Below are 72089 nucleotides of genomic sequence, written 5' to 3' on the forward strand. Positions count from 1 at the left end.
AGGGCTTGGAATTTTCATACTAGGAATTGGACTAGGTTGCTCTTCTTTTTCTGTATTTGTGGTCTTTTTATGTGGATTTTCTAATATGGTGTTTGGATTTTTTTCCACTGTTTCCTTGGAGGGGATTGAAGTGGATGGTTGATCATTAGGGTGTTGATTAGGGGTTATATCTACAATGATGGAACCAGGAGGGTTTTGGTTTGGTCTAGGGAGGATTTGGAGAGTTTTAGTAACTGGAGCTGCTTTGATTTTCTTGGGTTGATTTGGCATTGTTTTCTTGGTCTGGTCAAGAGTATCAGTATTCTTTTTACTCCTTAAGTTATATTGTTTGTGTACTTCAAAGATGGAAGAATCATATCCTTGTTTATAATCAAATGATTCTCCAGATTGGATCTACAATTGTTGCAGCATATGCAGTTCCTGCTCATCTTGGGTCAAGAAGACAATATCCTCATCATACAATCCCATCAAGTTAATCTATGTGTCTCATTCAGGGTCATCTGAATGAGATGTTTAAACATAGTTTTCTTGAAAGGGAGACCTAATATTCTGATCAGGTCCATTCTTTCTAGTATTTTGATTTTGATTCTTTATAAAGTTTGGGTTCCTAACTAGAGGTGCATGTTGATTATCCCATTGAGGCTTCCTCTCCATATTATCTATCCTATCGATAAGCCTTTCCTTTCATTCCTAACTCTAACTCCTTTTGCTAGAAAATTGGCTTCTACACTAACTGCTACACTATGCATGTCTTCTAAAGTTGGGGGATTTCTTTCTCTGAGTTGGAATGCCATATCAGTATCAAAACATTAGGAAATTTTATTAATGCTAAGTCAGGTGGGGGTCTATGATTAACTAGTATTATATTGTATATACTGTTAAATCTGGTGTAATTATCCTGCCTGCTTCATTTGGTCCTATTTTAATATTTTCGTACTCTGAAAGGATCTGCAAAGGGTTATTTTTCTTTTCCCATCTATTTCAAAATTGCTGATAAAATATATCTAGACTATCTATGCTATTAGCAGGTAACTCTCTGAACCATTTCCTAACATCAACGGCTAGAGTCTGAGAAAAAAAATATCATTTGAACATCTCCAATACCAATTTCGTGCAATTCAAAGTGGTCAGCCATTTTGTTTACATGATGTTGTGTTGTATAAGGTCCTATGCCATTAAACTGGACAATTTTGTTTTGGTAGTCTTGTGGCATGGCACCAAGTGGGGTAGTTAACACAAGAGAATCATATCTATTTGCCATGGCTCTAAGCTGGGTAGGGCTAAAACGTGGGGTTGAGGGGTTGAGGTACTTGGAGATGATATAGTAGTCGATGGAGAACTAGGAGTAATAGGTGATTGATGGGTAACGGTAGGTTGGTAGGGAAGTGAAGGTATAAATGGAGGTGGGGAACAGACTTCAAAGGTTGAAGGGAATAATGGTGAACTAAGAGTAGTGGACACTGGTTCAGAAAGCTCAAGGATGTTAGCAGTAGTAAGCGATGACTGAGGGGAATTCGGAATATATTCATCAATTGACTAGTTTCCCTTTTGGACTTTGAGGTCTGCAATAAACTCTGGATATAGAACTATGTCATCAACTACAATTTTAAACCTGGTTCTAAATAAGGAAAGGTCAAATGACACATCAAAGGGAAGGTCTTCTAAAAACAACCACTCATCAAGGCATGAATCTGCTTTGATTGAAGGTGTTGGACTGACTGAACTTTCCTGTCTTTTAGGTCTTCTCAAAATTAGGTTGGGATTATCCACTACTAGGGCAGGGTTTAGACCTCGATTAGCCCTAGTATAGTGAGTTCTCCTTGAAGCCAGAATTTCAAGCTTTTTTAATTACTTCCTTTCTTGTGAAATTTTGTAAATAACTTCTAATAAACCCTTCAAGAGGCTTGAAATAAATATTTGAAATTTTCTCAAAGGTTTATTAAGACCGAGGATTTGATTCTCTAGTGGAGTTGCCACTATTTTATCTCACAGAATTTTCCTTAGAAGTTATCAGAAGAAGGAAGCATCCGAGGTAACCACAAACCAATCTTTTAGGCTTAGGCTCTAGCCAACCTAAGTCCAGAGAGGGCTCTTTATATATAATTTATCTTTGTTTTTATGGGATTTTAGGCTAGTTCTTAATGTTCGTTGGGGTTTTGGTTTTGAATTTAAGGTTGGGTGGTGGAATTCTTGGAGTAGATGGATAGAGCTAGGTCTTCAATCCGTTGGGCTATGGGGTCAACAAATGGATAGCATAATTGGATGAGATCATTAAAGGGAATGTTCACAGGGTAGGCTAGCAAAGCAACATGCAAGTATTTAGACCTAATGGGTGATGTAATTCTAAATAGGGTGAAAGGGCACTTAACAATCCTTGGGCCAGGATCAGAATGAAGAACAAAGGATGATCATGAACAAAGGGAAATTAAGAATCATTTGCCATATACAAGAGGATAAACTATGGAAGCTGAGCAGAAGTTAAGAATTCCCTAGCGAAGATAGTTTAAGAGAAAACATTAGGAATATATACCAATCAAGATAGAGTGCATTTAAGCAATTTCTGAAATGTCATTCCATGCTATACATTTAGATTTTAGAAATTTACACTAAAGATTATGGAAAAAACATATGGGAAAACAAAATTGAACATGGGAGAATACTTATTTGTATTTCACTCTACACAAGAATCCTATAAGATATCTGCTCTTTATTCCTTGATCCAACAAGCCAATCTAGTCATTGATACAATAGAATTTTGATGTGAGAAAAAAAGTCTATAGAAATGTCTTAGAATCCACCCTACATACTTTGAAATATGAATTATATATAGAAAATTGTTTATAAAATATCTCAAAACAACATTAGATTTAATTTAGGAAAAATAAATATCTTCTTGCATAAAGATAGAGACAGATGTTGAAGTGCTTCATGCTGTCCCTTTTATTGTGGTGTTGTTGGCTGTTTCAGTTGAGTTGGAGCCCTTTAATATGTTGATATTTTTAGTATTTCTATGCTGGAATCTTCTTTACTTTCATATTTCAACCGATACTCTTTGACCTTGCTACTCTTTGACCCTGCTGCTCTGCTTTTACCTGTTTTAATTGGCTACCTGTATTTATTGTGCAGTAACTTTCTGATGTAAATTTATCATAGTAAATCTATCACATCCCCCACCATTTTTCTTCTAGTAATTTTATCTTCATCATCCTTCTATAGATCTCATCAGCTTCGTATACTTGGCAAAATTGGGCTTGGTGAGGAATAAATTTTTGACCTCATGCTCTAAAAAAAACAAATTTTCAAATGTATCATATAACACTTTGCCTGATGGCAATGCTTTATGGATGAAGAGTTGGCTTGTTCCTTAGCCAACTTCTTGATTCTATAAATATAGTCCAACTGTGTCATGAGTTGGTCGTTGATAACCATAAGATAGGGCAGACCTTTTCCTCTCAGAATATGGAATTTAGCCACGAACCTATTAATGGCTATTTGGATATTGTGGCATTTTTCTTCTAAATTAAGCATAAGGCTCCTCTTGGAAAGGACCTTCCTTATCTCCAAAATGGTCTCAATCCTATATTTGATGTTTAGCTCATGAAGCTCATATTTATTTTTGCTGTTGAGGAAGTGGATGAGTCTATTTTCATCCTCTGGTTTATGTCCCAATTCTTCCTTCACTTTCTAGATAACATCAGTGGCTATCTTCACTAATTCTGTTTGCTCAAATTTAACTTGAACTGATGGGAAAATATCATTGACAGAGTCAATGATATTGGCCAAGATCATTTCTTTGGTTTGTCCTAGTGGTTCCTATAGTGTTAAATCCTTCTCCAGGATTTCGATTCTCTCACCCATTCTTTGGGCCTTCTGTGTTTCTTCTTTCTGCTGCAGTTGGGTAAGTTTGCAATCAGTTTCCAGATTTGCCACTTTTTCCTTAAGTCTCTTCATCTTTGTAGCCTAGATAGACATATTTTCCATGGATTTGACTAATTTTTCTGCTTTCTCTCCATGTGTAGCTGTTGTTGTAGATTCTGCTATTACTGGTGTTATGCTTCTACACCAATAGGTGTCATATTTCATGATTGACTGGTAAAATGCCAAATATGTTCATCCTTTCCATGCTGCAAAGGTTCCATATTTTGAAAAATCAAAAAAATGAAAAAATGAAAAGAGGGTATGTGGAGCTGTAACAAGGGTCTTTTTCACCTCTAGTTATTTCACATTACAAGTCAATCCGGGAGCATTTTGTTATTGTAAGGGACATCTTAATTTGAAGCTATTTGTCAGGATAATGCTTTGTAGTATAGATCTAAAGAATACAAGAGTAAACGGATGCTAATGCTAAATTACTTTTGCATAAAGAAATCACACACGCAGCAACTTCGTCGGTCGAGGGTATGGAATTAATAACCTATCCCCCTAGAAACTGATGAAGGAGTATGGATCATGATCTGGGAGCATTATAGCGTCTGCGGTATCTCACAACAGTCTTGAACCTCCTCTCATGCCACTTCAATAAACGCAAGCAAGAAAACAGAATGAAACAGCAATCTTCAGAAATGGAACAGCAATAAAAGGAACGACAGTAAATGGAACAGCAGTAAATGGAACGGCAGTAAAGAAACTAAGTCTCGCGAGGTCTACACTTCCAATCCTTGGCACACACTTGCATACAAAAAGGAAAGCAATCATTTATACAGGTTTGCAGCTTGATTAAATGGAACAACAAATTATTAAAGACAGGAAACGTCAATCATATGTACACGATCTGTAATAGTCACCAACAATCCATTAACCCCAGTCACCTGTAGCTGAAATATTCTACTTATGAATTCTGTAATTAGTGCAAACAACTCAGATCAACAGTATGCGAAGAATCCTGAAAGTATGATATGAACTTGTTACAGAGATTTATAACAGGAAAGCTACAGATGAGTAAATATGAAACAACATGTAACTATAACAGATTATGAGAAACAAACCACACAAAGAAGAATTGTAATGGTACAATCAGCCAATGTCCGTTGGAGCCGGGCCCAAAGCTTCCAATGGCGCACTGCCGTAAGCTACTTCAGACGCACGGAGAAATTAACACCAAAATATTATATTAACGCATCGATGAAAGTACAAAACTAAGTCTCAGAGAGACTCAATAGTCTGAGTTCAACTGACAATGAAATTCATGAACAGAAAGTTAAAGATACCAACAGTCCCCCTTAGTTTCAATGCTACCCTCCTTTTATACAATTAACGACGGAGTTCATTGGTCGACAAAACGATTGATCGTAGCGATCCCTCAGGATCGAAGATCCTGAGGGATCCGCTAAACTGTTAACGCTTTCCTTTACTCGGCTTGTAATTCCGAACTGGCAGTCCTTCATCTCGTTTCGGACTGATCTCCCTTGATTTACTCGACCTGGTCTGAACCTTATTTAGAATTGGAGGGACAGCCGTTATCTTCTCGTCAAATCCTCGTTTCGCATTGCGCCTTCCTGCTTTTACCTTTTCCTGCGTAGAGAAGACAATTGTTAGTGATTGGATCGTTTTAGACTCGTTGTCTTTGCATTTCCCCTACTTTATAATAAAGAAAAGATTACAACTATTGCTTAAAACATCACTAAATCATTTATTAAAACATACCTTCCCAATGCTCTACACACCCCCCGACTTACTCTGTTTCATGGCCTCATGAAACCGTTATAATTAACATGGAGAGCAGTAAGAGAATAGGCTGGAGAGGGTACTTCATGAGGGGGTCTGCAACCATGATAGGCAACCAGATTATCAAAGAAATAATGCAACTGATCTGCAGGCATATCATACAAGGCCTGGTACCCCGGGGCAGGGTGCCAAATAATAGGGCTTCGGAACCGATATCCTAACCATGATGGTCCAGCTTGCAGAATGCACTGGCCATAAAAAGGCAATCGCTCAGCAGCCAGCTCAAAGTTCTCATATCGGAAGGGCTCCCTGAGCTGGATGCTTGGAGTGGAAATCCGATAACAGAATTTGGCAGCCTCCAAGGCGGAATCTTTAATAACCCGGAAGTATTCTAAGCTATTTCGAATCAACTCCTCATGCATGGGTACTAGTAGTTTCATAACGTCAGGGTTTCTCATAAGGTTTTTATGTGATTTCCAGAGGCGAACTGGATCTCGAGGCTCAGCCCTGACCCATAGATCTAGGCTGTGCTCCTGCCTCTGAAAGGCATTGTAAGCCCTGAGCCATTTTAACTGGTTGATCCCAAATGAAACAAAGGCTTGCAGCTGTATATCCCCCACAAAAGGGCCAGGGTTTAGATCAGTTTCCTGCTCAAGCACCATATTGTGCAAATAAAATTCACATAATAATCGTTGGACCTTAACCCCATAATGTTTACAACAATCAATAAAATCATTAACAGTGTTAATCTGAATGGGGGCACCTGCCCTGACAGCTTTTATTTTCAATCTTAAGTATCTCTCTAGGAGGAATAAAGCATAATTCTTTGCGGGGAACCCTGCAAGTCAAAACATCATCATACAACGAACATACAGTGTCCATTTGTTTAATAACAGCATCTAGTCGACATGTTACCTTAGCAACCTTTTCCTGCTCCTTCTACCATCCTTCGAAAGCCCGACTCTCCGATTCACTCATGTTTCTCAGCTGCTGTTGCAGTTTTTCATGTTTTTCCAGAGGGATCCTTTGTTCTTCTAACTGCTCAGCCCTCTGCTGCAATTCTTCGTATTTTTCTCGAGGAATCCTCTGCTCAACTTCCTGCTGCAGCTCTTCATATTTTTCTCGAGGAATCCTCTGCTCAACCTCCTGTTGCAGCTCCTCATATTTCTCTCGAGGGATCATTTGTTCCCGTAGCTGTTCAGCCTCTTGTTGGGCCTGTCTTATCTCACGACGCAAGGCCTTAGTTTTTGGATCCCTTTCCCATAATTCCCTGGAGGCCGGAAGTTTCGCCTGGACCTTTACATTTCGTCGCTTAATTCTCCCTGAAGGTGGTGTCTCAGTGTGGACTGCTCTATTTTCCCCTTCCTTCTTGACATGTACAAAGGGGTACGGTGGTCCCTCTGTAACTGGGATGTCGTCTTGTGGCTCAACTTTAATTGGAACGGCAGTTGGTTCTAATGGGCTGTCTGGAATATCAGCCTGCTCCTCTATGTCAATAGGAATGGTATTCTGGTGCTCTGTTCCAGATGGAACAGCATTTTGTTCCTCAGTATTAATTGGAACAGCTGCAGGTTTGCTAGCAGAGTGTCGACCTACTAGATGCCTATAGGTGCTCTGTCTTCCTCTCTGAGAGGACCCAGTTGTATTTGTCCTCCTTTTTCTTCTCACAGTGCTCTTTATTCTCAAACTAGCTTTCAGACTTCGAATTTTCCGCCGAAGCTGGGCTATAATGGTCAGCAATTTCTGCTGTTTTCTTTTCAACTTCTTAATTTCTTTTGCCTCGGCTGTGGGCACATGGGTGGCCCTTAGTTCTGCTCCTCTTTCATCGAGGGTTTCTTCCATCATTCGGGGAACGTCCTGTTCCCGACAAACATTTTCATCCTCCTCGCCATCAGCGGGTGGATTTCCTTCCGGTGTTTTAGGAACGGCTTGTTCCTGATTGCTATTCACATTTTCTTTGTCGATGACAGGGGAGTTTTCTTCCCCTGCCATTCCATCATGCAATTCGTCACGCGTCTCTTCCTCAAATGGTCCTTCGGGAGGCTCTGCCGGACTGGAGGGTGAAGGATATCCTCTAAGGCTGGCCAAGATGGTGGCCATCTCTTCTTCCTCCACAGGGTTTTGAGGATGGCTACCCCCCAATTGTTCCATCTCCTTCTCCCGAATTGGCGGCTCAGCAGCTGAGCCGCCTCTGGATAGCTGGTCTCGGCCGCAGAGTCGTCATCCCTATCTCCTTCTTCAGCTTCTACTTCATTCTCTATTTGTTCCAGGTTTTCCCCAGATATTTGTTCTGGCGCTGGAGGATCCTCTATTATTTCAATCGGCTGGCTTATGTTTGGCTGGATTTTCTCCAGCCTACCTCTTATCTTTGCCAACCGAACTGACTTTCTAGGCCTCCCGGGCTGTTCGGGTGTGCTGACCATCTGTTCCTCCGCCTCCACCTTTCTGCGTTTTTCAACCTGTTCTTCTGTGCCAGAGGAATGCCTTCGTTTTAAGGTAGCAGGTCTTTCTGCGGCCAATTCCTTACGTTTTTTTGTATGTCTAGTTGCTTCAGGGGTGCATTTCTGTTTCCCTAGCTTTATGCATTTCTTCGCTTGCTCGGTTGTGTCCGAGGGTTGCTTAGGTTTTGGCGATTCTCTGGGTTTTTTAGGTGTTTCGGAGGTGCTAGCGGGGTGCTTCGTCTTTGGGGATGGTGATTCTACTTCCCCTTCAATTGCTGTAAGAAGTTCCCGCCAGCTAGTCTGCTGCCGAGCGAGACTGTATGTCACTATCAGGTGGATCAGCCCATGGTGGCTAACCACTGCGTCTTCATGGTGTGCCTTTGTCAGGCTCTGAGAGGTATCATGCAACAATGAATTTAACAATGCAGGGAGATTCACAGCACATTTTCCTTTTAACACAGCTAAGAGCTTAAGGTGACGCGGCCTTACCACATCTTTTCGTCCTTCGCAGGTGATGTAGCTCTATACTACCTTTGCCAGTTCGCTCCAAGGTTCTCCCAGTGTTGCCGGCAGCACTCCTTTTCCCTTCACTGTCAGCTCCTGCCCTTCATCTTGGAAGAGTTCTACGATCTTTTGCAGTCTTTCTTTTTTTGTCGTCCATATTGGACCTAAGTCTGGTAATCCGGTTACTTCCGCGATTATTTCCTTCGTGACTGCTATCTGCTTCCCACCTACCACTGAGTGTTCTTCCTGCAAATTCTGCAGGAATTCCATGGCCACTATTTCGTTTGATTTGCGCAGGCGGCCAAAATAAGTTAACCACCCTGCTTTTTCTAAGATCTTCCGAGCAGCTTCAGAAACTATGAGCTCGCTCGGCTCACTTCTGATAGACTTTCCCCCCATGGTTCTGTTTCAGGGTCTAGATGGAACAGCAATGCAAAGAACGTAATTGCGGCAAAAAGAAAAGATACAAAGCATGCATGAATAATTGATCATAAATAACGACTTTTTCAAAAAATAGCATTGTCATCCCGTTAACGCATATCGTACCTCCGTATCATATCATTTCCGAATGATGTGTTAACACGTGGCCGGCGGAGTAATGAAGTCACCTCCCCCCCCGCGTGAAATGATAGGCTGCCCCAGCCGTCAAATAGAAGAAGGCGGTCATTCCATCACCGAGTCATAATGGAGCAGCTTTTAAAATTTTGCCATGTTTCAGATTAGACAATGAAATACCGAGATCGATGCGACTGATAGATCGCGTTTAACATAAGCCTCCGTGATGTGATGCAAAACATAAGGATAGGACGTCTAGCACTCATGGAAAATCTGAGATTGTCATAGTCAATTGCCTTTGCCATACTTGGTAATGATAAATGTTCATGTGACGTATTCCTTGAGGTGTAAGATATAATTATTACGAGGATAGAAAGAAAAATTTAATAAGATCCAAATTGGTGTATATGTTTTGACTCTGATACCATTAACAGAGCTCTGCTGCCGACCGGTGTTTATAACCGTGGCAGAGTTGTTTATTTCACCCCGGAACCATAGTCCTTTGTGTAGTTTTGAAGAGCAATTCTTGTCAACATGCAGGCCATCATGCTGGCTTGGTAACCAGATAACCATGACGCCATTCACCAGAGAGGCGCGAAACATGGGCAGGCTGGCTCGTGATGAGACCCCCTGTTCCAAGGTTTGTTTATATAATGAACCTGTTGGACCATATCCCTGGTATGGTGGCCATGATGGGAATGCCACTTCGCTTCCAATCTTATGATCATAGTAGGCTGGTTCTTAATGAAACCCCCTATCCTGCATTTGACAAATAATTTCTTTTGGTTCTGCTGCTTTTTCTTTTGAGATAGACTTTTGCTCTTGTATGATTACACATAAGGGTGGTTCAGCCCTCCTTAAGAGTGGGAATGGCGGAAGAAGTCTTGTTATCCCAATAGGAAAATATAAATTTTCTATTCTTATTTCCAAGTAATAATAAGAAAAATTGTAGGAACGTAACATGATAAAGTTTTCCAACAAGGCAGAGGAAGTGAGACTTATGGCTGAAAGAATGATGAGTGTATGGTTCCCTCCTTTGTTGCATCAATACTAGAGCTGTTATAGATAGCGATTTATGATGTGCTGATCTTGATATATCATGCCTTTTATATTTGTTGCATAAATATATAGCTGCTACTTATGGCCTCGGGACAATGTTTTCTTCTTATAGAAAGGACGAGGGCATACTATTTCTTTCTTACAAGGGAGGGTGGGAGGGTCCTTTTTGATGCAATGTCCTAAGATAACAAAATCACTCAAATGCTGCTTGCTTAAAAGAAATTGAAAAAAAACACACAAATGTTGCTCCTTAAACGAAATAAGAAAATTCACAAGTGCTGTTCCCTTTGAAAAGGAACAGCAAAAATTCAAAAGTGCTGTTCCTTTTGGAAAGGAACAGCAAAAATTCAAAAGTGTTGTTCCTTTTGGAAAGGAACAGCAAAAATTCAAAAAGTGTTGTTCCTTTTGAAAAGGAACAGCAAAAATTCAAAAAGTGCTGTTCCTTTTGAAAAGGAACAGCAAAAACTCAAGGGTGCCGTTCCTTTTGAAAAGGAACAACAAAACACACAAGTGCTGTTCCTTTTGAAAAGGAACAGCAAAACACACCAGTGCTGTTCCTTTTGAAAAGGAACAGCAAAACACACCAGTACTGTTCCTTTTGAAAAGGAACAACAAAACACACAGGTGCTGTTCCTTTTGAAAAGGAACAGCAAAACACACAGTTGAAACATATATACAAAATTTACAATCTTATATACAAAATGTGGTAATAAAGAATGAAATTTTTACGAATCTGTAGGGGAGGAAGTTTTTGCTTCCTCTCCCATAATCTTGATGTTAGTATCTTGGCGTAACTGCTGGAAAAATGATTCCCGAGTGAGCGGTTTGCGATACAGACGAACTCGGTGGCCGTTTACCTTAAATGTATATCCAGATCCATCGATTGTAATCAAAGTAAGGGTCCCATTGTCATGGACTTTTTGAATCTCGTATGGTCCCAACCATCGAGTCTGAAGCTTCCCCGGGAAATCCTGAAATCTAGAATCATATAACAGAGCCCAGTCTCCTTCGTGAAATATCTTGTTTTTGATGAGCGCATCATGCCATTTGGCTCGCTGCTGCTGGATGAGTGCTGTATTCTGTAATGCAGCGAGCCTTGTTTCATCCAACTCATTAATTTGCTGTAATCGATTTTTCTGTGCTTCACTTAAATCTAATCCGACTTCTTGGGCAGTTCGCAGGGTTTGGATCTCAAATTCTATAGGAAAAATGGGTTGCTTTCCAAACACTAAGTGATATGGTGAATAGCCAGTGGTACTTCTCCATGTGGTTCGATAAGCCCACAGTGCCTCCGGTAGTCGAGCGGCCCAATCGCAGCGGTGTGAAGCAACAGTTTTTGTCAAAATGGACTCTATTATCTTATTACTGTTCTCGACTTGCCCATTTGCCTGCGGATGGTATGGGGTAGTAATTTTGTGATGGATGTGATGGTTATTGAGCGTTGCAGCTAATTTATGTCCCACAAATTGTGGTCCTCCATCTGTAACCACTTCCCTTGGGAGACCATAACGTACAAACAAATGGAACAAAAACTGAATTACCGATTCCTCTGTAGCTCTGGGTAATGCCTCTGCCTCAACCCATTTGGTAACATATTCAGTTGCCCCCAAAATGTAAGTTTTTTGGTTTGATGGAGGGTTGATGGGTCCGACAAAGTCCAGAGCCCAGCGTTCGAAAGGTTCGATCACCAGTTGAGGCCGCAAAGGCATTTCGTCTGCTGGGCCAGGTCGTCCTACACGCTGACAACTATCACAGGCCTGGACAATTTTTTTGGCATCTTTGAAGATTGTAGGCCAGTAATATCCCGTTTGTAATACTTTGTGTGCTGTCCTTCGTTCAGCAAAATGTCCTCCACATGGCCCGTCATGGCAGGCTTTCAATATATCAAAGATTTCTGCTTCTCGAATACATCTTCTGATTTCCATATCTGTGCCTGTGTGAAATAGATAGCCCCCAACCCACGAAAATCGATTGCTTTTCGCAACGATCTGTTTCCGTTCGTTGGGAGTTAAATGTTTTGGAAGCTTACCTACTGCAAGATAATTAGCCACATCAGCGTACCAGGGAGTCTGAACAGCAACTGCAAACAAGTGTTCATCAGGGAATTGGTCCTCAACTGCTGTTGTTTCAACTGCTTTTGGTATTCGTGAAAGAAAGTCAGCTACAGGGTTCTCCTTCCCTGGTCGGTCCCTGATTGTAATGTCGAATTCCTGCAACAAGATCAACCACCTGGTTATTCTTCCATTTGTAACAGGCTTATTTGCTAAATACCTAATAGCAGAATGGTCTGTATACAAAATGACGGGATAGCCTGTAATATAGTGTCTAAATTTATTAATAGCATGTATCACAGCTAAAAATTCTTTTTCGGTGACAGTGTAATTTAATTCAGCCGGAGCCAAATTTTTGCTGATGTAATAGATAGCGTATGGTCTTTTCTCTTCTTCTTGGCCCAACACTGCACCGATTGCTGTGTCTGAGGCGTCGGTTGAAATCTGGAATGGTAAGTTCCAATTAGGTCCTCTGAGAACTGGAGCTGTAGATAGCAACTTCTTTAATTCTGTGAAGGCTCGATCACATTTTTCTGTCCACAAAAAATCAACATTTCCAGTTAATGCATGTAGAGGTGCGGCAATACGTGAGTAATGTTGTATAAATCGTCTATAATACCCAGAAAAACCAAGAAAACTGCGTACCTTTGTTTGATTAGTGGGGGTTGGAATAAGCATGAGTATTTGAATTTTAGCCGGGTCTACCTGAATTCCAGCTGTTGAGATGTGATGTCCCAGAATGAGTCCTTCTGTCATCATCATGTAACATTTTTCGTGACTCAAGCAAAGCCTGGTAGCAATGCAACACTCTAGAACTTTTTCGAGAGTGTCCAGGACTGGATCAAAGTCATCTCCATATGGTGTGAAATCATCCATATAGACTTCCAATCCATCATTAATTAGATCTGCGAAGATGCTAAGAACAGCCCGTTGGAATGTAGCCGGAGCATTACATAATCCAAAGGGTAAGACTCGGTAAGCGAACGTTCCCCAGGGGCAAGTAAAGGTAGTCTTGTCCTGGTCTTCAGGGGCAATCTGAATCTGGTTATATCCGCTGAAGCCATCCAAGAAAGAAAAAAATTTCTTGCCTGCTAAGGTGTCCAATACCTAGTCTATGAAAGGGAGCGGGAAGTGATCTTTTTGTGTAGCTTTGTTTAGTTCTCTGTAATCAACACAGATCCTCCATTTCCCATTCTTTTTAGGTACTACCACAAGTGGGGAGACCCATTTGCTGTCAGAAATAGGATAAATAAAATTAACGTCTAATAATTTCTGCAGCTCATCTTTTACAACATCTTTTAAATGGGGATTGAGTCTTCTTTGTGGTTGGCGAACTGGTCTTGCATCTTTCTCGATATAGATACGATGTGTACATAGCTGGGGATCAATCCCCTTCATATCGGGATAGTCCCAAGCAAATGCCTCCTGATACTTTCGTAGGAGCTGGATGAGTTTGGTCTCTTGTTCAGGTGTCAGATTAGCGTTAATGTTTAAAGTTTTGCCCAGTTCAATTTGTATTACTTTGCTGTTAGCAACAGAGGTTACAGGTATATTTGGGTCATTATCATCTTTTAGAGGATCTTCCTCTAATTCGTTATCAAATGCCGCTTTTATCATAAAGCATTGTGTATACGATGTGGACTCTGTTTGATTAATGAATTTATTGATGGCATCATCTTCCGTTTGATCTTTAAAATCTAGCTCTTCCTGAACTGTTAATGGTGGTCTAATATTATCAGTAATATATGAGGCAGGGCGCAGATTGGTCATCGATATATGAGGTGTGATGCTTGGCTGGGCTGGCGGGTACAAGATTAAATTTTTGATATGCGGTCCTCTGGTTATGGTCATGTTTCCCTGCCGGCATCCAATGTAGGCGTCAGCAGTAGCGAGCCATGGTCTACCTAGAATTAGCGGATGTCCATCTAGTCGGGTTTTGGGATTAATCACCAGAAAATCGGTCGGGTATTCCCAAGAGTCCACTAAAACCATGACATCATACAAGGTGCCTTCTGGTCTTATTACTGATCGGTCAGCTAGTTCTAGTAAAGTGGAAGTAGGCTCTACCGATGTGATTCCAAGCTTCTGGCAGGTTGATGTTGTCAGGATGTTAATCGCAGCCCCTAGATCTACTAAAACGTTGGTCAGGGTCTGCCCACAGACTTGAACAGTGACAATTGGGTTTCCAGGATCCTCATATTTAATTGGTGTTTCTTTCCCTGATAAGAGGTCGGATAAGGTGCCGACTACCTGGACTCTAGGGTTAGGGGTTATATTTCTTTTTGTTTTTCTGCTACACAGGTCCTTTATGGTTCTTGCATATATGGGGATATCTTGTATAGCCTGAAGGAATGGAATTCGTATATACAAGTTTTGGAGTTCTCCCAGAATATCAAAATCCGGATATTGCATTTGTCTTGGAATGGCCAGTCGTTCTGGGAAAGGTGGAGAAGATGTAAGTCCTTGCTGATGAACTTGGTCTTTACTTACTTTTTCTTGTTGTGACGGTTGTTCTATCGGTAACTAGTTTTCAATATGCGCGGTTCTATGCCCCTCAGTTTCTATTATACGCCCAGATCTCAACTGAAGATCATTGCACTCCTGCAGAGCAGATTCAATCTCGGAGGATTCTATAATTTGAAGAGATTGAACTGGTCGATTATTTGGATTCAGGTTGGGTTGGGCTGGGAGCTGCGGTCTTAGGTTGGGCTGGGGATTTTGTTTCAAGGCTGGCAGAGTTGGTTGAGGGGGGGAATTGATCCTGGCGTTTGATATGTCGATCTTGGCCAGTTGCTCTGCCAGGGTGAACTTTGCGAAGTGGAAGGGGTCCACTGTGGAGGATATGAACTATTTGGCCAATATGGTGGAGGATAAGGAAAGTTTGGCCAACCAGGTTGGTTCATCCAAGGGTTCGGAGTAGGAAACATTTGAGGCGGCCAATTTGAAAATGGGTGCTGAGACTGATTCTGCCACATATTTTGTTGCTGAGCATTAAATTGCGGCGATTGGAAAGAAGAGGAGGGATCTTGAAACATACCAGGTTGCCTAGGTTGCCATTGACGACGCTGGTTGATAAAATATGCTGATTCTGGTTCCTCTTCTGCTTCTTTGTACACCGCCTTTAAACCAGGGAGCGAGGGACAACTTTCAGTCGGATGGTCCTTGGTACAAATAGCACATATTTGAACTGTATCAAGCGGGCATTCTTTCTGGCTATGTTTCTTCCTGCACCTCGGGCAGAAAATTGCCAGATTCTGTTCCGCCTCTGCTTGCTTCTGTTTAGCCTGCACAATATCAAGCTGTGTTGTTAATGTCCCCATGATATCAGTTTTAAAATTCTCTAACAAATTTCCAAGTTCCACTCGTGATACTCCTTCTGTTGATGTTCGATTGTCTCTAGTGAAGCGATCATATTCTGCTGGTTTTATCCGTGTGCTGCCTCTTGAGCTCCTGATACACAGATCAATAATGTCAGCAAAATTTTCTTGATAAATGTCTCCTTTTCCCATAATATTCAACGTTTCAATCCATTGCTCCTTCATACCTCTAATCAATGCAGTTTTTAACACGTTATCGGGTAGAGGTAACGATGCATATGGAGATCTCTGCAAGTTATATTGGAAACGTTCTACATATTCTTCTAAAGTTTCGTTTGGTCTGGCAGACATTTGAAAGATTTCATCCTTTAGTTCTCTTGATCTACAGTAATCCTGATATTTTTTTAAGAAGGCCGCTTTCATTTCGTCCCAATTGTTTATGACTCCACCACCTAGACCCATGAACCATCTCAGAGCTACTCCCTTCAAGGTAGAGGGAAACAGTTTTAGCTTCTGGGGATCAGTGGTGTAATCGTATCCCCTGCATAACACATCAAATTCAAATAGAAACGCATCAGGGTCTTCTGATGTGAGTCCATGGAACGTCGGAATATGTTGAAGCGGAATTGCCTTCATTGGTGCATTCGCAGCAGAATCTACTATGGGATATTGCAAAGTAGAGGTTTGGGTATTTGGCTGATTCTGTGCCATGGAATCAAATATATGCCAGTAATCTTCAGGAATTTCCAATAGAGTATTCCTTGGTTGAGGAGGGGTAATCTTAGCAGGAACTGTTTTTACAGCACTCCCTTTATCAGGGATAATGATGGCCCCTACGGTCTGAGGTGAATGAATTCCCTCAACAAGGATTTTTGCAGCGCTTCCTTTATCCGGACTATTTAAAGGCTGGTTTAGTTCAATAGGAGATCTAGGTTCCTCAACTTCCCCTGTTTCTCCTTCCCCTTCGCAAAGGTTACTAAAATTTCCTTCGTGCACTGGTCCAGGAGTTGAATTGTCAAATTCTTGAAAGTCCTGCTCCTCTGTCTGACTGTGCACCTCCGCAAAGGCTTCAGATGGTAATTCTGAGGCCTGAAGGGAACTAGCAGGTTGTTTAGAGTTTACTTTCTTATAACCTACTGATGGCGGAGATCCGGCTTTCTTGTAAATTTCGTCTATAAAGGTCTTTCGTCCAAGGGTCGCCGACCCCTTGGCTTTTTCGATTTCGGATGGAGGCTTTTGATTCTTTTCTGGCTTTTTCTGCTTAGTCATGCACTCCAATTAAATTACTAAATCAATTCTGCTAGGAAAGCGGACGGTGGAGCAGGGCTTTTACATGCTCCGCACGCAGGTTCTTACCTTCCGTTTTTAAAATCCAGTTCTCCCCTAACAGATTCACACACTACCCTGTTAAAAAAAACAAATGGCTATGCCCCTTCCCCGGCAACGGCGCCAAAATGTGGAGCTGTAACAAGGGTCTTTTTCACCTCTAGTTATTTCACATTACAAGTCAATCCGGGAGCGTTTTGTTATTGTAAGGGACATCTTAATTTGAGGCTATTTGTCAGGATAATGCTTTGTAGTATAGATCTAAAGAATACAAGAGTAAACAGATGCTAATGCTAAATTACTTTTGCATAAAGAAATCACACACGCAGCAACTTCGTCGGTCGAGGGTATGGAATTAATAACCTATCCCCCTAGAAACTGATGAAGGAGTATGGATCATGATCTGGGAGAATTATAGCGTCTGCGGTATCTCACAACAGTCTTGAACCTCCTCTCATGCCACTTCAATAAACGCAAGCAAGAAAACAGAATGAAACAGCAATCTTCAGAAATGGAACAGCAATAAAAGGAACGACAGTAAATGGAACAGCAGTAAATGGAACGGCAGTAAAGAAACTAAGTCTCGCGAGGTCTACACTTCCAATCCTTGGCACACACTTGCATACAAAAAGGAAAGCAATCATTTATACAGGTTTGCAGCTTGATTAAATGGAACAGCAAATTATTAAAGACAGGAAACGTCAATCATATGTACACGATCTGTAATAGTCACCAACAATCCATTAACCCCAGTCACCTGTAGCTGAAATATTCTACTTATGAATTCTGTAATTAGTGCAAACAACTCAGATCAACAGTATGCGAAGAATCCTGAAAGTATTATATGAACTTGTTACAGAGATTTATAATAGGAAAGCTACAGATGAGTAAATATGAAACAACATGTAACTATAACAGATTATGAGAAACAAACCACACAAAGCAGAATTGTAATGGTACAATCAGCCAGTGTCCGTTGGAGCCGGGCCCAAAGCTTCCAATGGCGCACTGCCGTAAGCTACTTCAGACGCACGGAGAAATTAACACCAAAATATTATATTAACGCATCGATGAAAGTACAAAACTAAGTCTCAGAGAGACTCAATAGTCTGAGTTCAACTGACAATGAAATTCATGAACAGAAAGTTAAAGATACCAACAGTCCCCCTTAGTTTCAATGCTACCCTCCTTTTATACAATTAACGGCGGAGTTCATTGGTCGACAAAACGATTGATCGTAGCGATCCCTCAGGATCGAAGATCCTGAGGGATCCGCTAAACTGTTAACGCTTTCCTTTACTCGGCTTGTAATTCCGAACTGGCAGTCCTTCATCTCGTTTCGGACTGATCTCCCTTGATTTACTCGACCTGGTCTGAACCTTATTTAGAATTGGAGGGACAGCCGTTATCTTCTCGTCAAATCCTCGTTTCGCATTGCGCCTTCCTGCTTTTACCTTTTCCTGCGTAGAGAAGACAACTGTTAGTGATTGGATCGTTTTAGACTCGTTGTCTTTGCATTTCCCTACTTTATAATAAAGAAAAGATTACAACTATTGCTTAAAACATCACTAAATCATTTATTAAAACATACCTTCCCAATGCTCTACAGGGTATACCCTAAAAGAAAGATCAAAGGGCAAAAAGAATGAATTGATCAAAAAATAAAGAAAATGAACCCCAAAGAAAAAGAAAGACCAAAAAAGTGTGCTAGCTCAAAATGCCACTACTATTCTCTGTTTACAAAGAAGTTGATTATGTGCAATCAGTTTTCTCTTCCCACACTTGATGGATGGCCAAGCAGTTTAATCTTGGCTAGTCCATGTTTAAATTTCTTGTTTTAGAACTAGAGAATAAGATCTGTCCAAACAGTTCAAGCTTGGCAGATAAGTAGTTAGGTAGAGAAGCAAAGGAGCTCAACAGCTAAATCTGGGCCCTTGGAAGAAATAAGAGCAGACTTAGATAGGATGGCAGTTAAAAGAAAAGAAGAGAGTAAGGGTTTTCTAGTTCAAATGCACCCAAGCAAAAAGGAATAAAAAATGTTAGGTGTAATAGGCTAGGTAGGCAGTTTTGATGTTGCAGAAGAAAGTTTATGAGAAATTTTGTGTTTTGAAGATGATCCATCTCATGGATATCATGAGTATCATGGCAACTATGTGGTCACAAAACAGATGAAGCATGACTAACTTCCCTCCTCATTTCTCCAAAAAACACTTACTAACCTCCCCTCCAAGGACATTGAGATCTGCTCAATACTCCTAGTTCACTTCATTTCATGAAAAGGACTAAGTAAAACTCTGATTTTACTTAGGACAATAAAGCCACATTTATTGTGTAAAAATTCTTTTCTTCCATTATGCTAAGTTTTCCAAATTCATAGCTTGGATCCTTTTCATTTCCCGAAGCCTAAGTTTCACTTTTACAACTTAGTGCTTTAATTTGAATATGTCTCTCATATTAACATATTAACCTTATACTATAATTCCTACATAACCTTTTCCCCATGCCCGTATTATATATAACTACATGAAAACCCTAAAAAAATTATAAATATCCCAACCCCTAGCTAATTATAGCCATATGATAATGTTACGGGAGTTATTGGTTCATTCAGGGCCATTAACAACCCTCCGCGCATAAAAACATTGGAATTTATTTAACATTTGGTTAAATAAATAACCAGACCTGCAAACCCCGATAACCAAAGGTTATACCCGCCCACATTAGAAAAACGTTGATTTATATGGTGGGTCCCCGCGCCATAGGCCTCCGCCATATCCTGTACATCGCCAACAGTTGGATCAGGACCCGCCCATCCAACGGCTCAAATCCATATCGCAACCATCTTTGCGTCCGATGATTAGCGCTCAGGGGATGGTGGTTTTGCCGCCGTACCCTGGGATAGGTGGTAGTCTCCCGCGGTGCTCGCTGCCCCCCCTCCCCCCTCAATACCACCTCTGTCCAAAAGCGGTGTGGGGGCCAAACCGCTTACCACCTCACTGCCTTCCTGCTGAAATCACCCTCGCGTCATCATCTGATCTCACAACCATGCCAGCACTACGTCAGCACCATGTCATCCCGCTACACGACAAATTTCTCCGTCATGCTGACGTCACCCGACCGAAACACGCCAAAAGCCCGCCAAAATCAATTTTTTTGTTAAAAAGAGCGTGAACGCGTTATTTTCACTCATTTTCATTCATTTCCTTTGTGCGACCTCTGCATGTTTTTTTACGTCCAAAGCAGTGTTTAACCATATAGTCCGCCACCAGGCCAAATCAAGCCCGCAATCCAGTCTTCCAGCTCGTCCCGCGACCTACAGTTTGCACAGTCCACTGTTAAAATAGGTATTTACCTCGATTTTTATTTCCAAACCCTATTTTTTAGCTTTCCTCTGCAATTTTCCAAAAAATACCCAAATTTAAGTTCAAATTCGCCATACCACCTTCAACAAGTGCACCAGAACCACTGTTTTTGCCCATTTTTACCAAAGAACCCCGCGGACTTCGTTTTCCTCTGCAATTTTCACCCACTAAGCTAAATACAAGTCGGCTTCGGTCTGCAATTCCCGGAGAAGAGCCCTAGAGTTGTCATTTTACCCATTTGGCTACAAAAACCTAAATTTCAATTGAAAACTCACAGAGAAGTGAGGAATGGAAGCTCCAGCGGCCCTGAATATTGCTCCCCTTAATGCTCCTCATAAGAACTTGCAGTGGTTGCCTTTAGCTGATAGGGATTTTCAAATACAGGACTTAATTGGTGACAAAAACCACCTCCAAGCATTTTGTGAAATCAGGAACAATCACCTAAACAAAACTGATCTCTATGGGATATGGGAATCTAAGCTGCCCAGATACTATCTCCCCTCAGTAAATGTATTCCCAGGTATCATCTGCCTGTGTTGTGCCAATTATGAACCTACTCAAAGAGCAGTCATGTCTCCAACTGGAACTTTATTTATCCATATAACTCCTGACTCAATCAATGAGATGTTGCACTTCAAACCTACTCAGCCTCTAACTCCTCTTTCCATGGGAGATTTGCTATATCAAGGCTCTAAACTATCCACTGTAGAAATAGGCCGGATTGCCAAGTTATTTATGAGATTAGATTGCCAGCCCAAAGAGCCACCTCCTTTTCATCATGTCTGGTTCAATTAAGCTGGAAAATTGATTATTGATATGATATCCTATGTCCTGGGATTTAAGACAAGTGAATTTGTTGATGAGACCATTTTAGCTCTGATATCCATGTTTATTCTAGGACATCTTCCTGCTGTCAAAGTTGACTTTGCTACCTTCACTATCAACAAAATCCATGAAAAATTCATAAGTTTAGAAAGAGAGGGAGTCTTCAAGTACACATCATATATATATCATCTGTTTTTGTACTATCAAACAGACAATTTTCAGTTTCCTATCCGAAAGTTTGATACTAAAGGAGAAAGAAGGTCTGTGATATTTTGAACCTCAATCTTCCATCAAGTCCATAGCTCTCCTTACACTTACTGTGAATTCATTGATCTATTTATACATCGAGTCTCCTCTCTGCTAATGAGAACTCCTCCTCCCAGACTCTCTGGTGACATGCAGAAACTTTTATAGCTCCCCAAAAGCTACAAAATAGGTGACTGGTATTTCTACCAGAATCACACTGAGATTAGGATATATGGCTATGAGCTGTGCCCCTACAAACTACCAAAATATGTGCCTATGAGACTGTTGGCTCTAGAATACTTCAGGCAATTTATTAGCTCAGATTTGACTCATTTTTATGGTGCCAAGAAAAAAGCTTAGCTGAAATTAAGAAACCAATTAGGCGCTTTCATCATTAACAAAAAGGAAGGATGGCAAGATGCTGAAAAGATATTGGGTGAACAGCTCAAATTAAAAAGGAGCTTTTTGTGGGTACCCTATGACCCAAATGGATTCATCTGTGATAGAAAGGTAAAAAATAGGCTATCAGCCTATAATATTTGTAGGATCCCTGAAATAGAGAAGTATGCTAATCAAGATGAGTGGGTAGAGGGAACATTGATAGAAGAGCTTACTGAGGAAGAAAGAATGGAACAAGTAATGAAAAATATTGAAAAGACTCTTGACCTGGACTCTTTTGGACAGGTGTCTTTCAAATTGCCTCAGCTAACCGGAGTGGGCACATCAACTGCTGCAACTTCACAGCAGCCTGCCCAAGAAAGAACTACACCAACAGCAAGGACATCTAAGGGCAAAGAAGTGTTTGATTCAGAGCAGCACATAATGGAAGATTAGCCAGCATCATCAAAACAGCAAGGCCAAGTCAAATTCATCCTGCCCAGACCAAAGCACCAAAGGTGCCAACATTGCAGACCCCTCTAAATGAGGAAAAGGGCAGAAAAAGGGACCGAGAAGAGACCACACCTATAAGTGGGCCAGCAGAACAACCAGGGGCAAAAAGGGAAATAATAGATCCTATTCCTGAAGAGGAAATTATAGAGGAGATCATAGAAAGTCCAAGATGTGAGAGGGCAACTAGCCCAAAGACATCTCTAGTAGTAGAAACATCCACCAGTTCTCATAGGTAGCAAATGGAGAAACAACACAGTGTGGAAATTTCCTCAGCAAGGCCACAAAGCAAGCAAGGTTCTAATATCCAAAGAACATTCACGAACATCAAGGCCCAGAATGAGCCAATAAGACTGCAACTTTATGATCAGTTTCTCAAGATGACCCCTGCCAAACAGCAAAGGTTAATGTCTACATATGACATTAAAGAAGGAAATATGATCTTCAGTCACTTTAAGCCTAAAGTGCAGCAGCCACAGTCAGCAACTAATTATATTAGAACAAATCTGGAGGCTCTTGCCAAAGACATTCACCCTATGGACCAAATTGAGTTGCACAAGCAAACTGGAGAGATGGTCTACTCCACATTGGCAGACAAAGCAATGCCAGCTCAACAATTGGAGAATTCATTGAACAACACATCTTCCCAACTGGATTTGGAAAAGGAGTCTTCTTTGGCCAAGGAAAACATGATAAAGTCCTTGGAAGAAATTATCATTGAGCTGGGACATGATCCCAAGGATGCCAAGGGAATAAAAGCATTAATGAACAAAAAGGAGGATGACATAGCTGCCCTCAAGAAACAATTGAAGCTGACAATTACTATGCGTCCACAAACCACAGAGGTTGTGAAAGAAAAAGTAGAAGAAGACATGATGGATTTGCTAATGAAAATGAATCAAAGATTAAATGAGACAAAGCAAGAGTTGGAGAAGGCATTATAGGAAAAGCAGGGAGTGTCGACCTCCCAACCATCTCAAATAGCTCCAACAGTTACAACTGCTCCTCCTACAGCCACAACAACAGTCCCTCCCACTGGCCCAGCATCAGTAGTAGGTACTTCAGCAACAACAACAACAGGTAGCATCACTACCATGACCACTGAGGAATTGATAAAGGCTATGGAAGATTTAAAGCTCCAAGTATCAGAATTAAAAGAGGCTAAAGAAAAATTGGCAAAGCTAGAAATAAGCTATGATAAATCTAAGATGACTCTAGCAGAAAATACAAGAGAGGTAAAGGCATTAGAGAATAAAGTGAAAGCATTGGAAAAAGATCTCTCTTTAGATAAGCCTCTGGAAGAAATTAGAAGCATTTTATGGGCTAATATCAGTGAATCAATCAGCAGTGTGTGGAGATCCATTCAAATTATATATGAACAGATTGACTTAATAGCAGCAGCCTAGGTGGAAATTCAAAGGGCCAGAAATTTATTGGGAAATAAGCCCGAAAAGGCCAACAGGCTGATCCATTTTTTGAACAACAAAACCAAGGAAGAACTAGCAACATTATACATCAGAGACAGGACAAGCACCATCCTAACAGTCAAAAGAGTTTTGACCATGAGAACCCTGATGCAGAATTTGGAGAGGAAGAGCCAAGACATGCAAGTGGAGGTAAATTCGTTTTTAGAAAAAATTGCAGTTTTGCAGGAAAAGGGCTTGCCCAGTCTGGTGGGAAACAATGAACGCCTATTGAGACAAGCTGAGTACCAGATCAGATTGAATAAATATGCTGTTGATCAACAAAATGTATCATCATCAAGTACTCCAGCAGAGAAAACCCTTCCATCTGGCCAAACGCTTTACAGCAATTTGGAAAATCTATTTTATATAGAGCATGAAGTACAACATCATTTTACAGTCCAGCCCAACTTCTACAGGTACACAGACACAGATGAGAATTTAATAAAGCTGCAAAGACATCAGTTACCAGAAGAACAGTGGTGGCAAAGCATGTTGGAAATCTTGTAGGCAGGTTTCAAATTTTTGTTTTTCCTAGAAAACAATAGATATCATAAAGCAGATAAAAGGAATGGGTGAGAGTCTCGCAGGGCTGCAGTCTATTAAATCAATGTTAAACGCCCCGAAAAAGCTAAGCCAACCACACGGAATATCAGTGGAGCATCCACCTACTGACTCACTGAGCAAACAGTCAACGCACCTTACCAACTGAACATCCAGCACAGCACCATTCGCCTCTGCATTTATTTCTTCTTGTTTCCAAGATCATTTACTTCCCCTGTAGAGTAGGTAGAAGAAGTTATTGCTAGATATTATCTCATTGAGATATTTTGTAAACATTTTTGTACAAATACCTCCCCAAGTGAAGTATTAGGGGTTGGTGATACATTTCTAGAACTACGCTGTAACTCTGAAAACTCTTCTGAATAAAAGGTTGTTGGAATGTGTTGTTAGAAAATTATATATTACGGAGCAATGGAACACATAAAATATTGCAGAAATATAAACACAGAAAACGTACAAAACAAGAGAGACACAGATATACGTGGTTCACCCATTTTGGGCTACGCCCACCCTGAACAGCCAGTCCTTCCTTTCTATTATCCAGCAAAATGAAGAGACACAACCTACAGCAGATCTGCTGTAATATCCTCTATTTTCTCTCACAGTCTCACCTCTCTGTTTCTTGCTCAGAGAATACACATCTATTACATAACCTCAAATACAATGCCCTCATACAAAGAGAGGGGTTGCCTTCTAGGGCAAAAAGCCCTAAACTAAACATAAGTTCTACCGTCAGATCATCCGCCTAATGAACGGCCCAGATTGACTAGAAATTACCATACTTTTACAAGGAAATTTTATAGCTGTTTTTAGCTTCGGGGGCAGTGCCCCCGAAACCCCCCGCCAGGGGGCCTCCCAAAGGTCGCAGCCGCCCCCCCTGGACCCCCCCTGTAGCGAATATTTTACGGGCGGCAACCCAACATGCGTTGTTGCTGAACTCTCTAGTTATGGAATTAATGGCAGAGGACTATGTTGCAGAATTCTCGAATTATTTCATGAATCAATAAGTCTTTTTTAACTCATGTTTTACAGTTTCTGTGTTTTATATATCATCTATGTTCATAATCTTAACAATAGGGAAAAAGAATAACCTAGAACTTGCTTAACTGTACTCTATGTTCAATCTCTGTTATTGTTTATGTTTTCTTCAGAATTAGCATAAGAAGGAATTCTTAACTGCTCCTGTTTCCCTTGGTTCTTATATCTTGAATATAGCTAAGGAATTCTTAACTAGTCCCTGGCAATATTCATCCACTTTCCCTCTATCAACATGATGAAGGATTCTTAGTTTCCCTTCACCCCCTGACCCCATTTCACCTGATTCCAGCTTAAAATTTGTTTCATGGTTGATTACCTTGCTCTGTAGTACCTCCCTCTATCAAAGAAACCACACTCAGCAGTTCATCTTCATAGACTCCATTAACCCAATGGACTGAACTTCTCATATTTGCACCCCTGTTCTATTGAATGTCACCATCCAAAAATCAAACAAACCCCTGTACTTCATAACTAGCCTAATATACCTTAAAAACAAAGCTAAATAATAAAGAGAGAGCCCTCCCTGGATGTAGATTCACTAGAATCTGCATCTAAAAGATTGGTCTATGGTTACCTCGGTCATATTCCCTTTTTTTACAACTTTTGGGGAACAACCTGAGTGTTAACATCATTGGTGACTCCACTGGGGAACTGAATGACTGTTTGTTACTGTTGTATATTTTCTAAAGCTACAGATGGAGCCTGAAGTTAGCCAGGTAGCCTTTGAAACTGTTTTTGCCATGCAATTACAGGAGTAAATAAACGCTGCTTCAGTCTATCTCCAGTTTAGTTTTAGGCTTTGAACAACTCTCTCAAAAATTTTATCAGTTTCCTTTTTGTTTTCAAAAGATCTTTAGGAAAATTCAAGACTCTCACAATTCAAAATTTCCTAGAAAGATATTGTCAAAAGCTGTGTTCTTCAAATATTTCAAGAAAAATCAAAAAATATAGTTAGAAGCTGGCTCCAAAGAAGAAAATCCATTACACTAGATCAAATCCAGATCCAAATCCTCCAACTATCTTTGAAAATCCTAATTTGATTCCTAAGAACCTCAGAAGCTGAGACAATTAAGAAAATTCTGCTAATTTAAAATTTGACACACCTCAACAGAACCTTACCCAATCTAAGCTTACTCCCAGAAAAGCAGAAGTCCTTTCTACCATTGCTGCAGCTTCTTCTAGTTCACCATCATCACTTCAGAACATCTTTTCCACTCCCCCATCCACAACACATATTTCCACTGTTGTCCCTATTCTTCCAGCTGTCACATTTATCCCTGTTAATATGGAAAATCGATATGCTCCCCTGTAGTTACCTGCAAATCCAGGGGCTATGCCTCAGGATTATCAAAGCAAAATCACCTATTTTGATGGTACTGGCACCTACACAGCTCAACAACATACTAAAAAAATGACAGATTATTTTGAGAACTATGAAATTGATGTTGATGATGTCAGGATGAAAATCTTTGTTCAGAGTTTAACTGGTGATGTTAGGACCTGGTTTAGGGCACTTCCTGTAAACACTATTGCTGACCCAGATGCCCTTTATCAAACTTTTTTGAACAAATGGGAAAAGAAGAAGGACCCATTACACATCCTATCAGAATATGAAAGCTTGAAAAGAGGCCCACAAGAAACTGTTCAAGATTACTGTGCCAGATTTAATAATGTGTACAATGCTATTCCTCAGAATCTTAGACCTCCACCAGACTTGGCCTTGATCAAATTCCCTGATGGATTTGATTCTGACATGGCTTACCAGCTCAGGGAAAGAGCTCCTCCAAGCTTAGAAGACATGCAGAGCATAGCTGTTAGTGTAGAGGCCAATCTAATTTCTAAACGAGCCCGAGCTAGAGCTAAAAGGACTCCCTTCAAAGAGGAACCTTCTGTGTTTGAGCAAAAACTAGATGCAATTATCAAAGGAATGGATAGATTGGGTGATAGAGTAGAAACAATTGAGAGGAAATCCTCTTGGGATGGTCAACCAAGTAACACCGGAAGAAATCCAAACTTCAGGAAAAATCAGAATCCTAATACTGGAAAGGTTGGTCCTGACCAAAACATTAGACCTCCATTCTAGGAAAACTATGCTGAAGCTTCAACCTCTAGTGAGCCAATAGAGGACACTCAAATTAACTTAATGGGTCTAAACACTGAACAACAAATCTTTTTGACCCAAGATGATCAAGAAGCTCACACCTTTAATCAATTTCAAACCAAATCCGGAGAATCATTCGATTTTAGAGAGGGATATGATGCAGTTGTCTATGAGGTTCATAAGAAATACAAATTAAGGAGTAGAGCAATAGATGTCCCTAAACCCAACAAGCAGAAAGATACCAAGCAGCCTAAAAAAGATAAGGTTAATACTTCCCCCATAGAACTCCCGGCTAGAATAGACTTCAACCCAAAAGAACCAACGGTTGAAGACATATCTGACTTACAGCCATCAAGCAATCAGCCTTCCACTTCCTTTCCTCCCAAATAAAATGCAAAGAACTCTCCTGAAATTAATTTTAAAGCAGATTCATTTCATAACAGCACTCCTGATAGAGAAAAACCCATTGAAAACACCACAGAAAAAGAAAATCTTGCTGCCCAAAATGAAAAAGTTCAAACAGAAAAACCTTTCAATATTGAAACCGAAATAGGCAAGTTAAAAATATCCATTCCATTTTCCGAATTGGCTAAATATGATGTCTATAGAGAACAAATCAGCAGGTCACTTCAAATTTCAGAAAACCGAGATGCACTAAATGTCCTTGATGACTAGCCAGAATTAATTTTTGGCCCTAAAGTAAATGGCAAATTAGTAGATGGAGGAGTTCCTCCATTCTATGTAAGTCTAAACATTCATGACAAAGTACTTCACAATGCAATGTTTGATTCGGGAACCTCCCATAATCTAGTGCCTAAATCTGTGATGGAAAAGTTGGACCTAGATATCAAAAGGCCATATAAAGCCCTGTCTTCTTTCGATTCTATCCAGGTCAGGTGTCTAGGCTTAATCAAAGATTTATGTGTATCTCTAGTGCAATACCCTTCCAAGACAATTTTAATGGATGTAGTGGTAGTTGATATCTCACCAAAATATGGAATGCTTTTGTCCAGATCTTGGGGTGCAAAGCTCTAGGCATCTTTACAGTTGGACATGTCCTATGCAACCATCTCAGTGTTTGGCCAGCCAAAGAGGTTGTACTGGGAAATGTTGATGAAATATGTGGTCAGTAGCCAAGAGAAACCCCAAAATTTTCCTATCTATTCCATGCATTCTGATATGGACTCTTTTATCCTATACAATGCTGAAATTTGCCCTCCAACTAATGACAAGATTCTAGCATCAGCACAAGGAAGAAGCATAAATGAAGAATCTATTGCCCAAACTCTAGAAATTACTGAGAAAATTGATATAACAATCACACAAGGGAAACCACATAAAACTGAGAATCCAAATCTACTTACTAAGCAAGTTTCTAAAACTCCTGATGCCAGCTGGAATCAAGAAATCCTATGGTACGTAGAGTTTGATGGATCAGTTAATAAACTAGGAGCAGGGGCAGGGATTTGGGTACATAACATGCAAAGTGATCATGCTAAAGGACATGCATACAGGCTAAATTTTAAATGTACAAATAACATGGCTGAATATGAAGTTGTCCTGCTAGGACTCAAATTGGTCAAAAGCCTAGGGGCAGTTAGGATATCAATTTTGGGAGACTCTGATTTGGTTATTCAACAAATGAAAGGAAACTTTGTAACAAATGATCTTAGGTTAAGAGCTTATAGAGGGGTAGCAATTGAAATACTCAATACCTTTCTAGAATTACAGCTTGCCAAAATTCCAAGAAAATATAATTTGCATGCTCACAATTTGGCAACATTTGCCAGCACTTGCAAACTGCCATTTGAGCCTAATCATCTTTTCACTGCTGAAATTAAACATAGACCTGTTGTTCCAGACAATGTAAAAAATTAGCAGGTGTTTGACAATGACACTCAAATCAATAACTTCCTCACTTTAAAAGAAGAATTTTCGAGTACAAATATAGACACAAGCACCATTTGTAAAGATTATCAAATGGATAGAATTAAAACTCCTATTTAAGCTAAAACAGCAAATCAGATTTTACATCCAACAAAATTTACCAGCAAAGAGTTGAAAGAGCTGAAAGAAATAAACCTTGATGAAACTACTGAAGGAGAGTATGAAGTGATTCATTTAAAGGATAATTTTTTATCCACAGGCTTGACTCCTCTGGAGGATATTTTTGACTCTAATGATATTCCAAGAAAACCTAAAATGCAGCCATTAAACGTAGAAATTGAGGACTGTAATATAGGAACTGCAGAAAATCCTAAGATGATAAAATTGTCTAAAACATTGCCACATGACCAAAAGCTGAAATATATTGAACTTTTTAAAGAATTTCAAGATGTTTTTGCATGGAGTTATGAATATCTTAAATCCTATGATACTTCTGTGATCCAGCATACAATACCCCTAAAAGAAAATCAGAAACCATTCAAGAAAAAACTTAGAAGGGTCAATCCTGTACTCCTTCCTCTCATTGAAAAAGAAGTCAAAAGAATGTACGAAGCTGGAATAATAGCACCCATCAGATTTTCAGAATGGATCTCAAATCTAGTGCCCACTAGAAAGAAAACAAGAGAAATAAGACTATGTGTTGATTTGAGAAATCTGAATAAAGTTTCTCTAAAGGACCACTACCCCTTACCTAAGATGGACCAATTTTGGCAAAGGGTAGTGGGAGCCTCTAGAATTTCACTATCGGATGGATTCTCAGGCTTTAATCAGATCTTAGTTCACCCTGATGATCAAGATAAGACTGCTTTTACAACACCTTGGGGAACTTTCAAATATGTAAAAATGCCTTTTGGACTTAAGAATGCAGGGGCAACTTTTCAACGAGCCATGGACATAGCTTTTGCTAAAGAGATTCATGATTTTCTGGTCATATATCTTGATGACCTTACTGCATTTTCTAAGTCAGATCAGCAGCATTTAGAACACCTCAGACAAGTGTTTTTAATCTGCAGAAAATATGGTATATCATTAAACCCAAAGAAATCATTATTTGGCCTAGAAGAGGGCAAACTGTTAGGTCACATAATCTCAAAAGATGGCATTAGAATTGACCAAGATAGGATACAAGCCATTCTACAAGTTCCACAGCCTAGAAATATCAAAGAACTGCAAGCTTTCCTAGGGAAAATCAATTTTCTATGAAGATTTATACCCAACTTGGCTGAACTAATAAGATTGCTGAACAATATGTTAAAGAAAGACTCCAAAGTCCAGTGGACAGTAGAAGCTAAGCAAGCCTTTGAAGAAATCAAAATAGCTTTAACTAAAACATCAGTCCTCACAAGCCCGAAATTTGACAGAGACTTTATAATCTTTTCCTTTGCATCTGAACATACTATTGCTATTGTTTTACTACAGAAAGATGATCAAGGATGTGAAAAGCCCATAGCTTTTTTCAGCAAAGCGCTTAGAGATGCACCACTTAAATATCAAATCATGGAAAAACAGGCCTATGCTCTTGTAAAAGCTATCAAGGATTTCAGAGTTTATATCTTATACTCTCATGTAATAGCTTATGTACCAAATACTGTGGTCAAGGATATTCTAACTCAAGAAGGAATATAAGGCAAAAGAGGCAAATGGATAGCTAACATCTTGAAATATGACATTGGAATTAAACCAACAAAGCTGATAAAAGGACAAGGATTAGCTAAATTGCTGACTGAAACCAACTTTCAAGCCCTTTATATCAATGAACTAGATAACGAACAGAAGATGGCGACTCCACAGATCAATCAAGCCTTTTTACAATCACCTTGGTATGCTGATATAATTTATGTATTGTTAAACCTACAGGCTCCTCCAGGGTTATCCAAAACTAAAAAGAGATTTCTCAAAATGAAAGCTTCAAAATTTTGTATTGTAGATAATGTTTTATTTTCGAAAAATCATGAAGGCATTTTACTAAGCAGCTTAACAAAGGACGAAACTGACAAAGTGCCTAAAGAATTTCATGTAGGGGACTGTGGCAAACATTTGTATTGGAAATCAACTACTGATAAAATCTTAAGAGATGGATTTTATTAGCCTTCCCTGTTTGCTGATGTAAAAAAAATTGTAGTTTCTTGCCATAAATGTCAAATCTTTGAAGGCAAGAGAAAGCTTTTACCTCTACCCCTAAAGCCAATTTCCACTGAGAGACCATTTCAACAATGGGGTTTAGATTTCATTGAGGAAATTCATCCTCCCTCTTCTGGCCAGCATAAATGGATTTTGACTGCCACAGACTACTTCACCAACTAGATAGAAGCCATCCCTTGTAGACAAGCCAATGATTCAATAATCATGCAATTCCTAGAAACCAATATCCTGTCTAGATTTGGCTGTCCGGAAAATATTATAACTGACAATGCTGCTGCTTTTAAATAAAAAAAAACGATTAATTTTTGTCACAAATACCATATTACCTTAGGTCACTCAATATCCTATTACCCGCAAGGTAATGGTTTAGCTGAATCATCCAATAAAAGCTTGATCAATATCATTAAGAAAATATTGGAGGAAAACAAGAAAAATTGGCGTAAGAAGCTTATCAATGCAGTTTGGCTAGACAGATTGACTACAAAAAGATCCATTGGAACAAGCCCCTATGAATTGGTTTATGGCATGGAGGCTATATTCCCTTCATCTTTAGGAATCCCTGTGATAAAATTGCTACAAGAAGTACAGGCAGAACCCAATGATATTCAGAGAAGAATCAATCAGACTATTCATTTACAGTAGACTAGAGAAGAAGTGTATCAAAGATCTCAAAATCTACATGAAAAACTTAAGAAGATATTTGACAAGAGGACAAAGGCAGAGGATTTTTTCATAGGAGACAAAGTACTAAAATGGGATTCCAGAAGAGAAGATAAAGAAAAGCATGGGAAGTTTGACTTCCTATGGAAAGGACCTTTTGCTATTCAGGCTTCACAAGGAAACAACACCTACTTTTTGAAAAGCCTGGATGGTACAGAAGCAGAAGATGGGCCAATCAATGGTCGAATGCTCAAGCATTATTTTGATTCACTTTGTTGAAGATGTCTGGACTCTAACTTGTACATAACAATATTTACTTTTGCAGTTTACTACAACAATAAGATAGGAATGGATATGTAGCAAATTTTGGGAAAAGGTCAAGGAACTGTACCACCTTTTTGTATTACCTATTAGTTTATCAGAAGAATTGAAGAAGAAGGCTTGGGAGCTGAAAATATGATGGCAAACATTTAGACAAACTACCAAAACAAGGCTGCAATTGTTTGAATGAGCTTATGAAAAATGTATATATGTTGCAGAGGTACAGTTGTATTTATTTACAGCAAAGGGAAAATTTCAGGTTGTAGGAAGCATTGAATGTAAGGCCATCTGACCTGCTGTTCTTGGTTTTTCACCAGGAAAAGCCATCCCCAAGTGGAGCCAGTGTTATGCTCCTATACCAATAGGTGTCATATTTCATGATTGACTGGTAAAATGCCAAATATGTTCATCCTTTCCATGCTGCAAAGGTTCTATATTTTGAAAAAATGAAAAAACTAAAAAATGAAAAGAGGGTATGCCCTAAAAGAAAGATCAAAGGGCAAAAAGAATGAATTGGTCAAAAAAGAAAGAAAATGAACCCCAAAGAAAAAGAAAGACCAGGAAAGTGTGCTAGCTCAAAATGCCACTACTATTCTCTGTTTACAAAGAAGTTCATTATGTGCAATCAGTTGGCTCTTCCCACACTTGATGGATGGCCAAGCGGTTTAATCTTGGATATTCCATGTTTAAATTTCTTGTTTTAAAACTAGAGAATAAGATCTGTCCAAACAGTTCAAGCTTGGCAGATAAGTAGTTAGGTAGAGAAGCAAAGGAGCTCAACAGCTAAATCTGGGCCCTTGGAAGAAATAAGAGCAGACTTAGATAGGATGGCAGTTAAAAGAAAAGAAGAGAGTAAGGGTTTTCTAGTTCAAATGCACCCAGGCAAAAAGGAATAAAAAATGTTAGGTGTAATAGGCTAGGTAGGCAGTTTTGATGTTGCAGAAGCAAGTTTATGAGCAATTTTGTGTTTTGAAGATGATCCATCTCATGGATATCATGAGTATCATGGCAACTATGTGGTCACAAAACAGATGAAGCATGACTAAATTCCCTCCTCATTTCTCCAAAAAACACTTACTAACCTCCCCTCCAAGGACATTGAGATATGCTCAATACTCCTAGTTCACTTCATTTCATGAAAAGGACTAAGTAAAACTCTGATTTTACTTAGGACAATAAAGCCACATTTCTTGTGTAAAAATGCTTTTCTTCCATTATGCTAAGCTGTCCAAATTCATAGCTTGGATCCTTTTCATTTCCCTAAGCCTAAGTTTCACTTTTATGACTTAGTGCTTTTATTTGAATATGTCTCTCATATTAACATATTAACCTTATACTATAATTCCTACATAACCTTTTCCCCATGCCTGTATTATATATATCTACATGAAAACCCCAAAAACGTTATAAATATCCTGACCCCTATCTAATTATAGCCATATGATAATGTTATGGGAGTTAGTGGTTCATTCGGGGCCATTAACAACTGTCCGCGCATAAAAACATTAGAATTTATTTAACATTTGGTTAAATAAATAATTGGACCCACAAACCCCGATAACCAAAGGTTATACCTACCCACATTAGAAAAACGTTGATTTATATGGTGGGTCCCCACACCATAGCCCTCCGCCATATCTTGTACACCGCCAACCGTTGGATCAGGACCCGCCCATCCAACGGTTCAAATCCATATCGCAACCCTCTCTGCGTCTGATGATTAGTGCCCAGGGGATGGTGATTTTGCTGCCGTACCCTGGGACAGGTGGCAGTCTTCCGTGGTGCTCGCTGTCCCCCCCCTTTCAATATCACCTCTGTCCAAAAGCGGTGTGGGGGCCAAACCGCTTACCGCCTCACTGCCTCCCTACTGACATCACCCTCGCGTCATCATATGACGTCAAAAACATGCCAGCGCTACGTCAGCACCATGTCATCCCGCTACATGACAAATTGCTCCGTCATGCTGACATCATCCAACCGAAACACGCCAAAAGCCTGCCAAAATCATTTTTTTGTTAAAAAGAGCGTGAACGTGTTATTTTCAATCATTTTCATTCATTTCCTCTATGCGACCTCTGCATGCTGTTTTACGTCCAAAGCAGTGTTTAACCACACAGTCCGCCACCAGGCCAAATCAAGCCCGCAATCCGGTCTTCCAGCTCGTCCCGCGACCTACAATTTGCACAGTCCACTGTTAAAACAGGTATTTACCTCGATTTTTACTTCCAAACCCTATTTTTTAGCTTTCCTCTACAATTTTCCAAAAAATACCCAAATTTAAGTTCAAATTCGCCATACCACCTTCAACAAGTGCACCAGAACCACTGTTTTTGCCCATTTTTACCAAAGAACCCCACGGACTTCATTTTCCTCTGCAATTTTCACCCACTAAGCTAAATACAAATCGGCTTGGGTCTGAAACTCCCAGAGAAGAGCCCCAGAGTTGTCATTTTACCCATTTGGCTACAAAAACCCAAATTTCAATTGAAAACTCACAGAGAAATGAGCAATGGAAGCTCCAGTGGCCCTAAATATTACTCCCCTTAATGCTCCTCATAAGAACTTGGAGTGTTTGCCTTTAGCTAATAGGGATTTTCAAATACAGGACTTAATTGGTGACAAAAACCACCTCCAAGCATTCTGTGAAATCAGGAACAGTCACCTAAACAAAACTGATCTCTATGGGATATGGGAATCCAATCTGCCCAGATACTATCTCCCCTCAGTAAATGTATTCCCAGATATCATCCGCCTGTGCTATGCCAATTATGAACCTACTCAAAGAGTAGTCGTGTCTCCAACTGGAACTGTCCTTTTCCATATAACTCCTAACTCAATCAATGAGATGTTGCACTTCAAACCTACTCAGCCTCTAACTCCTCTTTCCATGGGAGATTTGCTGGATCGAGGCTCTAAACTATCCACTGCAGAAATAGGCTGGATTGCCAAGTTATTTATGAGATCAGATTGCCAGCCCAGAGAGCCACCTCCTTTTCATCATGTCTGGTTCAATGAAGCTGGAAACTTTATTATTGATATGATATCCTATGTCCTGGGATTTAAGACAAGTGAATTTGTTAATGAGACCATTTTAGCTCTGATGTCCATGTTTATTCCAGGACATCTTCTTGCTGTCAAATTTTACTTTGCTACCTTCATTACCAACAAAATGCATGAAAAATTCATGAGTTTAGAAAGAGAGGGAGTCTTCAAGTACACATCATATATATATCATCTGTTTTTGTACTATCAAACAGACAGTTTTCAGTTTCCTATCAGAAAGTTGGATACCAAAGGAGAAAGAAGGTCTGTGATATTTTGGACCTCAGTCTTCCATCAAGTCCATAGCTCTCCTTGCACTTACTGTGAATTCATTGATCTATTTATACATCTAGTCTCCTCTCTGGTGATGAGAACTCGTCCTCCCAGACTCTCTGGTGACATGTAGAAAATTTTACAGCTCTCCAAAAGCTACAAAATAGGTGACTGGTATTTCTACCAGAATCACACTGAGATCAGGATATATGGCTATGAGCTGTGCCCCTACAAACTACCAAAATATGTGCCTATGAGACTCTTTGCTCTAGAATACTTCAGGCAATTTATCAGCTCAGATTTGACTCATTTTTATGGTGCCAAGAAAAAAGCTCAGCTGAAATTAAGAAACCAATTAGGCCCTTTCATCATTAACAAAAAGAAAGGATGGTAAGATGTTGAAAAGATATTGGGTGAACAACTCAAATTAAAAAAAGAGCTTTTGGTGGGTACCCTATGACCCAATTGGATTCATCTGTGATAGAAAGGTAAAAAATAGGCTATCAGCCTATAATCATTGTAGGATCCCTGAAATAGAGAAGTATGCTAATCCAGATGAGTGGGTAGAAGGCACATTAATAGAAGAGCTTACTAAGGAAGAAAGAATGGAACAAGCAATGAAAAATCTTGAAAAGACTCTTGACCTGGACTCTTTTGGACAGGTGTCTTTCAAATTGCCTCATTAAACCGGAGTGGGCACATCAACTGCTGCAACTTCACAGCAACCTGCCCGAGAAAGCACTACACCAGCGACAAGGACATCTAAGGGAAAAGAAGTGCTGGATTCAGAGTAGCACATAATGACAGATTAGCCAGCATCATCAAAACAGCAAGGCCAAGGGCAAATTCCTCCTACCCAGACCAAAGCACCAGAGGTGCCAACATTGCAGACCCCTCTAAATGAGGAAAAGGGAAGAAAAAGGGACCGAGAAGAGACCACACCTATAAGTGGGCTAGCAAAACAACCAAGGGCAAAAAGGAAAAGAATAGATCCTATACCTGAAGAGGAAATTATAGAGGAGATCATAGAAAGTCCAAGAAGTGAGAGGGAAACCAGCCCACAGATATCTCCACTAGTAGAAACATCCACCAGTTCTCATAGGCAGCAGATGGAGAAACAACATAGTGTGGAAATTTCCTCCGCAAGGCCACAAAATAAGCAAGGTTCTGATATCAAAAGAACATTCACGGACACCAAGGCCCAGAATGAGCCAATAAGACTGCAACTTTATGATCAGTTTCTCAAGATGACCCCTGCCAAACAGCAAAGGTTAATGTCTACATATAACATTAAAGAAGGAAATATGATCTTCAGTCACTTTAAGCCTAAAGTGCAGCAGCCACAGTTAGCAACTAATTATATTAGAAAAAATCTGGAGGCTCTTGCCAAAGACATTCACCCTATGGACCAAATTGAGTTGCACAAGCAAACTGGAGAGATGGTCTACTCCACATTGGCAGACAAAGCAATGCCAGCTCAACAATTGGAGAATTCATTGAACAACACATCTTCCCAACTGGATTTGGAAAAGGAGTCTTCTTTGGCCAAGGACAACATGATAAAGTCCTTGGAAGAAATTATCATTGAGCTGGGACATGATCCCAAGGATGCCAAGGGAATAAAAGCATTAATGAAGAAAAAGGAGGATGACATAGCTGCCCTCAAGAAACAATTGAAGCTGCCAATTACTATGCATCCACAAACCACAGAGGTTGTGCAAGAAAAAGTAGAAGAAGACATGATGGATTTGCTAATGAAAATGAATCAAAGATTAAATGAGACAGAGCAAGAGTTGGAGAAGGCATTATAGGAAAAGCAGGGAGTGTCGACCTCCCAGCCATCTCAAATAGCTCCAACAGTTACAACTGCTCCTCCTACAACCACAACAACAGTCCCTCCCACTGGCCCAACATCAGTAGTAGGTACTTCAGCAACAACAGCAGCAGGTAGCATCACTACCATGACCACTGAGGAATTGATAAAGGCTATGGAAGATTTAAAGCTCCAAGTATCAGAATTAAAAGAGGCTAAAGAAAAATTGGCAAAGCTAGAAATAAGCTATGACAAATCTAAGATGACTCTAGCAGAAAATACAAGAGAGGTAAAGGCATTAGAGAATAAAGTGAAAGCATTGGAAAAAGATCTCTCTTTAGATAAGCCTCTGGAAGAAATCAGAAGCATTTTATGGGCTAATATCAGTGAATCAATCAGCAGTGTGTGGAGATCCATTCAAATTATATATGAACAGATTGACTTAATAGCAGCAGCCTAGGTGGAAATTCAAAGGGCCAAAAATTTATTGGGAAATAAGCCCGAAAAGGCCAACAGGCTGATCCATTTTTTGAACAACAAAACCAAGGAAGAACTAGCAACATTAGACATCAGAGACAAGACAGGCACCATCCTAATAGTCAAAATAGTTTTGACCATGAGAACCCTGATGCAGAATTTGGAGAGGAAGAGCTAAGACATGCAAGTGGAGGTAAATTCTTTTTTAGAAAAATTTGCAGTTTTGCAGGAAAAGGGCTTTCCCAGTCTGGTGGGAAACAATGAACTCCTGTTGAGACAAGCTGAGTACCAGATCAGATTGAATAAATATGTTGCTGATCAACAAAATGTATCATCATCAAGTACTCCAGCAGAGAAAACCCTTCCATCTGGCCAAACTCTTTACAGCAATTTGGAAAATCTATTTTATATAGAGCATGAAGTACAACATCTTTTTACAGTCCAGCCCAACTTCTACAGGTACAAAGACGCAGATGAGAATTTAATAAAGCTGCAAAGACATCAGTTACCAGAAGAACAGTGGTGGCAAATCATGTTGGAAATCTTGTAGGCAGGTTTCAAATTTTTGTTTTTCCCAAAAAACAACAGATATCATAAAGCAAATAAAAGGAATGGGTGAGAGTCTCGTAGGGCTACAGTCTATTAAATCAAAGTTAAACGCACCGAAAAATCTAAGCCAGCCACACGGAATATCAGTGGAGCATCCACCTACCGACTCACTCAGAAAACAGTCAACACAACTTACCAACTAAACAGCGAGCACAACACCATTTGCCTCTGCATTTATTTCTTCCTGTTCCCAAGATCATTTACTTCCCCTGTAGAGTAGGTAGAAGAAGTTATTTCTAGATATTATCTCATTGAGATATTTTGTAAACATTTTTGTACAAATACCTCCCCAAGTGAAGTATTAGGGGTTGGTGATACATTTCTGGAACTGCGCTTTAACTCTGAAAGCTCTTCTGAATAAAAATGTTGTTGGAATGCGTTGTTGCTGAACTCTTTGGTTATGGAATTGATGGCAGAGGACTATGTTGCAAAATTCTCGAATTATTTCATGGATCAATAAGTCTTTTTTAACTCATGTTTTACAGTTTCTGTGTTTTATATATCATCTATGTTCATAATCTTAACAACAGGGAAAAAGAATAACCCAGAACTTGCTCAACTGTACTTTGTGTTCAATCTCTGTTATTGTTTATGTTTTCTTCAGAATTAGCATAAGCAGGAATTCTTAACTGCTTATGTTTCCCCTGGTTCTTACATCTTGAATATAGCTAGGGAATTCTTAACTGCTCCCTGGAAATATTCATCCACTTTCCCTCTATCATCATGATGAAGGATTCTTAGTTTCCCTTCACCCCCTGACCCCATTTCACCTGATTCCAGCTTAAAATTTGTTTCATGGTTGATTACCTTGCTCTGTAGTACCTCACTCTGTCAAATAAACCACATTTAGTAGTTCATCTTCATAGACTCCATTAACCCAATGGACTGAACTTCTCATATTTGCACCCCTTTTCTATTGAATGTCACCATCCAAAAATCAAACAAACCCTATACTTCATAACTAGCCTAATATACCTTAAAAACAAAGCTAAATCATAAAGAGAGAGCCCTCTCTGGATGCAGATTGGCTAGAATCGGCATCTAAAAGATTGGTCTGTGGTTACCTCGGCCGTATTCCCTTTTCTTACAACTTTTGGGGAACAACCTGAGTGTTAACAACTAGAAATGTTGTGGCAGGTGGAGCTATGGGTGTCAGTGATGTTGCCAGTGTGGAAGGAACTACTGTAGATACTGTGGGGATGATAGTTCTAGAAGTTGTGTCCATGTCATTTTGCTTCGAGTGAATTAAAGTGTTCAACTCCTTCTCTGTCTCCTTGAGTTGATCATTTAGCTTTAGGACCAAGTCCACCAATTCCTCATGTCTGGTTTGATTCTCTGAGTCTTCTAGAGCTTGAGGATGGTGCAGCTAGGGTATTTTCAATTGCCTCTTAAGTACAACAATATCATCATTTTTCTTCTTAATCAGCTGTTCGATAGCTTTTATATCCTTGGGATCGTGTCCCAATTCAATCTCTAAGTCCTCTAGGGACTTGATCCTTGTATCCTTGGCCAGTGAGGAGGCCTTCTCCAACTGAAATTGTGCTGATATACTGTTTAGGGAGTTCTGTAATTGGTGGGAGGCAATGGCCTTCCCTGTTAATGTGGAGTATATCATCTCCCCTATTTGCCTGTGTAGTTCAATTTGGTCAATGGGATGAATATCCCTTGCCAATACTTCAAAATCCACCTTTTTGAAATCTGATGCTACTCTTGGCTACTGAGTGGTTGGCTTGATGAAATTCATCTGCATTTTCCCCTCTTTGATATCAAAGGATGAAATTAGCCTTTTTGATTAATGGGGGTCATCTTCAGATATTGGTCATATGTTTGGGCCTTAAGTCTCTCATTTTTGGCTTTGATCTCTTTGTTTCTTTCCTTAATATCTTGCTCCTTATCTACAGGCATTCTAGAGGAAGATACCTCAACACTTTGATGCCTTTCCAACATCTGAGTTTTTGATGTGGAAGGCTCTGGCATGCCTCCAGATGGGGTGGAAGGCTTGCTCCTATTTCCTTCTATAATAGTGACCTCTGTTGTCTCCTCTATGTATTCCTGTTCAAACACAGGATTCACTCTCTATCTTTTGGCTTGGCTTATTTCTGCATAAGATTGTGAAGTTTCTCTTGCTGAAGTGGTGGCCCCTTCCCTATTTCTCTTTATGATTTTCTCCTCATTTAGAGGAGTCTATACAACTAGAGCGGTGCTCATGGTTCTCTCTGGACTGTTTGATTTCTCTGGTATGTCTAATTGGTCTAGCATGTTTGATTTTCCTGGCACCTCTGATTCCTTTAGCACCTACAGGAAAGAACCCTCATCAAGTTGTTTTTCCATATCAATGACAGCATTCTCTATGCCTATCTTGGTTTTGTCCAGATGAATTAAGGTTCCTTCCACCCATTCTGATTGGTTGGCATAGGCTTCAATTTTAGGTATGGGATGGTGGATGAAAGGTCCTACTTTGACCTTTTGTCTCTTCTTGGTAATGAATTCCAAAGGATCATATTTCCAAACAAAACTTCTTTGGAATTTCATGCTTTGCAATATCAAATCTGCTTCACGGCTTGCTTCCGTAGAGTTTCATATGAAGGTGCCTAGTTAGTCTTTTATTTTGAAGTTGGCCTTCTTCTTGGCATTTACAAAGTTTATTTCATTTGCACTGATAATCTGCCTATAGTACTCTAAAGCAAATAACTTCATTGGGAGGTATTTTGCAAGCTTGTATGGAGCCATCATGCAACCATAGATTCTGATCTCGGTATGGTTTTGGTACAAGTACCAATCACCTATCTTGGACTATTTTGACAATTGAAAGACCCTTTTTATGTTTGAACTAATTCTTGGAGGAGGGCTTCCTGTCAACATTGTCACAATTGGATGCACAAATAGGTCAATGAAGTCAGCATATGAATATGGGGACTGATATTTGTGGATCAATGGTGTCCAAAAAATGACTGATTTGGGCTAAACTTTGTCAAGCAGTAAAAAGGGTCTTTTTCACCTCTATTTACCCTACATTAATTGTCAATCCAGGAACGATTTGTTATCTCAAAGAGTGTACTCAGTTTGAGGCGGTCATTTGTCAGAGTAATGCTAGTAGTATAGTGCTCTAAATACAAGAGTAAACAGATGCTTGGAATAAAATCTATTCAAAAACAAACCTAAGAATCAAATCATGCGTTCAAAAAGCTACAACAATTTATTAGTCAAGGGTTCAGTAATGGTAACTCTTCCCTCTATAAACTAATGCAATTAAAAAGCACTCAAGGAAAATATCATCAATCTGGGAACTAGACAACATATGTTGATTTTCACTATAGTCTCAGATCGTTTTCCACACCAAAGCGATGGTAACTCAAATGACAGGAAATGGAACAACAGCTAATTTTATAACCAGGATTTGAACAGAAAAACAGAAATAGAACAACAAACTACAGGAATAATGTATAAAACAACAACTTAGATCAAATATGAATGTGCAGCAAACCAGATTAAGCACACAACACTCTTAATATTGAAAGGAACAGTAATCTGAGCTTCACTACAATAAGTATGAATCACAGCTATAAAGTAACAACAATTGTGATCACAACGAAACAACAATCCTGACTGAACAACAATCACATTTCAAGAATAAGCCATACAGTAGTACCGATTTAGGAATATACAGCACTATTAATCTGTAATCGAACAACAATGGCAATCTGTAAGGAACAACAATTTTATATCAATTGTTAAAAGGAACAACAATGCGATATAAAGTTAGAATGAATAAGATAACATTCCTGTTAAATGGAATAACATTACTTAGTCAAGTATATAACAGAACCGATATGTAAAACAAAAAGGCACATCAGATTACTAAACAGAGCAAATGGAAGAGATGAAACCACACATGAATTGGAAATAATGGTACAGGAGCAAGTGATCCACCAGGGCCGAGCCCTTAGCCTCCGGGGACTCACTACTTAAGGTTACTCTAGAATCAAAGATAGAATGGCAACAAGGTTTATATATTAAAATATCGAAACAGAGTTACAGTGAATCGCTCTTCATAGAGAGTCGTCGATCAGAGTTTTAAGTACAAAGGAGAATTTCATAAAAATAACAATAGTTTGTCCCCCAACCTAATAGTGCTACCCCTTGTTATAATAGCCGAGCAGAGATATCAAAAGTACAAACAATCGTTAAGGTAGCGATCCCTCAAGATCAAAGGATCTTGAGGGATTCACCAAACTGTTACTTCTCAGTTATCCTCTTGTTTTCTTGGCCTCGTTTGGTATCTCCTTTTCCTTTTCCTAGCTGATACGCTCCAATTTGGATCACCTTGCTTGAATGCGATTCCTTGTCAAAGGGACAACAGTTAACTTTGTCTTGTCTTTTCCTTTGGGATGACAGTCTTCTGTCTTCTCCTCTTTCTTCATAGAAAAAGGGTAATTATTATTTATTTCACGTTACATATAAATATTCTAGATTTTATCATAATATCTTGTCATATACCTAGCTCATGATGTAAAGAGGTTATGAGTTTTAAAGAAAAGATGAAAAAGTAAATGAAAATAACATACCTTCTCCAGTGCTCAACACACCCCCCATGCTTACCCTTTTTCATGCCCTCATGAAAACATTGTAGTTGACATGCAAGGTGGTGAGGGAGTAGGCTGGAGATGGGATCTCATGAGGAGCTCTACAACCATGATGCCTACCTAGGTGCTCAAAAAGATGTCCTATCTGACCCTCAGGCATTTCGTATAAGGCTTGGTTTCTTGGTGTAGGATGCCAAATGACAGGACTTCGAAACCTACAACCTAACCAAGATGGCCCTTCCCTCAAAATAAGGTCACCATAGAGGCCCAAGCGATCAGCAGCTAACTTAATGTTCTCATAGTTAAACGGTTCCCTCTGTTGGATGATCGGATTAGAAGTCTGATATCGAAATTTGGCAGCTACAATGGCAAGGTCTTTGATGGTAAAGAAGTATTCTATCCCTTGTCGATTGATTACTGTATGAATAGGTCCTAATGCTTCAATCACGCCCGAAGTCCTCATTAGGTTCCTATGTTTATTCCATAACTGCAATGGGTCTCTAGTCTTAGCTCTCACCCATAAGTCTAATCCGTTTTCTTGTCTTTGAAAGGAATTGTAGGATTTAAGCTATTTTATTTGATTAACTCCAAAAGAAATGAATACCTGCAATTGGACATCCCCAACGAAAGTGCTGGGATTTTTCTCTGTTTCTCGATCTAACACAAGGTTGTGCAAATAGAATTCACATAACAATCTCTAAACCTTCGCCCCATAGTGCTTACGATAGTTTATGAAGTCATCAATAGTATTTATTTCTATAGGGGCTCCTGCATTGACAGCTTTAATTTTCAATTGCAAATATCTTTCCATTAAAAACAAAGCATAGTTCCTAGCAGGTGCTCTACATGCTAGAATGTCGGTATACAAAGAGCATATGGTATCCATTTGTTTGATGACTAAATCTAGTCTATGAGTTACCTTTTCGACTCTTTCTTCTTCCTTTCTCCATCCTTCGAAGGCCTAACTTTCGGATCAGTTGACCTCCCTTAGCTTTTGTTGTAATTCCTCATACTTTTCTTGAGAGACAGTATGTTCTGTAAGTTTCTCCACTATTTGCTGGGCTTGCACCAAACCCTCTCATAGAGTTACTGTCCTCGGGTCACTATCCCACATAGTAGTTGTAAGCGGGAGGTTTACTTGAATCTTCTTACTGTGTCGTTCTGTATTTATGGTTTGAATTTCCTCAGAGGATTGTGCCTCTGTTTGAATTTCTTTGCCATAGACCATTATATTATCTGTTTGTATTTCGACATGGGCAGTAGCCGAATGCTGTTCCTTTCGGTTTTGAATGGCAGGCTGGACTTGAGTCCTCTTAATCCTTTTCCTAAGGGGTTTCACTGGAGTGGTTGCATTCTTTACCACCAAGGTCTTTTTGCTTTCTTCCCCATCTTCAAAAACCTGATTTGTTGTCGAAGTCGTGCTATTACGTTAAGTAGTCTTTGTTGTTCCTTTCATAATATTTTGATTTCTTCTTTTTTATTAGAAGGAACAAATGTTCACTTACTTGGGCCTGGACTTTCTCCTTGACCAATTTCCTATTTTTCTTCTTGGGGTGCTTCCTCATTATTCTACTGATCGGGTTGTTCAGGGGTAGAAACCCTAGCTTGTTTTGCTATCTCCTGGGTAACTTCCTCTCCCCCCCCTTCTTCTTCATAAAATTCTTCCGGTGTATTCTGACTTGGAACAAATTGTTCCTCTTCTTTATCCTCATCATTTTCCTCTTCGGATACACTTTCATCATGGACATAGTGATTCTCTTCTTCTTCCTCCTCATCACACAATTCTTCGGATGCACTCTTATCATGAACAGAGTGCTCCTCTGGTTTTTCTTCGGTGTGGAGGTTTAGTAGCCAGAGAGATTGAGCATATTCACCCATATTGGCCAGAATCTGGGCCAATTCATCTTCTCGCAATGGATTTTGCAATGGGATTTCCTCACGTTGCTTTGTTTCTTCTTCTGCCTGACTAGATTGCTCGGTCTCTTCCTCTGTTTCTCCCTCATCGTTTTCCTTCAATTCTCTTTCATTCTCCTCTCCTTCCAATTGTAGGGGTTTCTCGTCCCCTAAATCATCTATCAGTTGACTGGTGTTCCCTTGGGAATTTTCTAGCCTCCCTTTGATCCATGCCAATCTAATGGATTTCCTTCATTTCAGTGGTTTATTCAACGTATTTGTAGCATGTTTTCATTTTGGGGCTGACAAAGCCAGTCCCCCGCCTATTGTAAAAATTAGTTCTTCCCAACTTCTCTGTTGTTGAGCAAGACTGTAGCTAACTATCAGTCATATCAATCCATGGTGATTTACTACTGATTCTACGTGGCGATATTTCTTCATGCTTCGAGCAACATCATGTAATAAAGAATTTAAAAACGTAGGCAAATTCACAGTGCATTTTTTTTTAACATGGCTAAAAGTTTAAGGTGGTGTGGTCTTACCATGTCTTTCCTGCCTTCACATATGATGTAACTCTGGATGTTTCTCGCTAATTCTACCCACAACTCTCCCAAGGCTGTTGGTAGAACTCCCTTTCCCCTTATAGTCAGGTTCTGGCCTTCATCTTGGAAGATTTTTATGGCGTCTCACAGTCTTATCTTCTTCATAGTCCACATAGATCTAGTGGTTGGCAGTCTTGAAACCTCTACAATTATGTCATCGGTGACTGTTATCTATCTCTCTCTTACCGTGGAGTGATATTCTTGCAAATTCTACAAAAATTCAATTGCTACAGTCTCGTTGGATTTTTGTAGACGATTGAGATAAACTATCCATGCTGCCCTTGTTAGGATTTCTCGTGTAGCATCAGAGACTGTCAACACTTGTGGTTCTATACGAATTTATCTTCCTCCCATGCTTAGCACACTGTAACAACATAAAGACATCAATGGAATAGTAGGTTGTTCAAGTTGTTAGCAACCACAGAGAAAATGAAACAACAAGCTTGTTCAAATTTCAAATTACTGCTAATTGCTGTAGAGCATAACACGGAAATAGCTTTGGAACAGCAAGCCATGCAAATTGGAAAACAATATACCATTAAGCCTTGCTATTCCTGAGTGAGAATTCTTCGAATGATAGACTGACACGTATGCCAGTGAATTATGAGGTCACCTGCTCCCCCCCCGCAATGTGATAGGCCGTCCTCAGCCGTCAAATGAGGGAGCGGCGTGCTGGACTACCATGGTACAGAGTCAGAAAGGAATAGCGTATACCGAGATGCCATGTTTACAAGAATGAGCAGATTGCCAAAATCGAGGTATATAATAGAATCGCTTAATAAAGAAGAGAATGTCGTGATATGATGTGAGATTTGGAGGATAAGACAGCTGACGTGCACAAAAGGTCTAATGCGGTCATTATCAACGTTTTCCGTCATGATTGATTGTAATAGATTTTCATGTATTAAAGGTTTGGAGGAATTATGTATATCATCTTATTTGACCCATTACAAGGATAGAAGAAGGGTGTTTTATAATTGCTATTGGTGTATAAAAAATGTGACTTAAATACTATCAACAGAGCTCTGTTGCCCATAGGTGTCCATAACCTTGACAGCGTTGTTTATTTCACCCATGGAACCATGATCCTTTGTGTATGCTTAGGAAAGTGTTGTGCAATGTCAGAATAGAGGCCATTATGCTGGCTTGGTAACTAGATAAATCATAATGCCATTCACTAGGAAGGAGTGAAAGGTAGGCAGGTCGGCTCGTGATGAAACCTCTTGTTCCAAGGACTCTTTATTTTTTCTGAAGTGCCTCTTGGATCATATCCCTGGTGTGGTGGCCATAGTGGGAATGCCACTTCACTTTCTTTCTTATGATCATGGTAGGTTGGCTCTTGATGAGACCCCCTATCCTTCATCTGACAAACCATGTTAGCAAATTATATAACCATTTTTCTCTTGCTTTTGCTTTTATAAAGTAGTTTTCCTATTTATACACAAAGTGTGGTTCAACACTCAAGAGTAGGGATGGTGGAAGAAGTCTTAACATCTCAATAGAAAAATATGCCCTTTGTTCTTATTCCTTAATAATTCTCAAAGAGGATTATGGGAATTTAGAAAGAACCATCATGATAAAGATAACCAATCATATCGGTATTAGTAGAATAGTGACAGCAAGATGATCAATAGTTGTGTCCTTTCCTCTTTTCTCTTATCAATTCAGAGCAATTTCTTGTAAAGATAGTGACTTTTATGTAATTTGTTGATTTCAGTATCCTCTTGTTTTTGTATTCATTGCATAGGTGTATAGTTGTGTTTCAAAGATGATCTAAATGATAAAACACATAAAGAAGAAATAGATAAAACAAGTATTTTGCACAAAATCACAAGAAATACTCGAAACTACTGTGCATTAAGAAGAACAGCAGCAAATAAAACAAGTGCAAGCAAAATAATGTGAAAATGTTGTCCTTTTGAAAAGGAACAGTAGAAAAATGCAAGTGTTGTTCCTTCATAAAAAGGAACAGAAAAAAACGCAAGTTTTGTTCCTTCGGAAAAAGGAACAACAAGAAAATGCAAGTGATGTTCCTTCAGAAAAAGAAACAACAGAAAATAGAAGTGTTGTTCCTTCGAAAAAGGAACAACAGACAACAAAAATGTTGTTCCTTTGGAAAAATGAATAGTAGAAAATGAAAATGTTTTGCCTTCTGAAAAAGGAACAATAGAGAATGAAAATGTTGTTCCTTCAGAAAAAAGAATAGCAAAGAATGAAAATTTCGTTCCTTCGGAAAAAGGAATAGCAGAAAACAAAAATGTTATTCCTTCGGGAAAAGGAACAACAGAAAAATGAAGGTTTCGTTCCTTTAGGAAATGAACAACAAAAAAAATGCAAGTGTTGTTCCTTCTGAAGAGGAACAATGAAACAATGGAAATGTTGTTCTTTTGGAAAGAAACAATAGAACAGAGGAAGTGTTGTTCCTTCAGAAAGGAATAGCAAAGTGTAGAAGTGTTGTTCCTTGAAAAAGGAACATCAAAGTGGTGAAAATGTTGTTCCTTTTGAAAGGAACAACAAAGTGCAAACGTTACATAACTGCAAAAATATATACAAAACAACAGAATTATGTACAGTGTGTAAGAGTAGTCTTATTACTTAATGAACCAAAGGTGAGGAAGATTTCTCTTCCTCAACTAGGATTTGCATGTCGGAGTCTTCACGGAGTTGCTGGTAGAAGGATTCCTGAGTAAGTGGTTTGCAGTATAATAGAACTCGGTGGCCATTTGCCTTAAAGGTATGTCTGGATCCATTAATGGTGGTTAGAGTAATGGTGCCATTTTCATGTACCTTCTGGATTTCGTATGGTCCTAGCCAGCGAGTCTGAAGTTTCCCTGAAAAATCCTAAAACCTGGAATCGTATAGGAGTGCCCAATCTCCTTCACATAAGACTTTATTTTTAATGAGGGCATCGTGCCATTTGGCTCGTTGTTATTGGATAAACATAGTATGTTGAAGGGCAGAGAGCTTGATTTCATCTAGCTCATTGATCTGCTGTAATCTATTAATCTGGGCCTCATTTAAATCTAGATCAACTTCTTGTGTTGTTCACAGTGTCTGTATTTCGAATTCTATTGGAAATATGGGTCCTTTCCAAATACTAGCTGGTATGGTGAATAACCGGTAGTACTTCTCCATGTTGTTCTATATGCCCACAAGGCTTCCGGCAATCTTATAGCCTAATCGCATCTGTGTGATGCAATGGTTTTTGTCAGTATTGCTTCTATTATTTTATTCATGCTTTCTACTTAACCATTCGCCTATGGGTGTTATGGAGTAGTAATTTTATGCTGAATATGATAGTTTTTAAGTGTTGCGGAAATTTTATTACCATCAAACTATGGTCCTCCATTCGTAATTATATCTCTTGGGAGGCCATATCGCACAAATATGTGGAATAGGAACTGTATGATGGAATCCTCTGTAGCTCTCAGTAATGCCTCTGCTTCAACCCATTTGGTGAAATATTCTGTTGCTACCAAAATATATGTTTTCTGATTTGATGATGGGTTAATTATACCAACAAAATCAAGCACCCATCATTCGAATGGTTCAATAACTAGCTATGGGTTTAGGGGCATTTCGTCAGACTGTCAAAGGCATCCTTCTCTTTGGTAGATACCACAATCTTGAACGAACTTCTTTGCATCTTTGAAGATCGTGGGCCAATAATACCCTGTTTGCAGCACCTTATGACCAGTTCTCCAATCTGCAAAATGTCTGCCACATGGTCCATCGTGATAAGATTTCAAGATGTCAAAAATTTCATCTTCACGGATGCATCTCCTGATGTGCATATCTGCCCCTGTATGAAACAGGTAGCCCCCAATCCAAGAAAATCGAGTACTACGCTAGACAATCTGCTTTTGTTCATTGGGGGTCAGATGTTTCGGTAATTTGCCTACTGCTAAATAATTCGCAACATCAGCATACCAAGGTGTTTTAACAGTAACAGCGAACAAATGTTCATCTGCAAATTGATCTTCGACCGCTGTTGTGTCCATTGATTTTGGCATTCGTGAGAGGAAATCAGCTACAGGATTTTCTTTTCCAGGTCGGTCCTTTATTGTGATATTGAATTCCTACAATAAAATCAGCCATCTGGTTACTCTACCATTTGTGATTGGTTTATTCGCTAAATATTTTATGGCAGAGTGATCTGTATATAATATAACAGGTATCTAGTGATATAATGCCTAAATTTATTGACAACATGTATTACTGCTAAAAATTCCTTTTTAGTCACATTATATTTCAATTCAGTAGGAGACAAATTCTTGCTAATATAATAAATCTCATATGGTTTTTTATCTTCTTCTTGCCCAAGGACTGCTCCAATAGCTATGTTTGAAGCATCTGATGAAATTTGAAATGGTAGGTCCCAATTTGGTCCTCTGAGTACTGGGGTTGTTGACACAAGCTTTTTCAGATCCTCAAAAGTGTGATCACATTTTTCTGTCCAAACAAAGTCAACATTCCCCGTCAGTGCATATAAAGGTGCAACAATATGAGAAAAATGTTCTATAAATCTTCTATAATAACCAGAAAATCCAAGAAAGCTGCGTACCTCTGTCTGAGTGGTAGGAGTAGGTATTAACAAAATTATTTGAATTTTGGCTGGATCTACCTATATTCCAGCTGTTGAGATATAATGGCCTAGAATAAGTCCTTCAGTCATCATCATATAGCATTTTTCATGGCTCAAATAGAGCCTGGTGGCAATGCATCACTGCAACACTTTTTCTAGTGTGTCCAATGCTGGGTCGAAATCATCTCCGTATGGTGTAAAATCATCCATGTATACTTCGAGCCCTTCATTTATTAAATCTGAAAAGATGCTGAGGATAGCCCTTTGAAATGTGGCAGGGGCATTGCATAGGCCAAAAGGTAAAACCTTGTAGACAAATGTTCCCAAAGGACAGGTAAAAGTAGTTTTGTCTTGGTCTTCAGGGGCAATCTGAATCTGATTGTATCCACTGAAGCCATCCAAGAAAGAAAAGAATTTCTTTCCTGCTAAAGTATCTAATGCCTGGTTAGTGAATGGAAGGGGAAGTGGTCTTTATGTGTTGCTTTATTTAGCTCCCTATAATCTACACAAATCCTCCACTTTCCATTCTTCTTTGGCACCACTAAAAGTAGAGAGACCCATTTGCTATCGGAGATAGGCTAAATAAAGTTTACATTTAAAAGTTTTTGAAGTTCAACTTTTACAATGTCTTTCAGATGAGGGTTAAGTCTCCTTTATGGTTGGCAAACAGGTCTTGCATCCTTTTCTATATAAATGTGGTGTGTACATAACTAGGGATCGATTCCTTTCATGTCAGGTAATCCCATGCAAATGCTTCTTTGTATTTTCTCAATAGTTGGATTAGCTTCTCTTCTTGTTCAAGAGTCAGGTTGCCATTAATGTTTAAAGTTTTTCCTCACTCAATTTCTACAGTTTTTCTATTTGATACAGAGGTAGTAGGTATTGTTTGATTGTAAGTGTCCATGAGAGGATCTTCTTCTAATTCATTATCAAATGTTGCTTCTATCATATGACATTGTATATGGGATCTAGATTTATTCTGGCTAAGAAAGTTGTTAATGTTTGATCTTTGAAATCGAGGGAATCCTCTATGGTTAATGGAGATCTAATATTTTCAGTGAGGTATGATACAGGATGTCTGTTAGTTCTTATTATTGTGACACTCGGCTGGGCTCGAGGGTATAAGGCTAGATTCTTGATATTAGCTCCTCTAGTTATGGTCATACTACCTTATCGGCAACCAATATAAGCGTCAGCGGTTGCAAGCCAAGATCTGCCTAAAATCAATGGATGTCCATCAAGTCAATTTTTAGGGTTTATTATTAGAAAGTCGATAGGATATTCCCAGGAATCAACGGATACCATAACATCATGTAGTGTGCCTTCTAACCTCACCACAGATTAGTCAGCTAGTTCTAATAAAGTGGAAGTTGGTTCTACTGATGTAATGCCCAGTTTTTGACAAGTGGTGGTTGTTAGGATATTGATTGCAGATCCTAAATCAACTAAGGCATTTGCAAAAGTTTTTCCATTGATTTGTACTATCACTATTGGATTTCCTGGGTCTTCATATTTAATGGGTGTTTCTTTTATTGATAATAGGTCGTATAAGGTGCCAACTCCTTGGACTGTTGGGTTATTTGTTATTCTCCTCCTTGGTTTTTTTATACATAGCTGTTTGATGGTTTTTTCATATATTGGGATGTCTTGGATGGCTTGGAGGAGTGGGATTTTTATGTATAGATTTTTAAGTTCTCCCAGAATGTCAAAATCAGGATGTTGTATAGGTTGAGGTATAATTAATCGTTCTGGGAATGTAGGAGAAGATGTGATTACTTGATCATGAGTTTGTTGTCTGATCACATCCTCTTCTTGTAGTGGTTGTTCTATAGGTAACTGATTTTCAACTTGAGCAGTTTTATCTCCCTCTATTTCTATAATGCACCCAGATCTTAATTGAAGGTCATTACACTCCCTTAGATCGGTTTCTATATCTGGTGTTTCAATTATTTGAATGGATTGGACCGGTCCATTATTCACATTAGGGTTGGGCTGGGCTAGGAGTTGCGGTCTTAAGTTAGACTGGGGGTTTTGTTGTAATGCTGGCAGTGTAGGTCGAGGGAGCAGAATGGTTCCTACAGGTTGATTCATCAGTCTTTGCCAATTTGTCTGCCAGGCTTGACTCTCTGAAGTAGGAGGGGACCATTGTGCTGGATATACATTGTTTTGCTAATATGGTGGGGCATAGGGAAAAGTTGGCCAATTGGGTTGACTTGCTTGATTCGGCCATGGTGATGATGAAGAAAATGGTTGTTCTGACAAATTTGAGAATGGAGGTTGATTTTGCCACATAATATTATATTGCTGAGCATGATATTGTGGAGGCTGAAAAGAAGAAGTTGGATCGGGGAACATACCTTATTGTTGCGGCTGCCTTTGACGACACTGATTATGTAGGTACACCAGTTCTGGCTCTTCTTCTGCTTCCTTGTATACTGCTTTCAATTCAGGAAGTGAGGGACAACTCTCTATAGAATGGTCTTTTGTACAAATGGTGCAAACTTGAACCGCATCTAATGGGCATTCTGTGTGGCTGTGTTTCTTTCTGCATTTAGGACAAAAGATTGCCAAATTTTATTCTACCTCTGCTTGTTTCTATTTGGCCTACATAATATCAAGTTTCGTTGTAAGAGTCCCCAATATGTCAATTTTGAAATTTTCTAATAAATTTCCAATTTCTGGGTGAGTTACTTCTTCTGCAGAGATATTATTGTCTCTTGCAAACCTATCATGTTCTGTTGGTTTTAGTCTTGTGCTACCTCTTGAACTCCTAATACATAAATGAATAATGTTAGAAAAATTTTCCTGATAAATATCTCCTTTTCCCATAATATTTAGTGTTTCAATCCATTGTTCCTTCATTCCTCTAATTAATGTTGTTTTTAATACATTATCAGGTAAGGGTAGTGATGCATAAGGAGATCTTTGAAGATTATACTGAAAACGTTCAGCATACTCTTCTAATGTTTCATTTGGTCTAGCTACCATCTGAAATATTTCATCTTTTAACTCTCTAGACCTGCAATAGTCCTAGTATTTTTTTAGAAAAGCATCTTTCATTTGATCCCAATTATTTATAACACCTCCACCAAACCCCATAAACCATCTTAAGACAACCCCTTTTAATGTAGAGGGAAATAATTTCAGTTTCTGGGGATCGGTGGTATAGTCATATCCTCTACACAGCATATCAAATTCAAACAAGAATGCATCCGGATCTTCTAATGTAAGGCCATGAAATGTAGGGATATGCTGCAGAGGAATTGCTTTCATAGGTGCATTAGCTACAGTCTTCACAATGGGATATTGCAGTGTAGAAGTTTGGGTGTTTGGCTAGTTTTGGGCACTTGGTCAAATATGTGCCAATAATCTTCTGGGATTCAGTTACAGGAGAATCCACAGTATGAACATTTTTATGCCAACGTTTCAAATCCCAACTGGGATCCATCATCAGGGCTTATGAATGATGATAAAAGAAGAGCCGCTAAGAAGGAAATAAATAATAATGAGGAAAATAAATTTTTAGAATCAGCAGAAGTCGGCTGAATATTAATTATTAATTTATTTATTAGTTAATTAATAATTCATTCAATTATTTTATTTATTTTTATTTTTATTTTAATTTTTGAGATTTATATATTAATTTTTATTTATAGGTGAGTTAATAGATTAATTTTAATTCAAAATCTAAATGGTAAAACTAATAATAATTATTAATATATGATAAAAAAATAAAAAATTATTTTATTTTATTTTATTTATTTAATTTAATTTTTATTTTATTTAATCATTTAATTATTTAATGATTTATTTAATTATGATTCAAGCAGGCAAAAGTTTATTTATAATAGTATTAAAGATTAGAGAAAATGATATTAATATTAATAATAATAAATAAATTAATATTAATAATAATTAATTAATTAATTAATTGTTATAAACTAATAAATATATTAAATTAATCAATAAAAGTTAATAGATATTAATAGGGTAAATAATACTTAATTAATAAACATTTCATAATGAATTAACATTAATAATAATTAATATATTAATTAATTGTTATATTAATTAATATATTAAGCTAATTAATATAAAAGTAAATGTTAATTAATTGTTATAAACTAATAAAAATATTAAATTAATCAATAAAAGTTAATTAATTGTTATAAACTAATAAATATATTAAATTCATCAATAAAAGTTAATAGATATTAATAGGGTTAAAATATTAATAATACTTAATTAATAAAGTTAGTAAATATTAATACTTAATTAATAAACCTTTAATAATGAATTAACAGAAATTAACATTAATAATAATTAATATATTAATTAATTGTTATATTAATTAATATATTAAGCTAATTAATGTAAAAGTAAATGTTAAAATGTTAATAAATCAAAGTTAATGATGATAAGAGATATTAGAAGAGTTAAAAATATTAATAATACCTAATTAAAGCTGTTAATATATTAAATTAGTAATCACTTAATAATTAATTGACATTAATTAATATTAATAATAAATAATATATTAATTAATTGCTATATAAATTAATTAATATATTAACCTAATTAATATTAATAATGTTAATAAATCAATAATATTAATGATAATGGAAATTAATAGCGCTAATAAATACCTAATTAATTACTTAATAATTAATGAACCAAAGTTAATATTAAAGCTTTATAATTAGTATTAATCAGTAAAACAAAGTTAAAATGTTAATAAATACTAATTGATAATTAGTAATCACTTAATAATTAATTGACATTAATTAATATTAATAATAAATAATATATTAATTGATTGTTATATAAATTAATTAATATATTAACCTAATTAATATTAATAATGTTAATAAATACTAATTGATAATTAGTAATCACTTTATAATTAATTGACATTAATTAATATTAATAATAAATAATATATTAATTAATTGCTATATAAATTACTTAATATATTAACCTAATTAATATTAATAATGTTAATAAATCAATAATATTAATGATAATGGAAATTAATAGCGCTAATAAATACCTAATTAATTACTAAATGATTAATGAACCAAAGTTAATAATAAAACTAGATAATTAGTATTAATTAATATTACGACGTCATTAATAAATAATGTCAATAAATAAAATATTAACTTTTTATTAAGATTTATATATTTATTAAGAATTTTATTTATTTATATAAATTTATTCGTTTATTTATTATAATAGTTATTATTAATTTATAAGTTAAGAAATTTTTTAATAGATAATGATAAGTTAGAAGATATGCTATACCTGGGATGTCTTGGCGATCTTGATTTCCCTGATTAAGGGAAGCTAGCTCACGCTAATCTCCACACCATTGTCTCTGTTCAGATTATGAGGATGTTTTATAATTTCAAGAGCTTCTTTGATCTTTCGTCTATGATGCTGCTCTTCCCTTGCGACAATTGAGGCACTTTCCAAGTAGATATGGTGTTTAGTTTTTGAGGAGTGCTCTGCCAAGGCTGAAGTACGAGACCTTTCATTCCTAATATCAGCGCCGTGTTCCTTGAGCCTTGTCTGTAGGGAGCGACCTGTTTCACCAATGTAGCTTTTCCCACATGAACAATCTATTTTATAAACTCCTTTAAGCTGATGTTTGTCAATATCATCTTTTACAGACCTCATACCTTGCCTAATCGTTCCAAGGGCTGAGAAATGCGTGATTATGTTTTTCTTCCTTAGGATTTTAGCGATTTTTTCTGTAACTCCATGGATATAAGGCAGAAAAACTCTACCACACTGAGGTTGGTCTTGAGCCTTAGGTTCATGAGATGACAACCTTCTCTCAACTGTCTCTATGGCTCTTTTAATCTCTTGTTCCTTGTAGCCTATACTCTTAAATGTTGAAACTAAATGCTTCTTTTCTTCATTCAGATGCTCAGAGTTAGAAATTTGAAGGGCTTTGATAGCAAGAGTGTTTAGAACACCAAACTTCTGGGCCGGGTGATGGTGGGAATTAGCATGGAGGTAACTTTCTGTGTGTGTTGATTTCCTGAACACCTTATGCCCTAAAGAGCCATCCTCTTTCCTAATGATGAGAACATCTAAAAATGGGATGCTCATGTTTTCTTCAAGTTCCATAGTAAATTTTATTTCAGGAGAGATAGAATTTAGGTGCATGAAAAACTTGTCAAGTTTTGCTTTACCATGAGTCCATTTTATATTGGTATCATCGACAAATTGCTTCCACCAGGCTGGCTTTAAAGGGTATGAATCAAGGGCTTTCTTCTCAAAGTATTCCATGTATAGGTTGGCCATGATTCGCGAAAGGGGTGATCCCATTGCAACACCAGAAGTCTGCTCATAAAATATTCCTTGGAAGGTGAACACTGTTGACCTTAAGCAGACTTCAACCAATTTTGCAGTCCCCGGATCAGTAACATCCTTTATAACTTGAATGGCTTCATCAAGAGGAATCTTGGTGAATAAGGATACTACGTCAAAGCTAACAAGAATGTCATCCCACTCTATCTTCTCATTTTTAATAAGCTTCACAAAGTCGTGGGAGTCTTTGATGAAGGACTGAGTATTTCCGACAAGGGGCTTAAGGATTTTAGCAACATACTTAGCAAGCTCATAGGTTGGGGAACCAATAGTATTAACTATTGGTCTAAGAGGAACCCCTTGGGATTTGAAACGTTGACATAAAAATGTTCATACTGTGGATTCTCCGGTAACTGAATCAAAAGATACAAACCACAGATCTCTTAAATCCAAAATCTTCTCGGATGTCTAGGAGGGTATTCCTAGGCTGACAAGAGGGAATGGCTTCAACAGGAATGACCTTAACAACACTTCCTTTATCTAGGATGATGAGAGTTCCTAATGTCTGAGGGGATTTTGATTCTTGAGGTTTTTCAACTTCATTATGGATGATTTTTGCAGCACTTCCCTTATCTAGGCTATTTAATGGCTGAATTATCCCAAGAGGAGACCTTGGTTCTTTAGTTTCCCCTGTTTCTCCTCTCCCTTCATAGATATTTCTAAGGTTCCCTTCTTGCAATGATTTTGGGCTAGATTTTTCAATTTCTTGAAAATCTTGCTCTTCGGTTTGACTATGCACCTCAGCAAAGGCTACAGATGGTGATCCTGTGGCATGTAGGGAACTAGTAGGTTGTCTAGAAGTAACTTTCTAGGTCCTACTGAAGTCTGAGATTCTGCTTTCTTAAGGATTTCGTCTAGAAATGTTGATTGGCCAAGGGTCACCGACCCCTTAGTTTTATCAGACTTGGGTAGTGGTTTAGGATTTGTTTCAAGATTTTTCTGCTTAGTCATGCACACAAATCAAATGATAATTTCTACCTAAAAAACAACAACAAATCTGTAGGAAAGCAGGCAGGGGAGCAGCGCTATTACATGCTCTGTACACAGGTTCTTACCTTCCATTTTTAAAACCCAATTCTCTCCTAGTAGGTTCTTACACTACCCTGGGAAAGAAGCAAATGGCTACCCTCTTCCTCAACAATGGCACCAACATGTCGAGCAGTAAAAAGGGTCATTTTCACCTCTATTTACCCTACATTAATTGTCAATCCAGGAACGATTTGTTATCTCAAAGAGTGTACTCAATTTGAGGCAGTCATTTGTCAGAGTAATGCTAGTAGTATAGTGCTCTAAATACAAGAGTAAACGGATGCTTGGAATAAAATATATTCAAAAAGAAACCTAAGACTCAAATCATGTGTTCAGAAAGCTACAACAATTTATTAGTCAAGGGTACAGTAATGATAACTCTTCCCTCTGTAAACTCATGCAATTAAAAAGCACTCAAGGAAAATATCATCAATCTGGGAACTAGATAACATATGTCGATGTTCACTATAGTCTCAAATTATTCTGCAGACCAAAGCGAGGGTAACTCAAATGACAGGAAATCGAACAACAACTAATTTTATAACCAGGATTTGAAAAACAAAATAGAAATGGAACAACAAACTACATAAATAAAGTATAGAACAACAACTTAGATCAAATATGAATGTGCAGCAAACCATATTAAACACACGACACTCTTAATATTGAAAGGAACAGTAATCTGAGCTTCGCTACAACAAGTATGAATCACATCTATAAAGTAACAACAATTGTGATCACAATGGAATAGCAATCCCGACTAAACAACAATCATGTTTCAAGAATAAACCATACAGTAGTACTGATTTAGGAATATACAACACTATTAATCTATAATCAAATAGCAATGGCAATCTTTAAGGAATAGCAATGTTATATCAATTGTTAAAAGGAACAACAATGTGATATAAAGTTACAATGAATAACATAGCATTCCTGTTGCATGGAATAACATTACTTAGTCAAGTATATAACAGAACCAATATGTAAAACAACAAGGCACGTCAGATTACTGAACAGAGCAAATGGAAGAGATGAAACCACACATGTATCGGAAATAATGGTACAAGAGCAACTGATCCACCAGGGCCGAGCCCTTAGCCTCCAACGACTCATTGCTTAAGGTTACTCCAGAATCAAATATAGAATGGCATCAAGGTTTACATATTAAAACATCAAAATAGAGTTATAGTGAATCACTCTTCATAGAGAATCGATGATCAAAGTTTTAAGTACAAAGGAGAATTTCATAAAAATAACAATAGTTCGTCCCCCAAGCTAACAGTGTTGCCCCTTCTTATAACAGCCAAGCGGAGATATCAATGAGACAATCGTTAAGGTAGAGATCCCTCAGGATGAAAGGATCCTGAAGGATTCACCAAACTATTAGTTCTCAGTTATCCTCTTGTTCTCTTGCGCTGATTTGGTATCTCCTTTTCATTTTCCTGGCTGATACGCTCCAATTTGGATCGCCTTGTTTGAATGTGCTTCCTTGTCAAAGGGACAATAGTTAACTTTGTCTTATCTTTTCCTTTGGGATGGAAGTCTTCCATTTTCTCCTCTTTTTGCATAGAAAACGGGTAATTATTAGTTATTTCACGTTACATATAAATCTTCTAGGTTTTATCATAATCTTTTGTCATATACCTAGCTCATGATGTAAAGAGGTTATGAGTTTTAAAGAAAAGATGACAAAGTAAATGAAATAACATACCTTCTCCAGTGCTCAACAACCTTTTTTGTCAAACTTCTGAAGAGTGAATGGGAACTTATCTGCTTGATAATATAGGAAAAGATGGTACAAAACATAGGAGTATTTGAAGACTCTCTCATTGTTCATTCTAAGAAACTGGTCATGCATCCTATCATCTATAAACTAGGCATAGTCTTAGATAACAGCAGGAGGCTGCCCTCGAGTGTAGATGGACATGAAAGATAGGATAATTTCATCAATATATTCACTGATGGTGTAGCCCAGGACACTAGATATCATGGCTACAATGTTCTGACCAAATGGGGAAAAAATAGTAGCTACATATGGAGGAGGATCCCCTGGGATATGTTTTTCTTCTTTGATGAAGGTTTGGAACATCTCAACCAATTTTGCAGCGGTAAGCTTGGGGAATTGATCTAACAAGGCTTCAATTGAAAGAGGAGTCAAATTTTTCTTTGGTTGGAGTTGTAGCATTTCATTTATAGACTCAATAGTGATGGTGAAAAGTATAGCCTGGTTAGGGGACATGACTGCTCTTTGACTGGGGACATAGTTGGCATGGCAATAATGTACAATTTTTGGGAAAATGTGGACTCTGGAGAACTAGTACTTAGGTAAATTGGACTCCCACAAACCAATTTCATCACCTTGGTTCAAGTATCTATCCCTATTTTCACAGTATTCTTTGAGTGGGGATTCTTGGATAGAGGTGTCCTTTATCTGAAAATATTTGTCGGCTAGGGGGAGGTGGTCCAGGTCTAGATGGATAGTAGAGATGGGTCTCACATCTATGGCAATTGGGGCAACCATTCTCAGTTCTTGTGGATTTGAGTATGGGGGGCAATTTGTATTTTTAGGGCAATGGTGTTCAACACATAGTAGGTTTAAGTCCTTGAGCTTTTTTGCTTAATTTTTAGCTTAACTAAGAAAGCTCAGTAACTGGTTTCTTTGAATTTGATAGGGTAGTGGGTGAATAATGGCTTAAATACCTCGAATTGAGGTGAAATGGTTCTAAGCAGGGTAGCTGGTGACTGCAAATGGTTCAAGGGGTTTTGTATAGGCTACAAGGTTGTCTGGGTGGTTTGCGGCGTCTTTGGAGTGCAATTGGACGTGGGTTGACAGCTTCAACATTCCTAGGTGGCGTGCATGTGCAAAGAGGTTTACAGTTGAAATTCCAGTGAAAACAAATGATTTTTGGTTTTTTGGCCTTTATGCGCAGAAATTGAGTTTTGGTGGGTACGGGGTGAACAATGGTCATTTTGTCGTGTAGCGGGTGGGCGGTAAACGGTTTCTATTGCAACACTTTTGGGAACTTGGTGGTATTTGGGAGAGGCCACTCGATTCCATTCATCAAAGGAAATCTAGCGTCAGGGACTGGTGGAAAAACCACTTTTTTAGGTGGGTATGGGACAGACATCGGGTTGCCCCGATATGGATGAGGGTCATCGGATGAGGAAGGAGACGATCACACTGTGATCAGGCGAGGAAGCTGTACGGAGGCTAGTGGGGGGCCTGGCAGGTGCTGAAGTGCGGTAGTATCGAGGTTAATGATGGATTAAGGTGGGATTAAGCCCTCAAAGTAATTAGTGAAGGATTTAATCGGGGATATATTATAGTTTATATTTAAACTAAGGAGTAGGGTTAATTAATGTGTAGGAGCTATATATATGGGGAAATGGGTTTTTCATTGGGATTTAATATAATAAAATTAGTAATTAATATGAAAAGATGAGCGGAAAAGGGAAAAATCACTAAGTAAATGCCTTTTTTGTGAATTTGATGTTTTTCACATATTAACATTAATACTTAGGGAAATGTGTTTTGACGTGTTTTCTATATGAAAATACTTTATGTGAGGGGGAAAAATGCTTTTTTCTAGGAAAAAGTGTTTTATCCTTAGGAAAAGAACATTATTTAGGAAAACGAATGAATTGGAGGGGGAGGATGAATTTTTGATGAGGGGGAATCTAGTACTTGTTGTCCTTAAGCCATTAAGCTAAGGGTCTGGTCCCTCCAATAGTCAGAGAAATGCTCTGAGCCTCTTTGACTTAAAGGTTTTAAGTACTTTGAACTTTATTATGGGAAATTAGTTAAGTAAAATGTGAAATGAATAGAGGAAGTTGACTTTGAAATTCATTTGCATGCTTAATTGCCCATTCACATTTGAAATACATGTTGAAATATGATAAATGTGCTTTTTTGTAATCAATCATCATGCTTCTGCAACCTTTCTTCTACTTACCCATCTACTCATCCTACCATTTTTTCTTCACTTTATTAGGGTGCATTTGAGCTAGCGAACCTTATCAAATACTTTTCTTTTTATTTACAATAGTAAACTAACCAAATATAAAATTATTACATCCAAGGGCTCAGATTAAATAGTTGAGCTCCTTTTATTTACTCTACCTATCTAATTATCTACCAAGGTTACTCTGTTTGGCCAGATTTTTATTTTCTATCTATAGCCATGAAATTGAAAACATAAAATAGCCAAGTTTAAACATTTTGACTGTCATGGATTATGGCAAGGATCACAAGCTACACACAATCTTTTATTATGCATAAAAATAAATAGGAGTGGCATTTTGGCTTGCTCACTTTCATGGCCTTTTTCTTTTCTTGGGGTTCATATTTTTTCATGTTTTTTGACCTTTTTTATTCTTTTTGTCCTTTGATTATTCTTTTAGGACATACCCTCTTTACATTTTTTAATTTTTCAATATGGAAAACATTTGCAGAAAGCAAAGGTATGTACATATTACAAGGTTTAATCTCAGTCATTCAAAATTATGACTCCTATTGGTATAGGAACCTATCAGTGTAAACACAACACTTGTGAGCTAACTAGTTTCACCTTCTCTAGTCAAGTAGAGTAAGGTGAGGGGAAAAATAAGATAAAGGCTTCCTATGCAGGGAGGTGACGCAAGTAACTCTGCCAGTGTAGTGACCAGACTTGCTCATAACAGAGCCATGCTTGTGTTCCTATGTGACTCCATTGGGTTACTGTCGAGGCCTACCAGTAGTGTAGCAACAATAGAGATGAAACTTAGACTCTGATGACTATATTGCTTGTGCACTTATATACCCCTCAACCCAATTGAAAAAATTGTGTTTCCTTGCCTTGTAATGTGTGTCAATCAACCAAGAGTCTAGCAAATGTTACATCTTACAATCAAGCTAGTGTTAAGCCAAGATGAGTTGAGAGCTAAACAATACTTCCAGAGGTGTTAGACTTGCTTTTCATGAACAAGGTCCATTTAGAGAGATGGATTTCTACCAGTGTATCGCCAAGTGTTGTAGCGGCTACAACCACCCTCCATAATTTTTCCTTAACCTATTTTGGAGCCTCCCTACCAACCTTCATAGTAGCTTGCCTTGCTTCGTTAAGTCCTCAAGCTTCAGTACCTTTCTTGCTTAAAGGTAACTTGTTGATCACAGTTTGATCTTTCCCCTTCACAAGCTGCTCACCCGGACTTGGTCCAGCAACAGGCTGAGTAGCTTCACAATTAAATTTGCACATTTTTGGAAGGCAACCAACCTTTCCTCCAAGAATTGTGCAGTTCCCTCTGACAGCCTTCTGGGCTCCAGGATTACACATTCCTCCCAGCCAACCCTCCCAGTAGGATTTGCACAATTTTTCCCGTCAACAAGAAGTTCATCCTAGGATTTGCACAAATATGGGCATCAGTCAATTCTTGGGCCAAGAAATTGCACAATCCACTTGGGCAGTTAGCCCAGCTTATAGTCAGGAATGCACATTTTTCTCCAGCAGTCAAGCACTCTCTTGCATGTGCAACTGAGTTGACGGTTCCTTCTGGGACTGAGAAAAAAAGGCTTGCATGCATGGGTTGTCTCTCCCAAGGCAACATGCAAAGGCATCCCTTTTTTTAGTGATCTAAGTTTAGAAAGTGGAGGTTACATGAAGCAAACAATTCAAAAACCTCCCTCTAAGTGTCACTTCCCCTAGATTTGTGGCATGCATGTCACAACCTCAATGTTATCAAAACTCATTAACCAAACACTACAAAGCTCATTCCTCACATCGTCCTTGTAGCTTTGACATCCCACATCACATCTAGGAGTAGTTGGCACATTTAGCTCAGCTATTTTGGGGTAAGCTTGCTTCCCATGCCTTTTGCTGCATTTCTGTCTTATTTTATGTATTCACTTCTGTGAGTGTTGTTTGCTTGGTTTCTTTGAATGCTTGCTATCTTTTACATGTATACTAGCTTTTCCTAGCTTTGTTTCAGATTTCGTTTCTATCTCAATGTTGTTGCATGCATGAAACTGTTTTTCATGGACATTCACCCAACCAAAAAATTGCCTCACCCACATGCATGTTGATATATTTGTTGAATCTTTCATTCGTGTTTTCTATGCACTATTAATCACTTCTGCTATCACTTAGTGTCACCATGCATTTCATCAACTTGCTTTCAGTTTCCCGTCGGTGAGTTGGGCCAACCTTGGCCTGGTCTTTGCCTTCACCAAGGTTGCATTGCGCAATCTGGAGAAGGAAGGCTCACCTTTCTCTCTAGATTTGTGGATTCTAGCCTGAAACTGGCCTCCTCGACTAAATTGTGCATTTCTTGAGGTCAGTGGCTTCTTGGCCCAAACATTTGTGCAAATCTGTCCCTGGGCTAACAATATTTCCCAATTGGAACTATCGAACTAGATAGTACAATTTGTAGTTCTAATAGTTAGTCAATCTCACAGTAGCCCAAACTATGCCTTATGTTATCTTGGCAGTTGGTCTCCCAACCTCCTGGTCAAAATTGCATAACCTTCATGATCATTCACCCAGGTATGTTGCATGTCAGTTCTCATGTTCATTTTGGTTTTCGATTGATAGATTGCTTGCTATGAGTGTTTCCATGTCTCTAGGTATCAAAGGTGTTCATCTGCCTCCCAGTAGTACAGGTACAATGGTCTCCAAGAGAGCAGAGATGAAGACAACATTCAAAGCATGCTTGGGGATGCAGTCGATCGAGTGTTGATGGGCTTACCTACTCACGAAGACATCAAGTTGTTCATGGACAAGGACATCAAGCAGCAACATCACAATGAGAATCATCATGAACAGAAGATGAAGGCATCATACTGAATGCAGTCAACGTAGTGAATTCAAGAAGAAGGTTGTTGACAACATAGAGGCGGAGCAAAGTTAGAAGATCAAGCAGATCCAATGATAATGAAAGCAACTTTGGAGACTCAAGCTATGAAGTGATAGAAAATCATGAAGATCATACGAAGGCAGAGGATGGAAGAAAGAAGGAGTTGCATGTGCTGAAGCAGCAACTCAGGAAGAACATGAAGTTGTATAGATAGTCCAATGAGTTGTACCAGGAACAGGAACAACAGTGGGCACAACATGCACTCATGGATGAAACTCCACCAATACAAGTTAAGGATCCATCCCAACAGCTAACACAAAGAAAACATGGTGAGTAGTGTTGTTGATCTCATGCAAAGGATTCAGTAGTATGCATGTCATTGAGCACATGCATGCAATCCAACCCACTCAACACACTCACTACGACGAAGATAAGAAGCAATTCCAACTAGGGCTGAACATGCAATTCGTCAAGTTGATGCACATGACCACCAACACACACTTGAGGATCAGCACAAACATTATGCATTAGTGTGTTGCCGATTCAACCGTACCTAATAAGACAATGCACATGTTAGCACACAAGTTTGATGAAGGGGTCAAACCAATACACCATTTGCAATGAAGACAAGATTTCGCTTCAGTAAGATGTCACCATGAGGTCATGCACACCATCATGGATGATAGCGGTGTGCCATCACAGTCATAAGTGTGTTTAAAGTCAACAATGAATATATGGAGAAAAATCATGTGCTAAATGAAAAGGAGGAGTTGCAGACACGACGTCAGAGCTTGGAGACAGCGATAGAACAGGCCTCCAAAATAGTACTTGATTGAACATACTAGAGGATGCTGAAGCATTAGCAAAAGTAAGGAAATTGGTTGCTACAATATGTGCATCAAAGGAGGAAGTTGGCATGGTGAATTTTGACTTACATATGAAGATATCAAATCTACAATTGAAGTTGCATTCAATGACTCCACGAGAGGTTCGGGAGAAATGTAGAGCAGCAATCAAGGATGGTATGAAAAAATTGGATACCACAATCACAGACTATGAAACGATGTTCAACACAGCTATGGAATTATGGACAAATCTGCAGGAGGATGCAAAACTGCAAAGGCTGAACACCAATGTCCAAGAGACATAGTGGCAGTATGATGAGGTCCAAGCAACTACGTGCACTTTGGCGCTAGTGCAACGCCTCGTGAAGCTATATGAGGGAAAGCAGCTGCAAGCATAGGTGGAAGAATTAGAGAGGTAGGAGGCCCTAGTAAAAGTTAGATTATAGCCATGGCTACAGGAAGCTTGTCATCTTACTCTGTCAATTTAGGAAAAGCTAAATTTGTTATAGAAGACATAGAGGAAAATGTGCCTAGTAGTGGAGGGCCTAACAACAAAGAAATTGGTCAAAGAAGTACAACAGGCTATGACACAGAGTGTTGTCAAAGTTTCAGTGTTATAGGTTGAGCTTAGTGGCTTGCGTAGTAAGATCATGGTGCCAAGTGAGTGACTCGAGGGTGAGTCACGATATTTGTGTTGGGGGCTTGTTGGGATAATGTCCCTAGGGTAAGTTTTGGGGTTAGTTAGCCCAAGTTTTGTAGAAATTTTTGTAAAATATGTAATGTCTCTGCGAAATGTGGATGCAGAGTGCGCAGGTAGATAGGAGTCAAAGGGGTCTTAGAACCTTGTTTGGATAAGTAAATAGGTCAGTTTTGAGACTCACCCATGGTCCACGAACCATGGTATTGTATTGAGAATGTTATATATTTGAGTCATAGTGAGTCTAGAAGGAGAAAAATAAGTAAGCTAAGAAAAGACCGAGACTATTTTGGGTGAGCGCTAAGGCAGGAAGGCTCTGCTTCTTGTAATTAGGCAAGAAGGGGAAGGCTCCTGCAGATGAGTGTGCAAGAGGCCTTGGTAAGTCCACAGTTGAGTGCGCAGACCCCTGCAACTAAGTGTCCAGGGTAGAAGAGTCTGTAATCTAAACATTAAAGATCAATAAAGATTGATTTTGAGGAATTACTGTGCGTTTCTGTTAATTCTCTTTATGTTATTTTTTGTTTCTCAATGACATGCTTTCAAGAAATAATATATGAATACTACACAAAACGGTTGAATCTATCTTATTTTTGCATGCTTGAAGTAATTACCTATGTTCGCGAAGTTAAGTGTTAATTCTGCTATGTTTTCAAATGAAAATACATAGATCTTCCCGAAATCAAATCTAGGGTTATTTATTGATGCGTGAATGTAGGTAATTTTCCTATTTAAGGTCCACAAAGACTAATTGCAGACCGTCGTGAAGGTCTTGAAGCTGGTTTGACCGAGTTATAGTAACAAACCCTAGAAGGATACCGCTATGCACAAAGGCAGTCCTGAGCTATAGGAGCCTAAGAACCACTTATCACATGTTCCTAGATGTAGAAACTTGGTTCTAGCATCCTCCAATACTTCTTCAGGTGAGACTGCAGTCTACACTACATAGGTTGTTACTGAAAGGGCCAGAAGTTAGGGTTTTGTTGGTAGGTGCAAACAACTCCGAAATTGGGTCAGGCCCCCTTAAGACAACATGCATCTATGAAGTCACTCATTCACACACTTAGTCATTTTTCTAAATCTATGTCGATAGAACCAACTGCAATAGTTGGACCTTCGCTAAGCTGTACTACGCAGTTTCAACCCTCAGTGAACATGTACTACTACCTAGAATTTCATAGAGCTCGAGGTTACCTCCCAGGAAGTCTGCACTATGCAATATTGAGTCTACCAGAATGACTGTAACCCATACCAACATAGAAACTTCTCAATAAGTCATCTTAATCTATGCTTCCCGCAAGAAAAACTACTAAGCCTCCAACTAGTCAACTGGAGAGTTGATCGGGCAGTGACCCCAGGCCTCACTCCAAAAAATTGTGTAGAAGCTGCGAAGAATGCCCACTTTTGCTGACTGAAGAAATTGTACAGACATGCTAGATGGACACACACTGCATGTCACTCCACTTGCCTAAAACATTATGCAAGTTTTCCAGCAAGTCACCCTATTAGCTGACCTACTGCTCCTCCTTAAAACTATGCACTTTTCATGGGTTGTCTCCTAGCTGCCTAACATCTTGCTCAGCCCAAAAACAGTGCAAATATGTCTTACAGGTTAGCCTCCCAACCCTGTGAGCAGCATCCCGCAGCTCGCTGCCAGATTCCTTGGAGAAATTGTGCAGTTTTAACTACCAGTGTCCCTTGTTGTCTACATTGTGTCCCTAAAAAAATTACGTAGATATGCCCTCCAGCTAAGCTAGATCCCACAAAAAGTCACTACTGATCTAGATTTCCCATCTCGGCCTCCTAGTGACCTCTGCACAAATTTCATGGACGATGCCTAAAGCCCGCATCACAGCTTGAAATGTGGCTTGTGCAATTTTAGAGCCTTGTCCTCTCTCTTGGTTACCTGCATCCGAATGTGAAAAACTATACATCATGGTAGACTATGAAATTTCTGGATTTGATTTCATCTCGTTATGATTGATTTCAAATAGAGGTACAAGGTTGAGACATGGTGCAACGATGAATGAGATGAAAAAGGAGTGCATCTAAGGATAATTGTTCGTGAATGAATGAACACATGTAGCATGCCAAGTACAAGTGAAGGAGAGACTTGCACATTCAACATCAAGAAAACACCAAGACCATCAAAGACTCTGCACATCTCTCCATGCGAAGGTGAAGCTATGATACACCAAGAGCACATCCATCACTCAGTAGCACTGCAACTCTACATGCACACCAACAACAGGATGAACATACTAGCTCTGCCATGTCGAGTCATCTCAGCCACATCACTACTGTGGGCCTTACTGTTGTAACAAATGCAATGTAACATTGAAGTCCAAGAGACCCACATCTAAATCTGAAGAGTGATGTAAAGTTGAAGATTCATGTAAGTCAAACAGTCATGAGGGAATTTGAACAGTTAGAAGGACCAGTTTACTCTTGGCTATAAATACCCCTCATTTGCACATGCAAAGGAATTTTTCACCTTGGCTCCTCCCACATAGCCTTGAGATTATGTAGTCTTTTCTTTGAGGAGTGAGAAATGGCTCCAACGCCCTGCTATCGGGGTTAGTGATGTATGGTGTACCGATGTGTCTTGGAAATTTCGCTTAATTTAGAAGCTTGATGATAGGCCAACATGTTTTCACACATGTATTTTATTTATTTTTAAGACTATTCTTTAGACACTTGTAATGCATGTTGCTTTAACCTGTATCAAGACAGTTGAACTATTTTGGTTGTTCTAATACACATGCTTACAAAAATGGGTTGTATAAGCTGTTATCTTTGTCTCACCCATGGGGGCTATCCTATTGGACACTCGACATAACCATTCTCATAAAATTTTTATAATGGTCGTCATACTCGTGTGGATTATTCTAGTGGGTGTTGTACGTGCTATCCGTTCACTATGTGTTTGTGACTGCCACATCTGTGTAAAATACTTCACCAGAAGTTGCGCATGTCGTTCTATGTTGTGTGTCTCTGACAGAGTTGGGACTATTCCCTTTCAACTTGAGACTCGATTTCACCCTCTCCCTTTGTAGTGAAAGAACATTGAAACAAGGAACGCTAAGCACTCACCCAGCACATGAACCTCAATGTTCGAAGACAAATCAAGCCACTCTCATGTGTTGACAAGCAAGAGCTAAGGCAAACCTTTAAGGCAATGGAAACTAGGCCATCATACCAGATGGGACTCCTACACCAAACAATATGAGGTCTAGTTTTGACTTCATACTTGGGAGATACCCTGAATGTTGGCGGGTCCAACACCATCAACATGTCCCTAATATATTGAAGGGTTTCTGATGCATCATTAACATTATACTGAAGAAGTAAGGTTCAGGTATAGCCATGAGGGTTTCATTTTTAAATAATACTTAGGTTCAGGTATAGCCATGAGGGTTTCATTTTTAAATAATACATTAATGAGGGTTTCCAAAGGACTGTAATACAGTGGCATCAATATTAATCAATTGTGTCAAACGTCATCCTCTGCATCTAAATAAGGGTATATGTTGGGCATATATGGATTCTTCCTATGTGAAGTCAAACTTGTACAACATTTGAATTCTCTTCTATGATTGAATAAGGATAAGAGTTCTTCAAGGTCAAGGATCCATATTCAACAATTTAGGTAGAAGTATCATTTCTTAAATTGAAGGAAAAATATTTGATGCAATATTAGAAGCATAAAATATTCACCTAGACAAGCTACAAAGGAAGATATCTTCAGGAATTTCTAATTACAACAGTGGAACTCTTACTTTAGCGCACATGAGGTATGATTTTTACATGAGGTAGGTATTATTGGGATGGAATCATATTTGTAGGAAAACCAAATTAGCATCAATAGGTAGCAATAGAAGAACTATTGGTATATCTATGGCTTCCTTGTTGTCCAAAGACAATTATGGTATTTTGGAAAGTTATTGATGTACGTAAATTCTTGTCAAAGTTGGGATCAAGTCACAACCTTTGATGATATATTTGCATCTTGTATCTATATGTCAATCTTTCTAGCTTCTCTTGGACATTTTTATAGTACAAATAGAGTATAGAAAAAAAGAAGCATAGTTATACTATTGTTCTAAGAAAAATTGCATTTCAAAACAAACTCAACTGAAGACCCTATCATAAATAAAAGGGTTCAACGCTCCTATGGGTAAAGGAGACATAGGAAATGGATCATTAGTAAAGGCTCATCACATTGCTCTTTAGGTTTGGAAAGTAACATAAAAGGATTAATGCATATGTACCTGCTACAATGATAAATGTTGGGAGTATACGTCTCTATAAGAGCTCCATGACATGCATTAGTTCAGCCAATTTGTGGAGATCTTCTAACTTACAATAGCTACAGGCATGAAGCAGTGAAAACATTTTATTTTTGTAACATAATTAATTCTCTTTCAGCTTTGAGAAGAAATATTTTAATAAGAAGCTTCAAGTAGCAAAACATAAACTCTTCTAAAGGCATGTCTCTCGGACAATATCTTGAATCTCTCAAGGAGGAATAGCCTTGCTTGAAGTATGAATACCTGAAGCTATAAGTCAATGGTAGGGCCATGTGCAATAAATATTCTTGTTTATTTCATCATTATATGTGGCATCCATTTTGTTATGTGTGGTTCTACCCTATGTATGGCATCTTAGCATATACATGTCAGCATAATTTATGGCCTCTTTTAAGTCCTACATTATGTATAATATCATTATAGTTTAGTAGCAATGACGATATGTTGTAACCCCAATAGATTGATAACCTTGTTCACAAATGAAGTTGTGAACAAGATATATGTAAATTTTGTATAGATTATATTTTGAAAGGTTATTTACTATGAAGAAGTTATAGGGATCTTCCAATGAAAGAAATTGCAGCACCTTTGGCTTTGATAAGTGGTGCAACTCACCTAAATATTTCATTCTTGAAGAAAAATCACAAGAACAACTGTATGGAACTCTGGAACATTTCTCTGTGTCAATCCTTCTCAACATGAAAAACAGAGGTGCCTGGAATAAAGTGCATGAAAAATTCTATGCCTTGACAAGCACGATAAGTAGAAGACCCCAAGTTTGATATCTTGGTATCCTTAAGCCAAGATCTTATGAAGAATGGTTCTATAGAAATGGATTCCTAAACGAGAAAGACTCCTCCTCATCATGGATTTTGTAATTTGATGCATTGGTAGTTGTCATCTAGCAATGAAGGATAATACAGCTGTTTGAAGAAGGACTATGATGATTATTTGAAATTTCCTCTTTGACCTGAAGTTCTTGCCTTGTGAAAAGTCTCATCTCTCATATGGGAAGCTCACGATTAAAGGATACATGATCACCTAAACCAATACTTTAGAGGGATCTATAAATCCCTCATGACTTTTCCTATTTGATGATTTTTTATGGAGGCAAGTCATGATAACTGAGTTTGATGACTCTGATGAACTACAAAGAAGCTGCATGATTATTATTGGATAATTATAGCACATGGACAAGAGTATTAATAGCAGGTCACAAATAAGTTAATGGTTATGTTTTGAGAAAGGTTACTTTCCCAATATTCAAAGGGAGATATGATTTTTATTGATAATGTATGTCCAATAGGTAATGATCCTCTAATTTATAAATATACGATGAAGCTCATTTTTAAATTCAAATTTATCTTCCTTCAGAGAGAGGTTGGGAGTCATGGAAATCACTACTATCATGGTTTTGGTTGAACATTGAGCTCTGGTAGGTCCTAGGGACTTGAGGTACTTATTGGAGCTATGAGAAACCATAGGGTGAGTGGTTCACCTTTCCTTATAGGTACACTATGAACAAGGTGAGTGCTTCACCTTTCCCTATAGGAACACTATGAACAGGGTGAGTGGTCACCTTCCCCTGTGATACCCCATGATGGTTGACATGTGTGTAGGGTGAGTGGTTCAACTTCCCCTATGATTGATG

Source organism: Pinus tabuliformis, chromosome 2_2 (assembly GCF_031772625.1).
Source record: "Pinus tabuliformis cultivar Carrire ecotype Pingquan chromosome 2_2, CPIR1, whole genome shotgun sequence".
NCBI lineage: Eukaryota > Viridiplantae > Streptophyta > Pinopsida > Pinales > Pinaceae > Pinus > Pinus tabuliformis.